The sequence below is a fragment of the Magnolia sinica genome, chromosome 3 (genome assembly GCF_029962835.1).
Source record: "Magnolia sinica isolate HGM2019 chromosome 3, MsV1, whole genome shotgun sequence".
Taxonomy (NCBI): domain Eukaryota; kingdom Viridiplantae; phylum Streptophyta; class Magnoliopsida; order Magnoliales; family Magnoliaceae; genus Magnolia; species Magnolia sinica.
The window spans coordinates 94,681,974-94,754,062 of record NC_080575.1 but is presented as its reverse complement, the minus strand read 5'-3'; the positions used below and the strand labels follow the sequence as shown (position 1 = coordinate 94,754,062).

Sequence of the window (72,089 nt, the reverse complement as noted above, 5' to 3'; positions counted from 1 at the left end):
AGGTATATATCTGACATGGGATGACGCTCAGTTGGAGGAGGAGGGCTATTCAGGAGCGAGACACCGTGCTTTTAAGAATTGGAAGGAAGCTGTTGCATGCTGGGACGGTCACTTCAGTAAGCCCTGTGCACCGTCGACTCCTCGCACAGAATCTCATGCGTTTCAGGTTGCTGCATTTTTTGATGAGTTGGACATCCGCCGTTCTTCATCATCGTCTATCCGACAGACGATGCAGACGACGTAGGTCACGGTTTCTAGGGCTACGTCGACTGATGATCTTCCCCCATCAGATCGCGAGATATTCGGTGTCATGCCCCAGACTCAGAAACTGGGCTTACAAAATTTTCGATCGCCGAATCCGGTGTCGACAGCCTCCGTAGTACCCCATTCTCGTCTCCCAGTGCACATACGCTAGATTCCAATCCTGGGATCCTACAAGGAGGATTTTTTAACGTATATTTATCTCGTAAGAAGCATAACCACAAGTTTACCCAAATCACAAAGGCGACATCATCATCACATATCCACTAATATAAACATTTGAATATAATGCTGAAAGGGAAATCAAAGCCCTAGAAGTCAGCTACATGCTCCAAGCTCCACGCTTTTGTAACCTAACATTACCTACACGCATCTATCGTGTATAAGCTTATAAAAAACTTAGAGGGTGGTGTAAGTGTGTGCACAAGGTAAGTGCCAAGTATTCAATACAAGGCCATAATCATACAATATCGAAAATATTGGCAAGATCATGAATCATACAATATCAGAGTAAGCAGAAATACTGATAAGTCCATGAGTCATACAATATCAGAGTACGTAATACAGATCAACTATGCAAATGAGGAGTCATAAAGAGCCAAATATTATATGCCGAGGATGTAATGCAATATACAATTCTTGATGAGTTCACGAATACTGTCAGCCGTATCTAGACCATATAAATGCAGAAACATTGTAACCCAAAATGTCGTATGCTGCGGATGTAATGCAATATGCAGTGCGAATGGAATGACCATGTTGGAGTGTGAAGTCGGGATGATAGTACGTAGTATCATAGGTTATGGGGTCCATCATAAGGGACTTCTATCTAAACCAATCTCATACCTAATTTGGATAGTCAGACTCAATGTGATAAACTCCTGATCTCAGGTTAGTCGCGCGCCCCAATCGAAATCCTAGCATTGCGAAGGTACATGTAATAAATAGTTGTGCACCACCAACCCGAGTGGATAGTGAATGAATGAATGAATGAGTATGCAACTCCTGCTCAATAAGTCCACATATCAGTATTGTTCATCTCTAGGATCATCACCGGGGTCTAGTACACTCTACACCAGCTTGTCACCCCATCAAGTGCACAACTGGGTAAGTGGAAGAGACCTTACTATCCACCTGACTAGTAGTCAGCCAATATCTTCCCGACACGTCGATAGCAGACCCATTCACGAGCTGGTCAAACTCAGCCTAGCTATGTCTACTCCTTCAGGCGGGTAAGGCTACACCCCCTCCCCACCAACCACGACACAGTGGGAGACGCAGCCTCCTGCTATTCGTCACTCGGGCGCTCATTTATCTACTCGGTCTCGATGCTGGGGTGTCCTCTGGTACCTTGAGGGTTTAAAATTTTTTACCCAGGGCCATCTATGGCAGCCCGATGCTAATAACAGATTTCTGATGTCCCATCTGGCCATCCACGATATGCCTGTGGAGGCTACGACCCTGATGTCATTAGGGCGTACAGTAATCATAATACACAATGCAATGTACATGAGTCATACAATCAAGTCATGCATCAATCCTGCACATATCGTGTGCTCATGTGAGATAACCTCTGCCTATCAGGAAGTCTCATAACAACTTGCCCAATGACATATGTAATGGCCAACCACATCTCATAATAAACATGCAAATGATGCGTATGGGCATGTATCATGATGTTATGTTATCACATACTCATAATCGGTATCAATAACCGCCATCGATAATCGACCTCGACAATGTGGACATTTAACCAACATTGCCCCCAAGGAATGACCCACATAGAGCTTAACATATAGTGGACCCGTGGCCTCACACATGGGCCAAATATATAAAACTATGGGCCTTACTCAATAGCTTAATACACATCACGATGGGCCTTTCGCATGGACCTAACATACATCACAATGGGCTCTATCGCCTGGCCCTCAAATGCATCACAATGGGCCTCATCACATGGGCCTCATGTATATCACATTAGACCTTAAACACGGGCTGAATACACATCATAACAGACCTCAAATACGGGCCGCATATACATCACAATGGGTCGCATCAATTGGCCTCAACAATCAGAATCGAAATCGGCCTCAACCATCGACCTCGACAATCAGAATCGGAATCGGCCTCGACAATTGGAATCGGATCGACTTTAACCATCCGCCTCGACAATCGAAATCAAAATCGGTCTCGATAATCGGAATCGGACTCGACAATCAGAGTCAGAATTGGCCTCAACAATTGGCCTCGACAATCGGAATCGGAATTAGCTTCAACCATTGGCCTCGATAATCGGAATAGGAATCGGCCTCGATAATCGGAATCGCTATCAATAATCAAAATCAACCTCGACAATCAGAATCGGAATCGGCCTCACAATCGGCCTTAACAATTGAAATTGAAATCAGCGAGAATAGGCCTAACAAGGCCTAAGGGAAGGTCACAATGTGGACATTTAACCATCATCGCCTATCAATGTGGACATTTAACCATCATTGCTCCCAAGGAGTGGCCCACATACAGCCAAACGTATCGTAGGCCCATGGCCTCATACAAGGACCTAATACACATCACTACGGGTCTCACTCATGATCCAAACACTCATCACAGTGGGCCTCGGCACATGGGCTATGATTACATTACATCGGGCTCGTCATATGGGCCTCACATACATCATAATGGGCTGCAATACATGGATCTCATATACATTAAATGGGCCGCACTATATGGGCCTCATATACATCAAATGGGCCGCATCACATGGTCCGCACCAATGGCCAATATACATCAAGTGGGCCGCATCATATGGACCGCACCAATGGGCCAATGTACATTATGTGGGCCGCATCATATGGGCCGCACCAATGGGTCAATATACATCAAGTGGACTGTATCAATGGGACGCACCAATGGGCCTCATATACATCAAATGGACCACATCAATGGGCCTAATACCTCATAATGGGCGACAACCCATGGGCTTCAAATATACAATAAGCGGGCCTTACACATGGGCCTAATACACATCATGATGGGCCGCATCACATGGGCCTTGAATACAACTCAATGGGCCACGCCAAAAAGGGCCATAAATACATAACAGGTGAGCCCTACACATGGGCCTAATATACATAACAGGTGGGCCCTGCACATGGGCCTCATCACATCAAGTTGGCCCGTATCAATGAGTCGCACTAATGGGTCTCATAACATCAAGTGAGACACATCAATGGGCCACACCAATGGGCCTCATATATAACAAGTGGGCCTCAAATATACATTACAGGTGAGCCTCAAATATACATTACAGGTGGGCCTCAAATATAGATCATAGGTGGGCCCTATCACATGGTCGGGCGGTGTGGATGAATCACATCCATCAAGGTGGGACCGGCAGAAGAACAGCGTGGATATAAAATACATATATCATGGTGGAGTCCTCATCACCGTCCAAACACGTCCAGCACCGTCCAGATCATCTGGACAATGTGGATGAACAAATACATCGCGGTGGGGCAGCACAGCACCGTCCAAACTGCCTAACATAGATGGATGGAGTAAATATAACACGTACATTATATGGGGCCCATGTCCCTGGTCGACGGTACGAATACTACTCATCATCAAGGTGGGCCCCACCCGTCCAGAAACATATGGATGGTGTGGCTATAACACATACATTAAGGTGGTGTCCCACCGTTAGATAGATGGACGGATGAAACATGCACATCAAAGGTGGGGTCCACGACCACGTCCAAGGATGGACATTCTACAAGATATATTGCAATGTCATCAATGGAGCTGGCTAATGTCACTACGCCAAATTGGCCAATTTGCGACGTACTTTTGCGACGGACTTCGTCCGTCGTTAAAATCTCTTGGTTTAACGACGGATTTCATCCGTCGCTAACAGAAAAAGTCCGTCGCTAACCCCGTGTTTGTCGAAAATCCGTAGTTTGAACGTCGCTAAATTTAGCGACGGACCAAAATCCGTCGCTAAAATCTGATTTACGACGGATTTTGGTCCGTCGTTAATAGGCGACGGACGAAATCCGTCGCAAAATTCGCCTTTGTGACCGCCCTAAATTCCCGCCCAAAACACCAAATGGCGCGCTTTTCAGTTGCTTTTGCGACGGATCATGGTCCGTCGTAAAAGGGCTTTTGCCTTAACATTAATATTTTTCATTTTTTTAAGAATATGGAAAATTAAGTTTTTTTATAGTCTAATAATTGTTTTTTAATAGAATTTCGGTGGTTTAATTGTACATATTTGTATCTAAGATTATTTTTTAACAATTGATTGAATGCAAAAAGAAAATTTATTCTATTTTTATATCGAGTGGAATTTTTATTTTTATTTTTTAATTTAAATTTAATATTTAAATGGTTTGTAATATAACATGAAAACGAATATTGAGAAGTCAAAAAAATTTAATAATGTTTGAGAAAAAGAATAGATTTTGAAAAAATAAAAATCGTAATTTAATAAAAATCTATTTTGTGGGAACAAAAAAGAATTTTGAATAAAATTGATAAATTTGAAAAAAAAAAAAAAAAGCCATTTGATTTTGAGAAAAAAATAATATCCTAAAAAGAAAATTAAAAATATTTTTAAAAATGGAAAATTTCACAATGTTGAAAAATGAAAATATTTTAAAAAAGAAAATGAGAGTTTGAAATTTGAAAATTAAATTTAAATATGAAATTTTATTTTATTTTCACTCAAAATAAAATTTGAGTGAAAAATAAAATAAAATGATATTAAAAAATCGATACTTTATCAAAAAACAAACATTTTGAAACAAAAAATAAATAAGTTGAATAATTTTGTGATTTTGAAAATTAATTAAAAATGTTCAACATTCGAAATTAAAAGAAAAAGTAATTTATAAAAGCACTAAGATTTTGAAAAAATATATATATTTTTTAAAAAAAATTGAAAACTTCAAAACAACATTATGCTTTTTAAGAAAAATATAGCGGCATTTTGTACTTTTTGTGAAAAAATAAAAATTATTTTGAAAATAAAAATTCAAAATTTGTATTTTTATTTATTTTTTGAAATATTTTGTAGTAGAAATGATATTTTGTTAAAAGTTTTCAAAGAAAAATTGAGAGTAAAAAAATATACTTTGAAAAAAATGTTATTTTTAAATGGAAATTGAAATTTATCTGTGAAAAAAAATAATAATAAATTATTAGGCACATCCACCAATTGAACATTTAACCATTTTTGGAGAATCTAATTAGTCCAAATTAAAGAATAAATAACTTCAAATGTTTAAATCAAATTTCACTCAAATTGTTGATCAATTTTGTATGCCCATTATCTTTCTCACATGTAGTTAGCCTGATTGGGGTGAGTAACTAGTTAAATTGAGGGTATTAATCAGTAAAATAGAGTGAATGGGCTAGACGTAAAATGGGCTAAATATTGTTGTCAAAATTGTGACCCAACTTATTAACCCTGCGAGAACCTAAGAATTGATGTTAATAAGTTTTGTGGGCCCCATCATGATGTGTGTCGAACATCAACACCATGCATTTAATGTGTCTCCTTTAGGTTATGAGATATCTCAAAAATCATCCGTAAACGAAACTCAGGTGGGCCATACCATCTAAAACCATGTCAAGACACCTTAAAAAATATAAAGCACTTAGTGGGGCCCACATGAGTTTTGGATGAGGCTAAAACTTGGTCTAACCCCTCATCCAAGTGGGACACACATAATGAGTGGGTTGGATATGTGAATCACATTTAGGCAGGCCCAATATATGATATATGATTATGAATGTTTTAAGGAAACCCCTCTCCACTATATTATGTGGTGTGGCCCACCTAAGTCATGGATTGACTTTATTTTTAAGCTGTTGGCCCACCCAAGTCATGGATTGACTTTCTCCATATCGTTCAATGCCTTTATCGGATCATTTTAAGATATTAACTAAAAAATGGGGCGGGTCCAAGGCTTAAGTGGACTACAAAGTGGGGATTGAACGTCCGCCATTAAAAATAACATTCATAGAAGTTTTGGATCAAGCTGATGTTTGTGTTTTCTTTTCATTTATATCTTTTTGATATTCTGAATATATATAGTTTTTATATTATATGAGTGATTTTTTTTTTTGTTTTTTATAATTAAAAAGTAATATATTTAAATGATTTGTAATATCACATGAAAAAGAATATTGAGAAGTTGAAAATTTTTAACAACGTTTGAGAAAAATTTTGAAAACAAAATGATGCTTTTGATGAAAAAAATTAGCATTTTGAAATTATTGAGAAAATTTTACTGAAAATTCGGGATCAACCCGCCTCGTTCATCCATTTTTCGAGATCATTTTAGAAATTTTTCAAAAAATGAATCATATCGAAAGATTAAATGGACCACATTACAAATAAGGGCAACAGATTGGCTACTCCCCCTGACACCATCCAATGATTGGTGGTCAGTGCTCTGCGGGCCCCACCATGATGTATGTGTTTAATCTATGCCATCCATCGATTTTTAAAGATCATTTTATGGCATGAGACAAAAAATGAGGCATATCCTAATATGAAATAGACCACATTATAGGAAACAGTGTTGAATGAGCGTCAATCGTTTAAAACATTTTGGAGGCCACAAAAGTTTTGGATCGAGATGATTTTTGTTTTTCCCCTTCATCTAGGCCCGTATGACCTAATAAACAGACTGGATGTCAAATAAACAATACAATTGACCCTACGACGATTTTAAAAATGGATAACCAATCACTATTGCTTTCATGTGGTGTAGTCCACCAGATCTTTGAATATGTTTCATTTTTGGGCTCATATCCAACAATGAGTTGGCAAAATAAATGGATCATATGGATATACAATATATAAATCAAAGTGGGCCCACATCTACCCCATCAATCAGATGCACCATTCCTTGGTGGGCCTAAGGCTTAAAAATCAAGTCAATCTGTGACTTTTTTGGGCCACACCACATACAAAAGTTGAGAGGGGTTACCCTCCATTAAAATATTCATAATCATTTGTTAGGCCCACCGAGATGGGGTTCACAAATCTAGCCCATCCATCATGTGTGTCCCACTTGGATGAGGAGTTAGACCAAGTTTCATATGCATAAAATTTTCAGGTGGGTCCCACCAAGTGCTTTTATATGTTTTAGGCATTTCTTCACATGATTTTAGATGGTATGGCCCACCCAAGTTCCGTATACGGCTGACTTTTGGGATATCCCATAATTTAAAGGGGCCCCATCAAGTGCACGGTGTTGATGTTTGACACATGTCATGGTGGGGCCCACACAGCTTGACCTTTGTGTTTAATCCATGTCATCCCCATGAGGTCAAGCTGTGTGGGCCCCACCATGACAAGGGCCAAACATCAAAACCATGCATTTGATGGGTCCACTATAAATTATAGGATATCCCAAAATCAATCATATACGAGCTCAGCTGAGCCATACCATCTAAAATCATGTGAAGACATGCTTAAAACATATAAAAGCACTTGGTGGGCCCCCCTGAAATTTGGATGCATCTGAAACTTAGTATGACCCCTCATCCAAGTGGCACACACATAATGGATGGGCTGGATTTGTGGACCACATCTCGGTGGGCCTAAAAAATAATTATGAATGTTTTAATGGAGGGTAACCCCTCTCAACTTTTGTATGTGGTGTGGCTCATACGAGTCATTGATTGATTTTATTTTAAATCCCTGGGCCCACCATGGGATGGTGCATCTGACTGATGGGGTAGATTTTTGACACGCACCATGTTGGGGCCCACGGAGCCATACCAGACGCCGGCCTAAATTTGGGCGCGCGCTCAAAAACAGAGCCGCGCCCAAAAAAAACCCCAAATCCCAAATCTGCTCTCTCTCTCTCTCTCATTACATCTACCTACAACAAGAACGATGATTCTCGAGCCTTTCATCCAATCAATCTTTCAACGATCAGAGTTTGCAAGCTTGGAGCGGTTGGCGCTATGATCTGGTCCTTATTTTGAGGGATTTTTCAGTTTTTGTGGTTTTTCTTAGGGTCAGAAGTGGTTTTTGGAGCTGGATTTAAGGTTTTTGTTGTGAACAGTATAGAGAGGGTTTTAGGGACCTGGAGATCTAATTCTCGTCTGGTTGATTTGATTTTGGTAGGAATCGTCGTGGAGATTCTGGCGTCAGTGAGCGGTTAGGATTATGCTGCAACAAGGAGGATCGGTTTAGGTATTTTTGTAATTTATTGGGAATTTTTTTGTTGTAGCTAGTGCACCCTTTCATTTACTTCTCTATGTATTTCATATTTCTCCATAAGGGGGTTGATTGTTGGAGTTAGAACCCCTTCAGTTTGGGAACACTCATCATTTGTTTCTTTGAGTTTTTAGGACATTGCCAGCAAGCACCCGGAAAGATTTTTTGGTGGTTGTACTTTCAAATGCACCGTAACTTTCCTGGTCCATGTAATTTTCAAGAAGAAAATTGGGTGCATGCACCTGGTAGGGTCTTTTCTTCAGTAACTTCTTTAACCATACTACTAATGATGGGAAGATTCATACACTTGGTTTTGTTGTTTCTTGTTGAGCAGCATTGAAAAAATCAGAGGAAATACATGCATAAATATATCAGAGTTTTTTTCTCTGTTTTTTTTGGCAATATGAAACGTTGGTTTTGGTTGTTTTTCAAAGCAATGGTACACACCAGTTGTTTGATCGAGTGCTTCATAGAGTTTTGGAAGTTGGTTTTTGTCCTGATGTCGGGATTTGATAGTTTGTTCATTGAAATTGAAAGATACATACAGGTTCTGGATGTAAATCTATATGAAGCACCATTCAGTCAGCTGTTGCTGCACTGATCTTAGATAGAAATCTTGATTCTTGGAAATTAGGTTGGAACATTTAGCCTCTCCATTGTATATTGTCTACATTCCCTCATTGCTTCCTTTCCTCTGTTTTCTCAATAAAATTTCATTAAATTTTCATTGAAAGATAACCATTTTTAGGTTGTGTATGGTGCAACTCATTGTATCTATAGAAGAATCGTATATATTAACAATATTTAAAAAATATATAGTTCATTTGGATTGTGCCCAAGAGAATCAAGTTGGAAGTGTGTTGTTCAATCAAATAGGAAATGTCAAAAACTAATAATTTTTAGTAGTGTTTGTAATGAGGAAGAAGCCCTTCAACTCTAATTGAAGTGGAAGTATGGAGTGACCCTTCTGGACAGATTGGATACCTTTTATACATAATGGTGGTATCCACATGGGAGCAAAAACCGAACGCCTCAAGATGAGGGTATTGTTGTGTTATTTTTCTGTGAAAGAAATATCACATCCTGTGACGTAAGGGACCAATGCAATGGATAGTTCTTCGTTATTTCACGTTACTGGGAAACATTAATAACTTTCATCTTCTCCACTTGAAACAATGGTTGTAATTCAATTCACTTGTGCTTCTAAAAACCGCCTAATTAATGGTTTTGGAATTTGTTTTTGGGCATCTGAGTTTCTTCCATGAAAGTGTTGCTTCTACAAATCTAATCACTCAAAGAATGTTGCACACTCCAGTTTTACTCATGATACGAGTTTTACACAATTATCTCCAAGAAAACGAGGTTGTTTTGTTCCCTGATGTACTGATTTCACCTTCCTTGGATGATGATAGGTTTTCTATATGCATCAGCATCGGCATAACAATAATATATGTTTCAACACTATCACATAGTCATATATAGCACCATGTCGGATTTTCCAACAGTGACAGGTTTAATTGTCTGGTACAGTTACATGTTTTTGTGCCTATGTTACTTTGAAGATGACTCCTTTCTAGTATTATCTTAAATGAACCCATTCTTTTTCATCACGAGTATATATAAATACTTCTAACGTTGATGACTATCTTGTGGAATCAATAATTAGACTAGCCACAGACTCCAATGCAGGAGAAGTTTATTACAGGTACTCAATTAGAACCAAGCATCATTTCATCCAATCCCCAATAAGAATTTCTGATTTTTCTTGGAAAATGTATTTTAACTTTAACAGTTGCCAGCTTATGTTGGAAAATGTTCTGTTTGAATTTTGAAATTTGATTTGGATACTACAATGGATGGCTCCATCTTACATGTGATTATATGGTAGGATGTTATTTTTCCACCTTATACACCGTTTCTAAGTCATTCTCTATATATCGGTATTTTGATTAAATAAATGAAGTTTGAAATTGTGTTGATTGGTGGCTCTCTCTATAATAATCTTATATTTTAGAATGGTATTTGGTGCTCTGCTGATATCTGTCGAAGAAGACAGATTTTGCAATTTCTCATTTGGTAGAACTGATTGTTTGAATATCTTGTTTCCATACCAAGATTTCTCATTTTTCTGTTTCCCATTGTTTTTTGTGATTTTCACTTTGTACCTTCTTTGAATTCTTTTATAATAGTTAGCATGTTGGCAAATGGTTCTTTGTGGCATTGGCAATGGAATTCAGCTTAGTTCTAGATATAAGGCATTATATTGAATGGACAGTCAAATCTTGGTGTAAATATTTTTATAAGTTGATTTGTTCTTTCCTTTTTTTTTTCTTAGTGGCATTGGCAATGGAATTCTGCAGCATGGGATTTTGAACAACAGAAGGCATAAGGCAGGTCTTCACTAAGGTGAGTACTGCGGTTTTATCCTTGACAAGTTTTTTCTCAACACCACTTGACAGTTTCGTCCTCTTGAGTACTTGTCATTGCCTCTAGTGACTATTGTAGAAGTAAAGAAAAGGTGTTCACCTAAAAAAAAAAAATGGTTCTTATTAACCAATTTTATAAGACAAATATTGACTTGGCTAAGTTTTCATGGCCCGGTGGATTGGCCAAGTCAATGCAAAACTTGGCCGATTTTTTGTATAGGACTGATGCATAGTATGAATCAGCGGAGTGGTTGCAGGTTTACATATTTGGGGCTAGTGCTTTTTCAGGATGAGGAGTGGCTCGAGCTGTTAGTGAGGTTGTAGTTGACAATCCGGTCAAGTGAGATCTTACACATTTCATTCCATGTTAGCATTATGTTGCTGGTTGTATTTTATATTTGAATGTTGTTTATTTATTTATCTCTCTCTCTCTCTCTCATATATATATATATATATATATATATATATATATATAAGCTGATAAAATAGACAAGACAGATTGTTATATGGGTGTCCCTTAACATATGGTGGAAGTGTCTTCTTACAGAGAAATTAGTGTTGAGGACCACCATCTATGTGATCTAAGATTCCCAACCAAAGGGAATTACATGAACATCTCTCTGATTGATTGTTGGGGTCACAACATGACAACCTCTCATGCATTTGGAGGCAAGATCATGTCCATAACATCTGGCTCTGATTTCAACTGTGGCCTATTTGCTGAGAACAGGAATGCTTTTTGTTGGGGGTGATGAAACTATGAGTGGGGTTTTGAGCTCGATTCCTAGACATGCAAGGTTTCAGATGATTTCAGCTAGTGAGTTTCTGTTCCTGCCCCTTTTTGTTTTTAATTTACAGGATGTTTCATCATTTCTTGAATTGCATTCTTTTCTTCTTCTTCTTTTTTTTCTTGGAATGTTTTGAATTTCTTGAAAGTTGAAAATATTTGTTTCATCATTTCTTGTTTTTATTGTCTAAAACTAGGAGTGTCTTCCATAACAACATGTCTAAAAGTTCAATGATGTATGTTCCAGATGGAGATGCTGGACTTGCTTCATATTCGAATCAGCTAGTATCCAGTTTCAAATTTTCTCTTATTTACATAATCTCTCTTTTTTCAAATAATAAAATTTCAGAATAACACCCCAAGGTATTAGATAATGCCTCGTTGAATAGAGTGCCATGAGGTTTCAGTTTGTACAAGTGGGTCATAGGGTTCAGGAATGTAGACTGTTGATATGATTGGACAGCACTCTAGATGGCCTTGTGCCAAAATCTCATGTATCCAAAACTCTAAATAATTGTGTCTTCAGCCTTTTTTTTTTTTTTTAAAGATGTGGTTGTATATTCCTTAAAGTTGCTGCAATTTTCCAGTTGTATTGAAGCTATGATAGGTGGATCCTTGTAGAAACAGGAGTGCAAGATACTTGAACAAGGAAAATGATAAGGGATCCACCTTTCCTTTTCCCAACATTTGAAATCCATACTTGCTTGGGGTATTTTTGCACCTTTTAATACAAGTTGGTTTTACAAACTCACGCATCTGATGGAGAGGTTGGATTTCCTGCATACATCATGTGGGCCTCATATCTCCCTAGTACTACCATAACTTTACCGTTGTACCAGTGTCACTGGAGCGCACTTCTGTTTTTAACAGTGCATCGTTCCGATCGTGTGGCTCACCATGCCGATCTAGCATGGTGGGGCCTATCTATAATGTGGAGCTGTTTGTGGGCTTAGCAGAAGTATGTGTCCAATCTAGCATGGTGGGTCTAAAATAGTAACCTGTTGATTTACAGGAATCGTCAGGATCCGTTGGAAACATGTTCTCCTATCTACAGCAAAAGTAATATTAATGATGGGAAGGCAGCCAATGCAAGGTTGTTGAGGAGGCAATCAATGACCGGTGGATTGGACAGCTCTCGAAGATCTTCCCTAGGTGGGAAGTCAACTGATTCCTGTGAGTTATATAAATTCCTATAACAAATTAAAACTGCTGATAGCCATGTTTTTCTTAGTTTCCAGTCATGCTTTCATCTTATTTTGCTAATTCCCACACGTACCAATGATTCCCACACATCAAGAACATCCAGGCTGCCATCAGATGGACAAATGAGCGGCTACAATCTTTTCATCTGCTGCACATCCACATGTGCCTGCATTGGCCATGGATGGAATTAGCAAAACATGTCTGTCATATACGACGTTTGCTATTATCCCAGGCTGGTAACTCAGCCCACAAACTCGACATAGGATGATTTTTGGGGCACCTCCTGTCCATTGTTGGATCCCCATTTGAATGAGTTGGATCCTCCTCCCAACCCATTTGAACGAGTTAGATCCTACACCCCTCCACAGGATAGGCATTGTGTGTGTGTGTGATGATCAATCACACTAACATTCTATGCATGCACAAGGAAAATGATAAGGGATCCACCTTTCCTTTTCCCAACATTTGAAATCCATGCTTGGGGTATTTTTGCACCTTTTAATACAAGTTGGTTTTACAAACTCAAGTACTTCCATTTACACTTGTCCTTTTGGTGATGCTATTAATAAAGATAAACTATTGCAAATGGTGAGATTTGGTGCTGAGATGGTTTTCAGTTTAAGGATAGCACTATGAGAAAATACATGTTGATTTCCCTAATTTTGATATTTGAAGATGGGCACTATGAGTTGCTGCTAATGTATTTAATTCTTTCACAAGTTTTGTTTACTGTTTTGTGTGTCTATCATCTGTTTGCTTTATTTTCTTTTACAGGGTTTAGAAATCATATCATGACCTTATAATTGGTGGTAAAGAGTCTTCAATATATAAGGACTCTTCACGTGGTAAGATGGCCAAGATTCTTCAATTGATAATCTCTCCATCTCACGTAATCTAGCATAATTGTAATCTAAAATTTAAAATGGCAAAAGATATTGTATATAGTTGTAAGGATTGTAATCATTCTCTTTATATAGATTAAGAAAATCTCTCTAAAAAGTACCTCGTAGAGAGTTATGAAAGTTGTTTGGTTGGGTCCTATTTTCTCTATATATCCATGTTAGTATGACCTTATGAACAGATTATATGACAAATAAACATCATGTGGGCCTCAGAAAGGTTTTGGCTTTCAACTGTTGAAGTCTGTTAGAACCATTATTTCATTTGGTGTGATCCACTTGAGTTTAGATCTCTCTCTCTCTCTCTCTCTCTCTCTCTCTCTCTCTCTCTCTCTCTCTCTCTCTATTTTCTTATGCATTGAAATGAGCTGGCGGTACAAAATGGATGGCATGGATATGACATATTCATCACTGTGGGCTCTACAATTTTTATCACTATAGAAATCCATGAATTCTCTATTTTAGAGGGAAGGATTCACATAGTTTTGGAGGCCAAAATTCTTACATCAAGCAAACAATGGTAAGAAACAAAGACGGTCCATTTATAAGTATATGCAGTGTAATTGAAAAAAATAAACAGCTCTTAAGTACCTTATTTCAAATTCATTCAAATATGTTACTAACAAAATATGCCATTGAAAAAATAAAATAAAATCAGATATTCAAATGCATTCCAACACAAATTAGAGGTTCACTAGATTTCAAACTGATTTCCACTCGAATTAATTCAAACCTCTAAATGAATGATGAACATTTGCCTGTGTCCATTAAATTAGAGGTTTGAAGGTTCAATAGCATTGTAGTTTCTTATTTCCTTTTTCTTTTTCGGGGCAGTACTAAGATTTACAAAGCACATCAACCAAGGATTCAAAACCTATGTCATGTCTACATATTCAAATAGGTTTTTGTTTTTCTTCTTTTCCTTTTCCTTGCACATACCTCACATGTACCCATACACTCAAACCACAGTAGTGTGTACCCTGCACTCACACGAGTGTGAGATTTCACCACAATGGGTACTCGTGTTGAAACTCCGGTGAGTGAGTCTACCACTAAGGCATGAGTAAGAACATTATGTTAAAGAGGTTTAGAAATAAATTGATATTTTTGTTTTATTTCATCTAGGTCCACATGACCTTATAAGTTGGATGGCAAATAAACGTTACGATGGGCCTTACAAAAGTTTCAATGGTGATATTTTTGTTTTTCTTTCATTTACAAAAACCTTGTAAAGAGGTTGGATGGCAAATAAACATCGATGGGCCTTAGGAAAGTTTCAACAATGTACCTGCTTGGGCCTTGAACTTGCCCCTTTTGAGCTTATATCTTAACATGATATGGAAAAATGGATGGACGGTGTGGATAAGCCTATACACGATGATGGTCCCTTCAAAGCTCTGGCTTGTGCCGCGCTTAGGACAAGCAAGGGCAATACCCAAGCACCCAAATTCTAATATTTTGTTTTGTTAATTGGTTTCAGTTGATTAAACTATTCACTTTTCATGGATTTGAGCTGGTTATTTGTAGTACATGAAGGGTTGACTAAACTAAGCTTTTCTTGGATTGAATCTGGTTGTTTGTAATATATGCAGGAAGGGCTCAAAAGAAGGTTGAACAAGAGAAGTTAAGTAGCCAATTCAAGGTAAGGCATAGCCATCAGTTGAAGTTCCGGGTAATTTCTTTTGTATGGGTCCTAGTTTAGGGGGAAAAGTGTTTAGTTAGGAGGGAAAGTCAATTTTTGGAGTGGGCCACTTGGGTCGTTTCCTCTTTTATTGAATTGAGTTATTACCAATTTTGTGAATAGGATTCTTATCAAACAATAGTGTGAATTATTTTTTGAATGACTATCAGGTGCAAGATTAAAAAAATAAAAATAATAATTTATTGATAATTTTTTTTATTTACAGATATTTTAGCGACGGACCAAATCCGTCGCTAATTTCTGAACATTTAAAATCAACGACGGATTCGAGGTCCGTCGCTTACTCATATTAGCGACGGATATTATCCGTCGCTAATTTCCGACCGTTGAAAATCAACGACGGATTTAAGGTCCGTCGCTTACTGATATTAGCGACGGACCTTATCCGTCGCTAATGCTTTTAGTGACGACTAATTTTTTGAATATTATCGACGGATTTTTTATTTTTTACGACGGATTTTATCCGTCGCTATGGTACGACGGACCTTGTCCGTTGCAGATTAGACGACGGATTTTATCCGTCGAGGGAAAAAAACGACCCAGTAAACAGCGACGGACCACGCGACGGACGAAGTCCGTCGTTTATTTGGTTTTACGACGGATTTGGTCCGTCGCAAAACAGCGATTTTGGCGTAGTGAAATAGATGGACATAGTGGATACAGCATATACATCACAGGTGGACGGTTGAATATATCACATCAAGGTGGGCCACGTCCAGCACTGCTGGACAGCCCAAATACAACCCATACATTATGGTGGGCCCCACAAAACTCGCTAATGTCATACAACATCTATACATCTGGTGGGACCCACAGAGCTTGCCGATGACAGTACATTAGCTATACATCTAGTGGGTCCCATGTCCATCAGTTGGACGAAAGGGATAAAATACATACATCACACTGGGCTCCACATGATGGACATCATGCACATACATCTAAGGTCGATTCCCACCATCCAGAATATTTGGACGGTGGATGAAACACACGTACAAATGGGGTTCATATCAGCGTCCTAATGATGGATGTCTGGGAATAAACACCTACATCACGGTAGGTCCCACCGTCAAAAAGAGATGGACGGTGTGGATGTACCCCCACATACTTCATGCGGGACCCATAACTGCTGACGTCCCTCCAGCGACTACAAGCTGGTAAGAGATACTCCAACCAATTCACTCAGACGGTGTGGATTTCACATGTAGATGGACTCCACCGTCCGCGGACAGTGGATGGCTTGGATGAAAGACATGTCAGGTGGGTCCACACGTGTGGCCCACCAGAGATATAATATAGTATATATATATATATATATATTACATTATATTATATATTTATATAATATATATATATAAAGACAAACCAGTGTCCAGGAGGTTGGACGTCCATTGACGGATGGTCTGGATGGGTACATTGTCCAGGTGGCCCACCTCCCTGGTCTGGATGGATGGCCTGGGTAAACGATCAAGAAGGGGTCACGCTTTGGGGTCCACGTGCCATCAGGGTGGGTCCACACAGATGGATAGCTAAGGTAAAACACATGCATCAGGGTGGCTCCCACACGTCCAGTTTCTGGACGGTGTGGATAGGCCCATCCATCATGGCTGGCCCACGGCATAGATGAAACGCATGTATCATTGGTGGGCCGCACATCAAAAGTAAGAGAGAGAGATCGGTGAGATAGAGGGAGGGACCCAGCCACTATGGGCCCTCCCTATACAATGCATACATCAAGGTGGGTCCCACCAATGTGGGCCCTTAAATCACAAAAGACAAATACAAGATCACCCACCTATGATCTTCTCCTCCTTCCGCCAAAGCATTCTAGAGCTCCAATGGACGAACTTCAACGGTTTGAGATGGACTTTGGATGGTGGGATTGGGTGGTAGGAAAGTAGGCCACACTAACTTCTCCATGGAAGCCATGGACGTTGGGTGCTTGGGTTGCTTGGGAAAATGAGGGAGAGAGGTTGAAAGAGAGAGAGAGAGAGAGAGAGAGATGGGTGAGTGATGGGGTGTGATGGGTGAGAGATGGGTGATGGATCTGTACTTAGTTGTAAGAAAGAGTTGACTTTAGGTGAGAGAGGGATGGGTGTTGGTACTTGACATGGTGTGATATGGTACTTGATTGATTGATGTGATTAATGGGACATTTCTCTTGGGTTTTACATCCCGCGGCGTTTTCCTCGAACTGAACGCGAGATCACATCTCCTGGCCCGGGTATCGGATCGGCGCGTGAGACGCGACATTGGAACCGCGGCGACAACGCGGTCGCAAGGGTATAAGTTTCGAGTCAAGCCAATTCTGATATACGAGACACGACTTAGGATCGCGAGCAAATACCGATAACAGATCACGGGTCGCCGGAATTCGACCGGGAGGATCGCAGAAGCCTAAGGAACGGTACATGTTAGGATACAGGTCTCACATTCTGTGTACTTTTGGTTGGATCCCTTGTTCTTTTTCTTGCAATGATTGTTATTTTTAAATTCTAATGAATTTTATATAACATTTTATATATGACCTGTGAATTTATTATTATTTTTTTTTGTATGACTTATCTCTGAGAAACACTAGTTTCATTTTTGTCATTCTCATATATGTTACATTTTTACTGCCACATTTTGAGCTGGATATGTATCACACCATCACATGGTATGGTCCACTTGTGATTTATATCCCTTTAATTGTTGGGATCACACTGTAAAATGATAAGTCAAAATTATGGGCTCATGGGCTAAAGTGAGGGGCCAAAATAGATGAACAACATATATAAAACATATACTCATTGTCGGTATACAGATCTATTCAAGTTATGAAGTCGGCTGGAGTGGTCACTCTGAATCCTAGTCCGAATGAGAGACCGGTATTGTCGACCGCACCTGTTTCCTGCTGAGTATATAACACCCAGGTGGAGCCCACTGTGTTTGTGTATGTCAATCCACTCCATATATCAGGTGAAAGCCCTTATTTAAACCATAAATACAAAATATAGATCTGATCAAAGATTCCTATTGGTCACACCAATGGGAACGATGTATAATTGCTCGAGATGTGGCCGTCCTGAGTTTTTTGGTTCATCATTTGAGTATGTTCATTTCATCACTTATGATTTACACCAGATTAGTTTGTTTAATGAAAGATATAACCATGTGGCCTCACGCACAGATCCATGGTTGCAATTCCATTCTTGTTGTTTGGGTGGTGTGGCGCGTTTGATTGTAGACGTGGCTTTTACTTATATGTCGTGGACGGACAAGATCATCACACGTAACCGATGGGATCTGTTTGTAGTGTATCCCATGGGATCTGTTGCAATCCCATGCCCGCCCAAACAGGACAAAAGCTGGATTGGGCAAATCTCGGCTGCCCGTCCAAACATGCCATTACCTGTCTCGCTGGATATATCAATCCCATGCGATTGCATACAATCCACTGACGCAGCCATTATGACATCAAAAAGTGTGCCATCCACCCTAATACAATCCAATCCCATCGGATTTGCCCGTCCAAACACACCCTTTGATAGACGGGGATTAGATACTGACAAGTCACTACTGAAGTGACGTCACCAAGCTCCGTGGACCTCACCATGATGCATGTGTTGTGTCCATACCATCCAACAAATTTGTAGAGATCGTTTTGAACAGTTTAGATGGATGGTATGTAAACATCACTTCAACCTCGGGGAGGTTTCAATGGTAGGAATTTCCCTACCCACCTTTTTCTTTAGCGCGGCCCACTTGAGTCTTGGATCCTGCTCACATTTGGCCTCAAGTGTTAAAAAGAGATTAAAAAAATGATGGACAAGGTAGATTTCTCACAAACATAACTGTGGGCCCCACCAAAGTTTCCACCACCGAAACTTGCGGTGAAAGGCTTTCTTTATAGCAAGAGAAAAAGAATGAGTTAGATCTAAAGTTCAATTGGACCCACCACATAAAACCATGGGAGCAACCACACCCACTGTTGAAACATTTATAGGGCCCACCATGATGTATTTTTAAGATCCAACCAATTAATGAGTTAACATAGAGATGTATGAATTGAAAACAAAACTATAAGCTCGATTGTAAACTTCTGTGGCCCCTAAGAAGTTTTGAACGGTGGATGTCACTGTCCCCACTATTTTCTATGGTAGGGTCCACTTGAACTTTAGATCTATCTCATTCTTTTCCTCATGCCATAAAAATTATCTCTCTAAATGGATGGACGGTATGGATACAACACATGCATCGTGGTGGGGTCCCACGTTCGTGTTTGATGGACGCGGATTGCTTACTTACAACGTATCAAGGCAGCTAATGATAGTGCTCTGTGGGCCTGCGTGGTATATATTTGTTTTATCTAAGCTATTCATCTATTTTTTCGTATTATTATAAAAGATTATCTGAAAATTGAAGGAGATTCAAATCTCAAGTGGACCACACCACAAGAAAACAATGGTGATTGAATGCATACCATTAAAAACTTCCTAAGGCTCATTTTAATTTTTATTTATCACCCAACGTATTTATTATGTCACGACGCACCTGGATGAAGAGAAAACACAGATATCAACTTAATCCAATACTTCTGTCGAACTAAGGAGTTTTTAATGATAAATGTTTAATCACTACTTTTTCCTACGGCGTGGTCCATATTAGATTTAGATCTGCCTCATTTTAAGGCTCACACTATAAAATAATATTTTAAAATAGATGAATGGCATGGATAGAATACATACACCATGATGGGCTCATGAAACATTGTAAGTAGCCACCTCGCTACTTACGCTGTCAGTATACAATCCGGGTACACCGATCAGGGTCTCTTTTTATGGGACGCGGATTAGCTACTGACATGTTAGGAAGCAATAGAGACTCGCTCTGAAGTGACGTCGTCAAGTTTTGTGGGTCGTACCATGAGTTATGTATTGTATCCACATCGTACATCCATTTGGAGAGATCATTTTAGGACATGAGCCAAAGAATGCGGCAGATCGGAAGCTGGAGTAGACCCCACTACATAAAGATGGCCACTATTGAAACCTTTCTAAGGTCCACCATAATGTTTATTTGAGATCCAACCTACTCATAAGTTAACACAAACGTTATAAGCTTGGTCGAAAACTTTTGTGGCCCTTAGAAGTTTTAAATGGAGGGTGTCTGTAACGTTTAGATTTTTGCTATTTTGAATTTTTCAAAAATACTTTTGAATTTTTATTATTTATTTTTTAAATTAACTTATGCTGTCACTTACTGACCATTAACACTCGAAGTGAGCCTATACACAGGTGGTACTGATAAAGAACCGTACAAATAAGATTAATCAAGCGTATAAAGCCAACGAATCTGACCAATCTCTTAAACATCGAGTTTAGCCCCCTGATTTGTTTACATAGGGCCCAAATCTAGCCAATCTATCACTAACTAATCGAGACAACCATAATCAAATAAAGACATACTGAGACAACTATGGGTCGGATCTTAATTAATAAACCAAATCAACCAAGTTACTTATTTAGCTAATGAACCAACAGTTTATAGTGATTATGACCGAATCACCATTTTTGTAAATTACGAGTAGGCCACACTATGAACATAGTTATTCTGAACCCTAATAATAGTGCACAAGAAATCTTGATACCTAATTCATTCTATAAATGCCCTAATTATCCGAATAAGCTCTAGACCGTTCGTTAGTGGGTCACTAGTTCCGAAACTATATCATAACGTCCATCTCTGTAACATCCTGGATTTTCACTGTTTTAGATTTCCAAAAATCCTTGAAATTTTTTCTATTAATTAACTTATAATATCACTTAATGACCATTAACACTCAATGTTAGTTTATACAAGGGTGTACCAGTAAAGAACCGCATAAGTCCAATTAATCAGCCTTAGAAAGCCAATGAATCTGCCCGATCACTTGAACATCAGGTGTAGTGTAACGTCCCGCCCAACCAAAACAGTGTCCTTGGGCGTCCACGTAGGATTTGCTACAGGACCGTTCGTTTAAACCACTCATAGTGAGGTATCACAAATAAATTAGACTAAGATTAACCCAATTGAATAAACCAGACGGGCCTTGATAGAACCTGGTGCGGGCCTCCAAGCCAGATGGCCATTTACACTTAGCGACAACCCGTGCGGGCTATATCGTGACACGGGAAGGTCAGAAAATTATAAAAATTCAAGAGAGCATAGATCTCACTGGGCTTGGGGACCATCGCGGACCACGGACCCAGTGGACACCCAGAAGTGGAATCTAGCACTTGCCAGATGCGCCCCACCAATGCCAGAATTGGAATCTGACATGGGTAAATAAAACTGAGATGTAAGATATTTCAGCCGTCGAATTTCTTCGTAATTTATGATGAGGGTCTAATGTATTTTTCTACGCCGACCCACAAAATTGGGTCCCGATCGTGGCACGGTGACCGTTGATTGCGAATCGGACCCATGCGACCAAACCCCATATCCGATCGTCCCCAAATTTTGTATGGCCCTTCATCGGGCTATGGAGCACCTATCCTATTAGTTTCATGGCCAGAGGGCCACCAGAACTGCCTCGATTCTCCAAACAAGCTCTACATCGCTCGTTGGTGGGCCACTAGTTCCAAAACTATAGAATAATGTCCATCTTACTGGGCTTGACGCCTATTGCAGGAATCGGACCAGGGTACTGTCCAGAACCGCTCAACTTGAGCTAAAGAACGAGTGCATGAGAAGTGCAAATACCCTAAAGGAATAAGCTGAAACTTAAGTAAATTGGGTCGTCCACTCTTATGCAAAGTTGAGAGTTTCAGACCGTCGGTTTTCGACTAAACTTCACACGTGGAGTATGGATATTTTCCTGCTCATATCCGTATAACCGCAGCCCCGATCGACCACCGGTGACCGTTGAACAAACTTTTAATCATATCTGTCGATCGGTGTGTCCAAATGGCAGGCCGATCATATACATACGTAGATCATCATTAGGGCCAATTATCCAATGGTGGGTGTCGACTCCTACGCCCTATAGTGGGCCCTAGATCTTAGAAAGACCCTCTCATAGGTCTAGTATAGTAAAAACCTAGCACTTGTGGCCGTTTGCACCAATCTGGCATTATAAAAGGGCCTCATTTGGGGCACCCCACTCCCCATACGAATTTGCCATAGGGAAGGAAAGAGAGAAGAGAGAAAAGGAAAAAGAAGAGAGGAAGGGAGAATGAAGGAGAGTGAAGGTGGGCCATAGATCAAAGTGGGGCCCAAGGGAGTCCCATCTTGCAAAACCCTACCTCTCCCTCAAGGAAATTCCTCATCTACAACCAGGAGAAGCCCTCTCCGCTGATTGGGTAGGTAAATCTCTCATCTTTTTGAAAACCCCTCATGTTGAGGGAGGTTTTGCATGAGATTCTAACATGCAAGTACAATGTCTTAGGATTCCGGCTGATCGGCACCGGGTTTGGCATTTTTAGGTCATTTTTCGAGACTTCAACAATCCATAAGTGCGAACTATTATCCTTAGGTGGCCTAGCACCAATTATAGTTGGAGTTTAATGATTTCGTTTGCTTGGTATGTTGTATGGAAGAATCTAGAGGAACCTAGGGATGACATATTGTTGGAATTGTATGAATTGCATGTTTATTTCTCTTTAATGTTAATCTTGTTTCTCTCATGATCTAGTGTATGGATGATTACATGCTCATGTTTGGTTGATTTCTTTTTCTCATATGTATTGCTTCATATTGTGTATGATTCATTTGCTCTTATGTATTTGATCCCTTGAGGTGTAGGAAGTGCTTAACTTCCTTACCAACCCACACCACACACATAGACCTCATTCTTGATGTTAATAGTTTACTTGCTAGAGAAATTTGAATTGTATGTTGAGCAACATGAGAACATGGTGTTGAATATGCTTGATATTACATTGGTAGTTGGCATGCTATGAATCACTATTCCTACCCTTGGGTTGGTCAGGAACATGAGGAGAGCGATGGTGGTTCCATTGGTAGGACCACCTTGAGGCTAAACCCATGGGTTTGGGCGAGTGCGTGTGGGCTGCAGTAGTTAGACTACATGGGTCTCTTGTACCTGATGCTGTTCAGCCACGTACTTGCCTGGGCTCGTGCGGTTTAGTCCACTGGCTGACCCACTTGGTTTGTTAACCTTGTTTGCTCACACGTGTATGGAAACTGGAATACCCTACCACCATTGTAGCCCATCGATAACGAATTGAATATCGATCCACTATCTCGTAAGCTGGGCATGGTGGAATGAGACACTATGTCCGAGCTGTCGGCCTACGCTGGGGTGACGCGCCTCCCCGTAGTGATCGCGAGCGATCCCACATTCAGCACCCCCCATGTGCTTGAAGTCGGGGATGGGGGAAACCCGACGGGGTCAAGGATCGCGGGGTCTCGGCCTCACACATTGGAGGGCCTTGGCCTCGCAACTAGTTCAGGGTATTTGATATGTGGGGTGTATCAGATTTTCAAATCTGCTAGATGAATGGACTTAACTAAGAACCCAATTAACATCATCATTGCACGACATTAGCTAGGTTGGTGACTCGGCGGTCAAGGTCACTCTGAGGGAGTGTTGACATATGCGATCGTTAGACGGAGTCGCTCGAGGGAGAGTTGTGGTGAGGGCATACATCATATCATCTATCATGCATGTGCATCAATAAGATTAGCTAGGTATTTGTGAATGATTGCTTTTCATTAAATTTCTATTATAACTGATGCCTGTTGCAACTTAAGACTAATAACACCCACTGAGTTGATCACTCACTCCTAGTCTGGGACGGTGTTTAAAAATACCAACCAGACCCGTTCATAGATGCAGGTGATACAGATTTCGTAGAGCCTGGTGATGCGAGTCTCGAGGAGGAGGATGAGTTCCCTTACTTCCAGTTGATGAGCGGGACCCCGTCGGATCAGTAGATGGGTTGTTGGATCGCCGAGCAGCGGCTCAGCTTTATTCTTTTGGACATGTCATTTTTTTTGTGATTTTGTTGGGCGTCACCTTGTGCGCCCGTTTGTATTCTTTTGAACATGTATATATAGGTATAGTTGATTTTCTTCCATTTCAGTTGACTTGTGTGGTCGTGCTTCATGTTCCAGAAAATTCCGGAAAGCGCATTTAGACTGGATTAATCGCATATTAATGAAAACCGGTTATAAGTGACTCCGAGAACTCAGGAGTCAAGCGTATGCACGACCCTCGATTTCCAAGGCATTACAATCTCACTGGGCTTGACGTCTATCGCGAGTGACGAATTAAGATAGTACGCAGAACTGCGCAACTTGGGCCAGAGGCCTAGTGCTTGAAATGCACAGATACTCTACGCCGAAGCCTGAAACTTAAGTAAAATAGACATTCCACTCTTTCACAAAGTTATAACCTTCGGACCGTTAAATCGCAACCAAACTTGAGGTATAAGTCAAGGATATTTACGTACTCATATTCGTATAGTCGTGGCCCCGATCGATCATCGACTACTGTTTATCGTAAGTGGGGTCCCCACGGTTTATCAAAGCATTCGTTTGCTGCCAAATTTTGGTGTAATACAGATCCCATGGTGGGACATCTACCCCATGGCGCGGATGAGCTAGCGGGCCCTTGAAGGAGCCCTGTAGGCCAAAATCTAGCCCACTAGGGGCATGCACGTTAGAAAAAGGGCCCATGGTTTAGACGAAAAAATTGGACTATGTAAAAAATAAAAACTCATTTCCTAATCTTCAAGGGCTATCTTGATCTGATTGTACCCTAAATAATCGTCGAGGAAACAATAGTAAGAGTGACCAGCTAACCTTTCCAAAATTTAATCGATAAAGAGCAAAGGGAAGTGGTCATTCTTCATGACAGTATTCAACTTCTTATAGTCAATGCACATTCTCCAACCAGTAGTGATCCTAGTTGGCACAAGTTCATTATTGGCATTGGCTACGATAGTGATTCCAGACTTCTTGGGAACCACCTGAGCTGGACTCACCCATTGGATATAAGATATTGGGTATACGACACCTACATCTAATAGCATAAGAACTTCGGCCTTAACCACTGGCTTCATGTTTGGATTTTATCTACGCTGTGGTTGTCATGAGGTCTTCGCATTATCCTTAAGATGAATGTGGTGAGTACAAATCAAAAGGTCAATTCCCTTGAGGTCTGCAATCAACCATCCAAGGGTTCCTTTGTGCTCAATAAGAGTAGAGATGAGCATACTCTCCTATTTTTACTCAAGGTGGGAAGAAATCACCACCGGATGTGTTTCATCTTAACATAAATAGACATATTTTAAATCAGAGGGTAAAGGTTTTAAGTCAAGCTTCGGTGCCTTGAGGTTAGACGGTAGAGACACTGCATCAGTTTGGAGCAATTCTTCGAATTGTAGCCTCCACTAGTTAACTTCAAGTACCGGCACAGAATCTAACATGGTCCCCATCGCACTAATCATGTCATCATCAAAATTATGGGAGTGGGCCAAGCACGTCTCTAGAGGGTCAGAGGATAAGGTCAGAAGTGTTCTATCTTCCATGGCAGAATCAATCAAGTTAACTTCATGGGCATCATCATCATTCTCTACCTGTTTGCTCGTATTGAAAAAGATATTCAACTCCAATGTCATATTTCCAAAAGACAAATTCAGGACTCAATTCCTGCAATTAATGATTGCATTTGATGTGGTAAGGAATAAGCGACCAAGAATGATAAGAATTTGAGTGTTCATGTCCACGATGGGTTGAGTATCTAGAACGATAAAATCTATCGAGTAGTAGAATTTATCAACCTGGACCAACACATCCTCAATTATCCCTCTCGGTACATGAACTGAGCGATCAGCAAGTTGTAATGTGGTTCGGGTGGGTTTTAATTCGCTCAAACCTAGCTGTTCGTAGACTGAGTAAGGAATTAGATTAACACTCGCTCTAAGTCAAGAAATGCATGCTCAATTCGGTAGTTCCCAATTACACAAGTGACGGTTGGGCTACCGGGATCTTTGTATTTCTTTGGCACATCTTGCTTTAGGATGAGACTCACTTTTTCAGTTAAAAAGATTTTCTTTTGAATATTTTACCATTTTTTGGTTGCACATAAGTCTTTTAGAAATTTGGCATATGAAGGTATTTATTTTACGGCATTAAGTAGAGGAATATTGACCTTTACTGTTTCAATACCTGTAGAATGTCCTAAGAGTTAGAGAGAGGTTTTGGTGCAATCAACAGTTGGGGGAATAGTGTAATCGGCTTGCCTTGAAATTCAGGTTCTAATTTTTGTGGAGTAGTGCTAGGTCTATCATTGTTGTCCTATTCCTGGTCCTTAGGCTTTTCAGACCTAACTGGAATAATTTTGTCAATGGTCTTCCCACTCCTAAGAGTGGTGATAGATTTAGCTTGCTCCATCTGATTTGAAGAGCTTGGATCACTTATCTCATATTGTGGTTTGGGATTGGGGGGAGGTTAAGCAGGAAGTATCCCCTTTCCCCCAATTGTTAAGTGTGACTCTATCATTTAAATAGATGACGCAAGCGTTCCCAATGCTGATCGGATATACTGGTTGAATAGCTCTTGGTCTTGAATATGTTTTTAAACTGGATCCTCTTGAGGTTTCCCTTGAATTGGAATTTGATTAGGGAATCCTTGAGGAGTAGTCGTTTGTCCATTCCTCCAATTGAAGTTTGGATGATTTCTCCAACTAGGATTGTATGTATTGGAGGTGGGTCCATTGAAAGGTCTTTGGTAACTATTCACGGCATTAGATTGCTCATTCAGTGCCTCTTGAAATGTAGGTATTGTTGGATAATTTTTAGTTGTGTGAACGTTGCAAGTACAAATACCACAAATAGTTTCCTTAGCCTTATCCTTCTTTAGTTCCATGGCCTCGAATTTCCTTATGAGATTAGCTACTTCAGCATTGATATCATCATCCTCTTTCAGAAGGTATATTCCATCCCTCTCCTTTGATTGAGTGGGCCTAGAGGTGGTGCTTGATTTTGGAGAGATGTCCCATGATTGTGCGATTTCAGCGAGTTTGTCAAAGTAATCCCACACCTCATCGAGATTTTTATTCATGAACTCCCCATTACACATCATCTCGACGAATTGGGGCATGAAAAATGTTAGTCCATCGTGAAAGAAAGTTGTTATGCGCCACGTTTCAAAATCGTGTTGTGGGCATGAACTGACGAGATCCTTGAACTGTTCCCAACATTGGAAGAATGTTTCATTTTCCTTTTGGGCAAAGTTCATGATCGACTTTCTGATGCTGTTCGTCTTATGGTATGGAAAGAATTTTTTCATGAACTCCTTCATTATGTCATTCCATGTGCCAATAGATCGGGGACGCAGTGAGTGCAACCACGTCTTAGCTTTCTCTTTCAAGGAGAAAAGAAAGAGTTTTAGCCTAACCGTATCCTCAAACACATTAGGAAAATATAAAGTGGCTATCACCTAGTCAAATTCTTGCAAATGTAAGTATGGACTTTCAGATTCAAGTTCAAGGAACTTTGGAAGGAGTTGGATCACTCCAAGCTTGATGTCCATGTTTCCTGTATTCTCTGGAAAAATCATACAGGAAAGTGTGCTCACTCCCGCCGGTTGTAAATAATCTCGTAAAGTACGAGGCAGTGGTGCATGGTGCACCTCATTCTCATCCTAAACTTCCGCAACGCGAGGTTGCCGCTGATTCATTGGTTGAGTCATAGGTTGATTTATAGCCATAACCTCAATTAAATCTGACGATCTCGAGTGGTGTCTAATCCTATGATGGATAGATAACCCCTCAACTAATCCTCCTTTACTCAAAAGATGTTGAGTGTTGTCATGGACCCACTTGGGCATAAAACATTCTCAGTCCTCAATTTCAGATTCCAACCTAAACCTAAAAGAAAGAAGGGAAATAAAAATCTAAAAATGGAAAGAGAAAAGGAATTAAAAAGAAATTACCAAATTAGAAGTTCTTAAATTAAGATTTTACAGAACAAAACAAAACATGTCAGTTTCTAAAAACAGAAATTCTAAAATTAAAAAGTTTCTAAAAACAATAAACAAACCCCAATCTAAAAGAAGAAAGAAAGAAAAATTAAAAAGAGATTACCAAATTAGAAGTTTCTATATTAGGATCCTATATAATAAGAAAGTTAAGTTAGTTTCTTAAAAAAATAACGAAAGTTTTTAAAAACAGAAAATAGAAAGTTTCTAAAAATAAACAACGTAGGAAAGTTTTTATCCTAGAATTAAAAGGCTAAGTTAGTTTCTAAAATAATTCAGAAAAAACCCTAATCATAAAAATAGAAAACAGAAAAACCCTAATCTTAAACTACTTCTAAAACTAGCAATCTCAAAAAAACGCAACCGTTAGTCCCCGGCAACAGTGCCAAAAACTTGTTCACAACCCCAAGTGTAGGGTCGCGATGTAGTAATAATCTCGGTGAGACCGAGGACGAATCCACATGGAATAATCTTATATATTTCTGAAAGTAAATAGAACTAGAACTAGAAGAAGATCTAAATCTATAATTGAAATATTTGAGAGAGAAATTGTGAATAATGTAATTGAAACTTACGAATTTAAAGGTGGGAACTAGGGTTTCCAAGGATCCACTTATAGAGATCAGGGAGCCCTCTTACTTGATTCAAGTCACACAATTGGAATTGGAGTCCTATCCTATCCAATTGGAAGATATAGCAATTAAGATCAAATTGAACTTTCATTGACCTAATTCTCAAAGGATGGAGAATTGTGAAGGTTGGAAGGGATTCCATCACCAAACCATGCCCATGGGATGATGGCCAACAACAGGACTTACCAATCCCACAATCTCAAAATAAGAAAAAGAAGATACTCAAAATTATTGTAGATTTACTGTAATTTAAGTCACAATAAACCATTAAATACTAAAAGTATTCCTTTAAAATTAAATTAGAATCAAAGAAGATTTATCATAAACATGAATTAAAGCAAGAGAAACATCCCATCACGCTACAAGCTTTACCTCTTAGCCCTATCTAAGAGATTTAGCTAACCATAGACATGATTGGATCTAAAACCCTAGAAGAAAGCATTGAAAACTAAGAAGAAGGGAAGAAGTACTCTTGGGAAGCGGCTCCGCCCTTTTGCTCTACTCCTCTAAATCCTAGATATCCCTAAAAGTCCATAGGAAACCTATATTTATACGCAAAGTTCCATAAAATTGCAAAACTAGATCAAATTTATGTAATCTGCGTAATGCCTTCGATGTCATTGAACACCCTTCTATGTCATCGAAGGGGTTTAAATCCAAAAATTGCGTCTTTTCTTCTTTCGCACTACGTAAGTTTCTATGTCATCGAACCGTCTTTCAATGTCATCGAACGAATCTTTGATCCATCGAACAGGTCTTCGAGTCATCAAGAATGTGTTCAAAACAGTCTAGCGAGTTGCTTCAATTTCTTCAATAAATTTAATGTCATCGAGCTCCTTCCTTCGAGTCATCGAACATATTTTTGATTAATTGGTAAAAACACCCAATATGTCCAGCAACCAACTCGATTTTTCCTCATAAATTTGATGTCATCGACCAGTGTTTGATGTCATCGAACAGATCTTCGATGTCATTGAACAATTCTCAATGACACAGTCTTTGTGATTTCTGCGCTTGTCCTTTCGACTTCCTTCCTTCTCCACTTGGTTTTCTTGGATCTTGGAGTCTTAAAATCTTCAATCTTGGTTTCCAAAGATCCCTTCTTTGCTTTGGTGACTTTTGAGCACTAAATCCATACTTTTAACATTCTTTTCAATTCAAGCTCTTAAATTCACCTTGCAACACAAACACATATAAAATATACTATTAAACCATATTATGTTTGTAAAACCAAGAAATAAATGAGGGATAATATGCAATATTTGACCCTCAACATATATTTGCATCAGTAAGAGTTTCTAGGAACTGAATGTTTAAGTTACTTTATCATTAACTGTACTTGTGGAATTGATAACTCAAGTAACTTGATGTGAATATAACCACTGAGTTGATCACTCACTCTCACTCTGGGACGGTGTTTTAAAACACCAACCAGACTTTATGATAGACATAGATACCCTAGAGTCTGAAACATTGGACGAGGCATCTGTGGACTCAGATGAAGAGCTTTCATATTTTCAGCTTCTAAGTGGGCCACCATAGGCTACTTTAGGGACAACGAGGAGACCTGGAGCCGAGACGATCGACATTTTTGGAGTCATATGTATTTTGCTGGGATACAATCCCATACATTAAACTATACACTCTTTTGGATTTGTCGCATTTTGAGTTAAAACTTGCCTTTATCTCAATACATGTTGCATGATCCATTTTAATTCCTTAAATACTCACATGCTAAATGAAAATGAATCACCTAACACGCTTCTACGAGATATAGTTGACACTTGGAATATCGAGAGTCGAGCTTTTGCTTGAACCCGAAATTCAAGGCATCACACGGTCGAATTTAATATTTTTCAACTGAGATGGCCGAGTTTAACTAAGATAATTGAATTCGATGTTTTTTTACCGAGATGGCCAAGTTCAACCAAGATGGCCGAATTCAATATTTTTGCTCGGTTAAGCAATTGTATTTATTCCATTAAACAATGACCCACCGTCTCCTTCACTTTTTTGCCCAAAGGCGAAGCGACATGGGGGGAAATGTTGTACGCTATTTATGGCTATTCTTGGAATAACCAATGAGAAAAAGGACATGTGTCATTGCATGAGAAATATATAGCCTGCAAAAGATCTTTAAAGGTATTTGGAGCACTTTTTACGGAAGCACAACTAGTGTTGAGGTAGATAGTACACATCATCTGATGACAGGGCACGATCAAGAAGTCCAAGGGATAAAAAGCAATCGAGAGAAGAGCAACAATTAGAAGAATAAAGAGAGGCAGAAGGGTCTGGAAGATTGACATGACAACGATTTAACTGTCATAACATCTGAAGTAAAGAATATAAAAAGATACAAAGTATTTACACAACAAAGAAGCTTGTAAATAGAAGGGAAAATCAACAAAACAAATTGTCTCATACCAACCAAACAAACCACTCAATTTATGTTTCCTTATCATATATTTAGCTCTATCTTAGGAATAGCGGTAATCTTTAGCTACAATGAGTCTATGCTCATACGCTAAAATATTTTTGTTTCAATATAAACAATTCTTCATTAAAAAAGGCTCCTTATAGTCCCACCCTACAGTCAACTGTGAGCACTCATTTTTTTCATGTGATTGTTTCTGATTGCTTGGTATACCAAAAGTCCTTTCACATGGAAGGCAAGGTGCAACACATCTTCGAAGGAAGAACCCCACCCTCTGACAGTCGCTTGATCATCTCATAACAATCTTATGCGAGTGGTTGAATAGGCGACCGATCTTCTCAGGTCTCGGTCATATATGATGGCATTTGACATATCTGTTTATCTCGATGCTTAGGGACAAAGTTGTTCGGTTTGAATTGAGCCGCACAATTGGTTTTGGCACGCATACACACACCACACATGACTAAAACCAAACTGAGAACTAATAACAGCTACTTCTTGTGGTGTGGTCCACTTGGATATCAGGATAAACATCTCCAAAGATCACACTTCCGCATAGCATAAGTGACACCCGGAATATCGAGGATCGAGTATGTGCTCGACCCCTGAAATTCAGAGTGTTATAATTATTGTCACATAAGGATAAAATAACCATTTTACTCCTTAAGAGGTGAAGTTACTTATTTTACTACTTATTGAAGAAAGTTCGTGACATGTATCCCTTGACCGATCATATCACTCCACATGGTATGTTTTCCCTTCAAGTTGCTACTAATTACCAGAAAATCATACCATCCTCTATAAATAGGGCCCCACCCCTCTCATTTAAAGAGGAGGAGGAGAAAAAGAAGAGAGGGTAACACTTGAGGGAAAGAGTAAACCAAGATTAAAGTAGAGTGAGAGTAGAGCTAAGAGTGAGAGTGTGCCCCAATCATGCAAACCCTCCAACCCATTTCACACTAGCATCCAAGTCATCTTTATGATTCAAGATCAACAAAGTAGGGTCGGGATCCGAAATCTATGATCATCTCCTCTTAAGAGGAACATCATATCTCTCCTTTTGTCTTCCTACATGTTCACATGTACGGGCAGTGATCTGACCATCCATTTATTTTTTTTATCTTTATATTTACATATCCTCTCTCTCATAAAACCTCTACTTATAATTTGGACGACTCTTGATTGTATGCTCTAAACCTCATTGAACTTCTGAATCTTGGTGTATCAGAAATCAAGTCTTACTTGAATATTTTCATCTTTTTGGAACATTTGTATATCACATTAGTTCTTGTGTTTTTCTTAATTGCAACTGTTATCTCCTTAAAATCATCTTAGGTTTAGACATTGCGATTTTCTTAGTGGTGATCTAAATGAGCAGTGGCCTGTTAGTCCATAGTATTTTTATATATTTTTTGCCAATAGCATACTACATTTGCCCAACATATTTTTTTCCAGCTACTATATCCTTAAAACCCGCCATAAGTTGAGAAATTATGATCTCTTTAATAATGATTTGGGTGAATAGTGGTCTACTAGTCGGTTTCTAATATTATCAACAACCAGCTGTTCTATTAATGCAGGGCTATCCGGAACTCAAAATATATGCAAAACTCCTAAATCTGTGAAGTAGATACTCGATGGAGAAGGGTACCTGACTCTTTCATTCTCCGTCACCAAGATTCTTAGGTATAATATCCGGTCACATATCTTATTCAAGAGTCATTGTAAGTTGAAGAGTCTCCAATTCCCTAACTCAATGTGATTCTACTAATTTAGCCAAATATCAATTCTATACTTTTATCACCCAGGGATGACTCCTTTTATCGCCGACCGATGACTCCTGGTCTTTCAAATGCACCATTCTAAGTTTACACCATTCCTATCTAACGTAAAGTCAACAATAGCCAGAGGTGCATCATCATTTCATATGTTTTTTAGGTGCGCTCCTGCCTTATGGGATAGCCTCCACAACATGGGAGGCCGAAGCCCTTGTGGCAAGATAGTGGGTCCTAGATCAGCTTAAAGCAGGCTAGACTCATGGGTTTAGTAAACTATCTGGCCTTCTGCGACCCTCATTGACCCAGATATCCGGCCATTAAATGGTTGTGGGTCCTTTTTCTTTGGATAGATTTAGACATTGGAACCTCAACTTTTAAATGGTTGTGGGTCGTTTTTCTTTGGGTGGATTTAGACTGTTGTTCCAATGTCTCTTTTCGCAGCCTCACAAGTCATACGGCGACATTATTACGTCCAAACAATAGTCACAAATATCATTCTCATCAATTTATTTTATTTTATTTTATTTTTTATTTTTTATTTTTTAAATCTTACTAAAAATAAAATATTTAAAAATACTCTTTACCTGTATGTAATGACTTCGTCAACACCCTTTCACGTTACTCTCTATAATTGAGATCTCGTGCGTGCAACCAAGAAACTGTACTTGAACCCATGACCTCGTGTTAAAACTCTCATGAGTCTACCAGTAGGCATGAATTAAGGGTGTGTTTGGCTGGACCAAACTTTATGAAATATCATGAAATTTTGTACCCAATCAAACTTAATAGTAACAAAATTTCATGATATTTGGTACAACCATACGTACCCTAAACTAACATATCAGTTCATAGCTTAAGTGGTAGACTGAGTGAAGATATCCCCATTTCAATATATACTGTGAAGTATTGGCATCGATTCCCAAGTGAAGTGTGGCTAACAGTGGGATATGTACAAAAAAAAAAAAAATACCCTAGACCGGGACCTAACCTAACGTTCAACTCTGCCTCTCAGGTGCATCTGCCTCTTTGTTTCTTTTTTTGCTACACATGGCACACACCCCACACACTCATGCCGTAGTGGGATTTCACCACCTATGGAAACTCGAACCCTTGACCGGGTGTCGAAACTCCTGATAGTCTATCACCCAAGTAAGAGTAAGGATCCGGTGCATCTGCCTCTTTGCCTCTACTACTATTCGGGCTGTTAATGGGCCAGGGCGAAGGTAAGTCTTAACCTAAATTTTGAACTGTTTTGGGCCGGGACATCGGACAAAATTCTGATCTTTCAGGCCCGAACCTGGCCCATTAACAACCCTCACTATTATACTTGAAAAACTTTGATATATAGTCTGATAATGCATGATGGTTTATACACATACAATCATGAATTGAGTTCATATTGCATCTGCAATAAATAAGAGGCATGACAGGGATAGATTTACCCCTGCAATTATTTTATTGGCCCTGAACTTTCAATATTCAAATGATATTGGAAGACAGTTTAAGACCTGTTTGTTTTGACCATTTAGTCGCAACGATTGCTTTTCATGCATGCTTGGATTGAAAGAAAATTACCAAGGTAGTTATACCTGAAAACTGATATTACATTAAGACCAAATTGGAATTGGCTACTTAAAACTATGAGACCATGTGATGTTTATGTCTGATCTACGCCGTCCAACCGTTTTGCCAGATCATTTTTTTGGACTCAACAGATTGTAACCTTAAGTGGACCGCACCATAGGAAGTAGGGGATAATGACATCCAACGCTAAAAGCTGAAATTTATATAGAAGCTAGAATGATGCGTATCTATCACCTGGCCTGTTTATAAGGTTGGAAAGATATGATTGAACCAAAAACACAACTATTAACTTAAACCACCCCAAGAGGTTTTCAACTGTATGCATTTGATTCCCATTGTAGCATGTAGTGTGGTCCACATGCACTTTGGATTTGCCTCATTTTTGGGCTCATGCCCTAAAATGAGCTTGTAAAATGGATGGATGGCATGGATTAGATACAAACATTAAGGTGGGCCCTACAAAATTTTTAGTCTCTTATACTTTTCCTCAATTTTAGTGAAGTTGTCAGCATCATAAGTGGGGCTTGCATGAATTCAACGTATAGATAATTATCATCCATTTACTAGCATTTACCAAACATGTCTTTGAAAAAGCTAGGGATATTTTGGGCCGTGCAAATATATTACTCAAATAAAATTGTAGAAATCATGGACCCCACCTTAGATCGGTCATAGATAGTTGCACAAACGGTAGAGATGTAATGAACGAATAAAATAAAATAAAAGTCAACGACCCAGAATCTACAAACAAATGTCCATTAATCAGAGGCTAGGATTATCTAATCAATCTGATATTGGGTTATGATATATGGATGCGGATTGCTTAATGACACCTTACTAGTGGCAGCGTCCATTTATTTATTTTCTGATCATTTCAGGACATGAGCTTAAAACTGAGACATATACAAATCTAGAGTACCATACCATAAGACAGTAGTGGTGATGGAACGGCTTCTCGCTCTCCTACCGTTTTCCTTCTTACCCGTTATTTATAGTTGTATGTGGGAATTTTCAAAGGGTCTCCGTCTCGAACACAATAGTGTGCGTTTGCCACAACTCTAAATTTTGGCACTGCTTGTTCTAGATGGAGGCCGTTCATCAGGTGGACCCATTACTCATGTTTCCATTGCCTGAAAATCAAGCTGGTCTGGTTATCTTGTGGTATGATCTGCCCCATGTTTCATTCATCAATTGAGTCCATTTCCAATTTTCCTTAGCCTAAGAAGCAGGCTGGCCGATCGGATGAGAAACCCATATTGCATTACTTTTGGGAGTACTAACCACAGAATTCATATTTATTGGACGATCTTCATTTGATGGCCATCAATTGGACGGTTAGATGGCCCAATCAGAGTGATTTTCGAGCTATGATGCACCTCGAATGGATAGCCAACGGTCCAATTAGTCTACAAGGTTTGGTTGCCGTGGATGAGTTGCCACAGTTTAGTGACTTTGTGAAATACTCATATTATATTATACCGTTTGCACTGGTTTGAAAAGGACCTCGGCTTGTAGTGATCCCTCCACTACCAAGCTCGGTGCTGGTTGGTGCTGGAAAAGCTCTGTGGGCCCACCATGATGTATGTGTCTTATACCGCTGCTCACTTCAAGGCATGTGCCCAAAAATGAGGTAGATCCAAATCTCAGGTGGACCACCTCATATGAAACAATGGTGATTGAACGCCTACAATTAAAAACTTTCTAAGGCCGACACTAACATTTACTTTCTATCCAACCTGTTGATTAAGTCAAGCAGACATGAAGGGGAAACACAAATATCAACTTGATCCAAAATTTCATGGCTCTCAAGAAATCTTTTATAGTGGGCGATCAATTACCACTGTTTCCTATAGTGTGGTCCACCTGAGATTTGAACATACTTCAAAAATTTCCTTCATATCTTAAAATTAACTGAAAAAACGGATGGACGGTGTGGATATAAAACATATACATCATTGTAGGCCCTACAGCTTCCAACCAGCCACCACGGTGGTTGCCCGGATCCACCGAAGCCGTGCCGCGGATTACCGGACGCAGTTTGGCTAGTGACCCGAGCACCAGCCAGGCAGGAGTCAAAGCTGTGTGTTTTATTATCCATTCCAACCGTTCATTTTTCCTTAGGGTCCACAGTGTAATGTTTATTTTCCATCCAACCTGTTGATTAGGTTACATAGACCTGGATGAAGGGAAAAAACAAATATCAGCTTGATCCAAAACTTCTGTGGTCCTGATAAGTTTTCGATGATAAGCCTTCAATTCCTGCTGTTTTATGTGGTGTGGTCCACCTGAGATTTGGATCTGCCTAATTTTCGGGATCATTCTCTAAAATGATCTGAAAAAATGGATGAACGAGGAGGATAAAATACATACATTATGGTGAGGCCTACAGAGCTTTGAATCACCAGCCAAACAGTGTCCACGAAAAGACCCATTGGTGAGATCGGCTATACGTGTGTAAGAGCTGTACACATCAACACGCAGCACACATGCAAATATCAAACACTTGTGTAAGATCTGAACTTTCCATCAGATGAGATACGCTGTTTAGATCCAGTAGCATAAAAATCAGGCTATCTCTCTACTCAGGTGGGCCACTCTTGTCAAAAAATAAATGCTAGTAAAAAAAAATAATCTAAACCGTCAATTTGTAAATCTCACACAAGTGTTTCAGATTTGAAAATGTTTCAGAGAGACGGAGAGGCGCACCATATGTAATATTCCCACCATGTAGGCCCCATACATACAAATGTATGGTTGATGTTTACTTTCCCATTGTTCCCTATGGTTTGGCCCATTTGAGTTGTGAATCCGACTGAAGTTTATGTGTGTGTGTGTGTGTGTGTGTGTGTATATATATATATATATATATATATATATATATATATATATATAGAAATCTTAAGATAGAGATTCTCAGCTGATGAACGGATTACATGTCACATTCTCAGCTGATGAACGGATTAGATGTCACATAATATACATGGTAGGCCCCACCAAGCTGTGTGTTGTACTCTGCTTGGTACAATAGTGCTGTGGAGGATTCCTGTCCAAAATGCAATATGAATCCCTTCTCTTCTGCCTCTGTCTATGCTGGTTTTTCCATACAGAGAGAGAGAGAGAGAGAGAGAGAGAGCCTATCGACTACCTCAACTAAGAAAACCGAAGTTCCAAAAACTTCATTACAAGAGAGAGAGAGAGAGAGAGAGAGAGAGAGAGAGATGGTGGGGGACGGAAAAGACGACCCAACGCCGCTAGAACACACACCAACATGGATCGTAGCTGTCGTTTGCTCCCTTATGGTCGTCATATCTCTCGCTCTCGAGCGCTTCCTTCATTTCCTTGGAAAGGCATGCACCCTCCCTCTCTCTCTCTCTCTCTCTCTCTCTCTCTCTCTCTCTCTCTCTCTACCCTATATTTCCTTGGAAAGGCATGCACCCACCCCCACCCCCCCCCCCCCCCCCTCTCTCTCTCTCTCTCTCTCTCTCTCTCTCTCTCTCATACTCATCAGTTTCTGTGTATTTCTTTTCCCTCAACAGTACTTGAAGAAGAAGAATCAGAAGTCACTATTCGAAGCCTTACAGAAAGTGAAAGATGGTCATCTCTCTCTCTCTCTCTCTCTCTCTCTCTCTCTCTCTGTGTGTGTGTGTGTGTGTGTGTGTGTGTGTGTGTGTGTGTATTGTAATGAAATTTTGGAACTCGGGTTTTCTTTGAAGTAGTTGGATTGATGGGTTCTCTCTCCCTCTCCATGAAAGAAGAAGTTGAAAATATGCTGAATATGTTTGTATGTCTATGCAGAGCTGATGATAATGGGATTCATCTCGCTTCTCTTGACAGTCTTCCAAGATCCAGTGAGCCGTATTTGCATCTCGAAGAGTCTGACCGTCCACATGCTTCCTTGCAAGAAGGAAAAACAGCCAGACCTCTCGAACAGTGGGAGACACCTCCTCGCTGAAGAATCCAAAGGGGACCACTGCACTAAGAAGGTAATGTACAGATCACCATGTCCGAATTAGCTGATTATAAGATATAAAATGCAATGCATTGTCTCAATTATCATTTGTTACTTAATTCCTTTTCTTGAAGATGGTATGCAGACCATTGGCCAGATGGTCCCCACCTTGGATGGATCATGCCCTGAAAATCACTCCTATTGGATAGGTCTGATCCTTTGATCTAGTTGTCTGAAGATCAAAGTTTTGATAGAGAAAACACACCATTAGATCACATTTCATAAGAAAAAAAAAGGGACAAAGATTGGATGGTGAGGATCTACCAATATGGGTGATTTGGGGTATGGCCCATGTACTGTATGGTCCATCAGATCAATGGCCATTAGTACAAGTTCAAGAGCTGAGCAATATCCTTCTGGTGGGGATTGCATGATTCCTCAGCTTGTAATGGGGTAGCAGTTCGCCAATTTAATAATCTGGTGTGCTGGATTCAATTCAGACAAATGGCCATTTTGATCAGTAACAGCTTCTTAATTAAACTGGAAATGACCCACCCATTTGAGACCTATGATCATCGAATCCGTACAATCCGCTGATAGTTATCCATCCACTGTGGGACCCACCTGATGAATGGTCCAAATCCTGGATGAACCCCATATGCCCAATTTGAGTGCACTGAGCTCTGCTTCAATTTCCCCTGCTTGTAGTTTCAATTCCAGTCTGAGAATCAAGAGGTCTGATGTATTTTTCAGGGGATGGTTCCATTTCTATCATACAAAGCACTGCATAAGCTGCACATCTTCATCTTCATTCTTGCAATCGTCCACGTTGTTTTCTGCCTTCTCACTATGATTTTGGCAAGTGCAAAGGTAACTGCCTAACTAGCTTAAGCCCCCTCTAAATTCCAATTCCAACAGTGTTGTTGTCGTGGGCATTTTCGACCATTTCTTTGCTTTTCTCTGCCTTGGCTTAGATACGTCAATGGAAGCGTTGGGAGGATGAGATCGCGAAAGAGGACCATGATACAAACAGGCGTAATACTTTCAGATGTTCAATTTTATTTATTTATTTATTTTTTAAAGTGATGTCTCACTACAATTTGTCTGCAAATTTTATTACCTGAGAATCTTATATGCAGCTTTGGTTTCAAATATCACACAAGTGCATCAACACGTTTTCATCCGGCAACATTTTTTGGGCACTGGAAAATATTCCGCCATACTAAGTTGGATGGTATGTTATTTCATCCTTTTTGGTTGATTTGTTTCCCAGGGGCATGTTTGGATGCATCCTGAAGTCCTTGATAGATTAAAATAAATGGTTCCAAATCATTTCTATCTAACCCAAAATTCAGAGTGAAAATGAATGCTTGGAGACTACCGACAAGCACACCCAAACGCATTTTGGAGTGCCCCAAATGCTTAGATGCTACTGACAAGTGCACCTGTGCATGTTTTGGGGGTGCCCCAAATGCAGAATTTGGTGGATGCTTATCAATTCCATGATGGTATTCAACTAGAAACAGATTTGGTGGACATCCAAACAGTTACCCAATGCTATTTATTATATTTGGATGAAGCCTGAAGTCGTCGAGAGATTTTAAAAAATGGTTCTGAATCATTTCTATCTTACCCACGATTAAGTGGGGAAATCAATGCTTGGCCCACCCATACGCATTTTGGGCTTACATTCATGCTTTGGGGGTTCCCAAAATGCATAATTTAGTAGATGATTATATTCCATCAGAAACAGATTTGGTGGACATCCAAACAATTAAGGCTATTGTATTTGGATGTATCTTGGATCTAAAACTGAAAACTTTGGTCCTAATGGCTTCTACATTCGGCAATATGCAGACTCTAACATGGACTTTCCTTGCTTTGCTAATATTGGCTGCTTTGTATTGTTGTCATGCCTAGGGTGGCAAATGGGCCCGACATGGGCTGTCCCATTTGCAATGCTAGCCATGCCTCGTGTTGTAGCAACCGACAGTTCTGTCCTAAGAGCAAGTATTGTTATGTGCTTGTGTTTTACTTCCAATGATTAATTGTATTATTTCTTCAGCATTGTTTTATCAAGCAATTCTATGCATCTGTGAACAAAACAGACTACATCACACTACGACTTGGTTTCATCATGGTAAACAATCAATTTGAAAATTCAATAAATATTGATGACTCATTTCTTTAGCGTAGATGGGTTTTTTTTTTTTTTTTTTTTTTTTTTTGTGGTTTTATTTCTTTGGGAGTTCTTATTTTCCATCCATGTTATTTCTGGTGCAGATGCATTGCAGGGGAAACCCGAAATTCAATTTCCACAAGTACATGATACGAGCCCTTGAAGCCGATTTCAAGAAAGTCGTTGGAATAAGGTATATTAACAGTGTCTGATAGTATTTTCTCAATGTTACAATCTGAATGGTTTAAATAGTCTAGCTTGTTGAGTTCCATCAGTCTAGGGCTTTTGGTGTATTGATTAGATTCTTAAACATTCAAGGCTTGGGGCCTGTTTGTATCAGCAAAATCTGCCCTGATTTGAGAAATTAACAATAGTATATCAGACCTGTTACCATTGCATTCTCATTTTGAACAGTGGACCCGCTAGTCTGCTGGCTGCTTCTTCTTTTTTTTGTTGATGAATGCTTCTGCTTCTTTTTTATTTTATTGTTCTGAAATTCGGCTTCCTTGCAATTCATTGTCATTGCAGTTCCTTCCTTTGGATCTTTGTGGTCATTTTCTTGTTGCTGAATATTGATGGTAAGTTCAATCTCAATATGTTGTTTCTGAAGCTGATAGATGATCAATTTGTTGTATCTATGTGATTCATTGAAAATAAATGCTAGGATCTTTATCTGATGTTTCTGTTCTTCCTCGTTGAGTAAATCCTTCTGCAAGGAAAGGGAATAATCGTCTTAAAGTTACTCAAATGAAGTTGGAGAATGTCCAACGTTATCTATATTACCAAGCACTGTCCATAGTTCTACAACTCAAAAACTCGACTCTGACTCACAAGTCTGTCAAGTCGAGTAACTTGGTTTCAAGTTTTAAACACCAATTAGAGTTTTGGTGAGTCAAATCTCAGTCAACCAAATCATGTTTGTTTTTCATCTTGATGAAATCAGTCAGCCTGGCCATGTTTTGAATCATTTTTATTTTTCTTTTTCAAATATTCAAAAAATAGGTCTGTGGTACACATGAATGAAATCCAGATCCATTATTGGTTCTATCTGGGCCCTATACTGGACAAGATGTAACCCTAATTAGGGATGATCCTAACCATTAGGCCCATTTTGGACGCAACACCAAATGGCATTATGACACCATTTTCTACAAACCAAAATCAGTACTTGATGGAGTGAAACGACTTTCAGTTTCTGTCAAATGGCACCAACTATCCCATAGCCTGTTAACTTCAGGTAAACCTCATTAGATTATGTGTGGCGTATCAGACCTGTTGGAGACGCATGTTTTTATGTTCATTAGATTCTATCAGACCTGTTGGAGACACATGTTTTTATATTCATTGGATTTTATTAGTGATTATCTAATGTAGATGAATGTGTCGATTTCGATAGTTGTGTTTAAGCATCTGAGGTAATATTGGTCCAAATTTTATTTTATTTTTTTGGACATTCCTGCTATGCTTTCAAACCTATACATAATGAAGTATTCAAGGGCTGGCACCAGATATCGTTACATCCAAATGCAGCCCTAGATATTACTGGTAGCATCAGACACTTTTTCATTCAGCTTTTGCCACACACCAAATGATTGAAATTGAGCTCACGTAGAAAATGCTTAATTCGTTAATCACTATTGTACTCACACTCTTTCTATTCCCTGCTGCAGGTTGGCATACATATTTCTGGATAGCATTCATTCCTTTAATAGTAAGCAAGCTTATCCTCACAATTACTGTTTCTAAGTCCATTCACTGCAAATTCGTGTATTTTCTTATATTCATTTCAATTTGCAAATATTCCATATTTCATTTGGGTCCCATTTGTATTGATTGCACGTACATGTGCCAGTTTCGTTAGGAACGGAAATGTGATTTTTCCAAGTGGTTTTTGTAGCTTCTACTTGCTGTGGGCACTGTTGGGAAGCGCGGAAGGTGAGCCCTCAAGATCTGACGGTCTACACGATATTTGGAACCTTTACAAAGCAGAAGAACGGTGCTCCAATGGCCCGCCTATCTACTACTGGAGCAGATGGAACTATTCACACCTCTGATCCTACGGTATATAGTGGTCCCGGATTGCGATCTATGGATCAGATCGTCCCAAGGACAAGCTAAGATGGACAGACTCTCGTGCACAATGTTTCTCTCTCCGTATACTCTCAGTATTTTGTATATCTTATATTTATGCGAGAGAGAGCGCGTGCCTTTTATAGGAAAGGAGAGGAGATTGGATGAGACCATATCATCCGGTCTTATCCCTATCTCCTATCATAAATCAAATTCAATTTTGAATTTGAAATCTAACCGAAAAGGAGAAAGGCCGAAAGATGCCTAAACATGTGGGACCCACCCACTAGTGATTGCTCACCAGTGGGCCCCACCGGCCTACGTCCAACATCTCCCACTCAATCACATTGTGGGATAGGCACATAAATTTGTCCATTTAACTCGCCTAATAACAATCAAAGATCAAACATCGCGATCAAAAGAATCAGAGGCGTGGGACCAGCTGGATCACCAAATCTTCTCACAGGTGCTTAAGTACTAAGTGACCACCTGACTAGTACTCAATAACCCAAGCTTTGCAATGCCTGTCCTAGTCCGCATGACCACACCGGATGGAGTTAACTCCCGACCTGGAGTACTCGGCCAACATACGCACTTATCCAACTTATCGAGTTATTATGAAAACTTGATTTTTCACAAACTTCGACTAAAAACAATTCAAAGCAATACTTATATATATGTGCTTTTTAAGAAAAATACTGTTTGCAAAAGTCTAATAAAAACAACTCGATACTGCCGGCGGATAAGTCTTCAAGTGCGTATTTATAGTTCTAGAAACTTGGTGTAGCTGTCACGGGATCTTCCCCACGCAGATGTGTAATTTGGAATTAATCAAGCTGCTTTCCTAGCGTAACTGAGTCTGGCCAATCAAGGACCTTTCGTCATCGTACACTAAAGTAGCAACACTCAATCTCATCCTCATATACACAAGAGGAGGGTAGCTAAGGACACAAAGAGTCACCTACGGGACTGGCTACTCGCACGTTGCAATGATTAGATCGAATCAAAGCAATCTGTAGGTAATAGGTCCCAAGCACGTGGCTACAATCCACGTCGTAAAGTAGACAATACTAGGTGAATGTCGGGTCTACAATACGCAGGTCATTCTACATAAGGTACGACTCATCTCATAACCTCATAACCTGGCTTTAATTTCAGGCCATAACATTGATCGCATGTAACAGAATGGTGCGATTATGTTATTCGACTTTATCAGTCTCATCTTCAATCTTTATAAGATTGTAGGCGGATACGACTCACTCATATCCTCATCCTTTATTATTCACAATAAAGGGAAGTTCATACCTCAATGTATAAACATAGCCCTAAACGTACCTCTCTTGTACATTCAAGGTTGGTCAACCCGTGCGAGTGGGTGACCGGCCTGCCGACAAAAATAGAAATCCTTCATGATTTCAAGGTAAATGCTGATGATCTTCATATCTAGTAATATTAGTGTTCAATACTGAATAAAAAGGAATATATTATTCATTAATGAAAGATTAAAGGTACTACAAAACAAGTACATCAGTCAAGCTTTCCTCAATCCCATCTGCCTGACGTAAACCTAAAATAGATCTCTAGCTATAGGTTTCGTCATGGGATCAGCCATCATCTCCTTAGTAGGAATGTAGCTGAGGGTGACCTTCTTATCTCTCACTTGATCATGGACGTAATGATACTTGATCTCAATGTGCTTAGATTTCTGGTGGTGTTTTGGGTCCTTAGCCAAGTCAATGGCAGAAGTATTGTCTATCTTCAGCGATATAGGCTGACGAACACTCGGTACAATACCCAGACTCATTAGAAATCTGCGAACCCATACACACTCCTGAACTGCAGCACAACATGCAATGTACTCGGCCTCCATAGATGAAAGAGCTGTGGATGTCTGTTTCTTACTCGACCATGAGATAGCTCCTCCTCCGAGTAAGAATACATATCCTGAAGTAGACTTTCCCTCGTCGGCGTCATTACCCCAAGCAGCATCTGAATATCCTTTGAGCTCGAGGCTTGTTCCTTCATAACACAACATTAGGTCTTTTGTTCCTCTGAGATAGCGGAATATACGTTTGACGGCTTGCCAATGAGACTGTCCCGGGTTACTCTGATAACGGCTGACTATGCCAACTGCATAGCTAATATCCGGTCTAGTGCAAAGCATAGCATACATTAAGCTCCCTACTGCACTTGCATAAGGTACTGAGGACATAGCCAATTTCTCGGCTTCAGTTTGGGGACACGATTTCCTATCTAGCTTGGTAGCTTTATCCATAGGGGTTTCAACAGCTTTTGAATTTTCCATCCTGAACCGCTCTAAGATCTTTTGTATATAGGTTGCTTGAGACAAGCCTAAAAATTTCTTAGGGCGATCCCTGATGATTTTTACCCCAAGAATAAAGTTGGCTTCACCGAGGTCTTTCATCTCAAAGTTCGAGAATAGTCAATCTTTAGTCAATATTAACAATTGCATGTCATTACCAGCTAACAAGATATCGTCTACATATAGAGATAGTATCAGAAAAGATCTTCCAGACCGTTTTATGTATACACAATGATCTTCTTCACTCATCGTGAATCCAAAAGTGGTGATGGCCAAGTGGAACCTCATGTACCACTGTCTTGAAGATTGCTTCAGCCCATAGATAGATTTCAACAACTTGCAGACTTTCTTTGGATGCTTTTTGTCCACATAACCCATGGGCTGTTGCATGTATATCTCTTCTTCCAAGTCACCATTTAAGAATGCGGTCTTTACATCCATCTGATATAACTCTAAGTCTAAACTTGCGACAATGGACAAGATCATGCGGATTGAGGAGAACTTTGCAACAGGTGAAAAGGTCTCCTCGTAATCAATGCCGTCTTGCTGTGTAAAACCTTTAGCAACTAATCGTGCTTTATACTTGTCCACTGTACCATCTGCCTTTCTTTTGATCTTAAGTACCCATTTGTTACCTATCGCTTTGCGATTGGAAGGCAGATCAACAAGTTCCCAGACTTTATTCTTCTCCATGGAGGCGATCTCTTCGTCCATAGCATTTACCCAATCGGCCGAGTTAGAAGATAATAATGCATCCTGATACGAATCAGGTTCATCATCATCAATTACAACACAAGAGAATGTTTGCCCCTCAATATCAAAGTATCTTCGGGGAATCAATCCTCTTTCGCTTCGACGTAACTCAGGAGCCTGCTGAGATGACCTCCCACTATTCTGGTGAACTATAGGAGCATCTTCATCTTGAGGAGCAGAACTCCCACTCTCCTGAGATACATCGGGTATTTCAAAAAGTTCTATTGGAACCTTTTGCTTCCTTCGGCTTGGGTATCTATCTTCAACGAAGGTCACGTCTCGGGATTCTATCTCAATCCATCGTTCATGGTCCTCATAAACTAGAACGTATCCCTTTGAATGCATAGGGTACCTAATGAACACGCATTCAATGGTTTTACTATCAAGTTTACCTCTATGATGAGTAGGTAGCAAAACATATGCCAATGATCCCCAAGGGCGTAGGTGGGCTAAAGAAGGAGGCCTCCTAGACCACATCTCATATGGAGTCTTAGGAATGGATTTGGATGGGACTCTATTAAGGACGTAGACGGCTGTTAACAGTGCGTCTCCCCAGAATATGGTAGAGAGATTGGCTTGTGCCATCATCGATCTAACCATGTCCAATAGTGTCCTATTCCTTCTTTCTGCAACACCATTTTGTTGTGGAGTGTATGCCATTGTGTACTGCCGAACAATTCCAACATTTTCACAATATGATTTAAACGTTTCAGATGTATACTCGCCACCTCTATCTGATCGAAGGGTTTTAATCTTTTTCTCAAGCTGATTTTCCACCTCAGCTTTATATTTAAGAAAACAATCAAAAGCCTCAGATTTGTGTGAGATGAGATACACATATCCATAGTGCGAGTAATCGTCAATGAAAGTGACAAAGTATTGACATCCGTTTCTGGCATGTACATTAAATGGTCCACAGATATCTGAATGGATTATCTCAAGTGTGCCCTTAGACCTAGCCGCTTTGGAAAATGGTTTCTTCGATATCTTTCCGGACACACAATGTTCACAAAATGGCAAATCAACTTTGGATAAGGAGTCTAACAGACCAGAACGTACTAGTCTTGTCATACGATCCTTTCCGATGTGACCTAACCTCGCGTGCCATTTTTGAGATTCAGATACTACATTTTTATTCGACATAGCAGATAAAGCAAGATGAGCATTATCACAATCTACGTCTAGAGTAAATAAATCTGAAATTAAATTTCCCCATGCAAAGATGAGGTTATTTTGTCTCAAAGAAACTCTAGTCCCAGAAAATCGAATATCGAAACCATCAAATAATAACCTAGAAACAGAAATTAAATTCCGACGCATCCCCGGTGCAAAAAGAGTATCACGAAGGATTATTATTTGCCCTATGCGCGTACGGAGATGGAGAACGCCAATCCCTAGTACGTCTTCAACAGCGTTATTGCCCATGTACAGCTTGTAACTTCCTTTGGCTACAGGTCAGAATTCTTCGAGTCCTCGATGACTCAGTGTCACGTGCTTTGTTGCGCCTGAATCCAAAATCCACTCGTTAGATATAGTATCAACGGAAAGGATTTCAGAACAAACGCCTACATACAAAGTATCTTGTGACTGAGAAATTATCGTCTTTTTGTGGGCACACTGCCGAGCATAATGGCCGAAATTTCTACAGACAAAGCATATTACATTTGTCTTTTTCTGCTTCTTCTTTCCATTCCCCTTCTTGAGATTTGGAGCAGGTGTTGTGGTCTTCTGTTCTTGATTATTCTTCTTCGCCTTCTTGCGAGCTTTGAACCGTTTATTGTTAGCTTTTCGCTTATGGGTCTCTGCTACAAAGGCCTTGGCCGAACCTGGCTGAATTGCATTCATTTCAACCTCACGTACCAAGTGGCCACAAAAGTCTCTGAACGTAGTGATAGAATCAGTATGGTTCAGAATTCTTTTGATTTGGGCCCAAGATTCAGGCAAGGAACGGTGCATGGCTATAATCTTCTGATTTTCAGTCAATTTGCACCCAACATTCCTAAGGGCACCTATCATTTGCTCCATCTTACGAATATGATCTTTGATGGGGCAGCCGACAGGCATCCTGTACTCCTGGAATTCCAATTCCATTGCCCTAACTCTCGCATCTGACTTCTGCGCATAGGCATCTGTCAGTGCTTCCCAGATTCCCTTAGCGGTTTCATGCACTTCATACGTAGGTATGAGTTCTTTGTGCATAGTGCTAAGAAGGACATTACAGGCTGAACGATTTTGTTTTCGCTACTTATTATAACGAGTTTTCACAACTCTATGTTCTTGTAAATTTCCGTTTTCAGCTAGGATGGGTTCCTCTTGAACTACATCGAGTGTGTGAGATATGTCGTCCTCGTCCAAAAGGCATCGCACCGCGCGGGACCAGTCTTCGTAGTTGTTGCCATCGAAATGTTGTCCTTTCAGTTATTCAGCGATTAACGCTTTGGTAGCCATCTCTACATTGCATGAGTATCACTACTTAGCTATGATCTAAGGTATTGACACTAATCATCAGCATTTCTACGTGTTATATAAAATTTCAAAGTATAAAAGCAGTTAACACATCTTAATGAGATCTGAAAGTCCACATACCCGAATGGGCAGTGTAGAACAATCAAGTTCTCAAATTAAGATGAGATTTAATGCTTTTATAAGAATAAATTTATATAACGTGCAACCTTCCATTACATGGTTGCATGCATCATTTGGTGTAGGAGAATAAACTCCCACTCAGGTTATGCACAACCTTTATTTGTGTATAGGGAGTATCTAAGCACTAAGTTTTACAATTACCAATGAAAACAAAATAAATAAATATAAGGCTTAGATCTAAAACACATCAAGCCAAATATTTTCTCATATATTAAACATCATCATCAGAAACAAAAATGAAGTGCTTAGGTATTGAAGAAAGTACAATCTTCACCTGTGATCATGACTATTAGTGATGGATTCGATCATTACCGATAATGATCATTGTTGATGATGGATCCTTTCATCAACATTGATCATCATAGTTGATGATCGTTTCGTTCACTAATGAGCTCTAGATCAATAGTGAAGAAGAAAATAATAAAAGAAACAACATTCTTTTAATATGAGTCCATCATCCTTTAATAGATCTGCACATATGTATACATGCTAACATGTGTACTTGCATATTAGCCAACACTTGTACACACGTGTACAGTAGCTAACACATGTACTTTCAGATTAGCCAACACGTGTACACACGTGTACAGTAGCTAACACGTGTACAGTAGCTAATGCTTGTACAGCCAACATGTGTACCGTGTGTACAGATTAGCTATTACATGTACTATTGCATGTACAGCCAACATGTGTACCATGTGTATAAAACAACACGTATATAGAATAACATGTGTATCTTTTAACCGTTTCGATACAATTTATACCATGTGATCAGACCTACATATGTTGCTGACGTTAATATAGCTGGTGTGATTGAACAGCAGCCAATCCGTTTCTTCTTCATACGGCAGCTATATTTATGGCAGTGTATTTGAATACAACAACTAAATGGCTGGGTTTATTCACATCAGCCAATCCGCAGAAGCTATGCTTTTGTACCTTATCGGTCTGATCATGGTTCATGCATTAATATATATGTTTCTTTTAAAGACTCAAAGAAAAAAGGACACGTTAATGTGCTATGATCATGGTCCATAGGGCCCACATTCACAAGCACTTGTGAATGCACTTCAATGCACATATTAACGTGAATGGGCCATCTTATTCAGTGGGCCACCAACATGATGTTGTGGTTCTAATTGGATGGTCAGATTGGATACAGTACATATCATGGTACATATCAAGTAACCCATGTGAATACAACTTCTATTTCTGTCAACGTAAATAAAACACATAACGTGTCTTAGTTGTGTACGTCACTGATGTACACTAGCCAATCTGATTCCCAAGTGTGCTATCATTTATGGCAAGCGGTACACCAGCCAATCACATGTGTTATACGTGCACATGAGCCAACACACGTACATGTACATCAGCCATCACATGTGACACATCAGCCAACACACGTGACACGTGTATGTACAGAAGCCAACACAGGTGTATGTACATCAACCAATCATTCATGTATGGTGAGGTACTTCACCGGCTCTATATTGAGTGGGATAGTTCAATACAACAACAGCTATTGCTGTATTTTATTTTGATGTACACGCATGTGGTATGACTGTGATGTACACGCATATGGTATGATGCATAATGTGTATGGAAACTTAATCGTTTTTACAGGCATATGGCATACGTGTATACATTTATGCCGATTAGATTTAAAGCCAGGATACATGCATATACTACATGTATCCTCATGCGTGTTTCCAAAATCTAATCCACCATACACATACTGATCCAATACCATTCGTAAGTCATAGATTCCAATCCATAAAAAAAGGTTGGGTCACTTACCTTTTTAGATGAATATAATCGGAGATCCGCCGTTAAATTTGCTCTGATACCACTGTTGGGAAGCGCGGAAGGTGAGCCCTCAAGATCTGACGGTCTACACGATATTTGGAACCTTTACAAAGCAGAAGAACGGTGCTCCAATGGCCCGCCTATCTACTACTGGAGCAGATGGAACTATTCACACCTCTGATCCTACGGTATATAGTGGTCCCGGATTGCGATCTATGGATCAGATCGTCCCAAGGACAAGCTAAGATGGACAGACTCTCGTGCACAATGTTTCTCTCTCCGTATACTCTCAGTATTTTGTATATCTTATATTTATGCGAGAGAGAGCGCGTGCCTTTTATAGGAAAGGAGAGGAGATTGGATGAGACCATATCATCCGGTCTTATCCCTATCTCCTATCATAAATCAAATTCAATTTTGAATTTGAAATCTAACCGAAAAGGAAAAAGGCCGGAAGATGCTAAACATGTGGGACCCACCCACTAGTGATTGCTCACCAGTGGGCCCCACCGGCCTACGTCCAACAGGCACAAAGATGGAACATGTTATGACTCAGTTAGCAAATGAGGTTGCAGAGAAACATATAGCGGTGGAAGGGGAATTGGTAGTTCGGCCTTCGGACGAAAATTTTTGGTTCAACCGCCCCAAGATAGTCCTCAGCTTGATCCATTTCATTCTCTTCCAAAATGCATTCGAGATCGCATTCTTCTTCTGGATATTGGTAGGTGACCGTCCACAACATCCGTTGTTATAAATGTCAGGACATAAAATTCTATCCATCGTGCTTTCTCTTCTGGCTTTACAACTTGGGTTGGTCGATTTTGTTTCGATCTCTTTGACAAGGGCTTGTTTGGATGTCTCTCGAAAGAAATCAGGATCTGTTTGGATTTTTTCAGTGGAATCAATGATACCAATCCACCTTGTCATTTGGATTTGCAACATAAAACAGGGACCACATTGGGCAGGTGCCTGTTTTTCTTGGTTTTTCTGCTCCAGAGCAGTTGCTTGCCACTCAACATGCTATTGCTAATAAAACAACTGTCCTGTGCAGACTAAATTCGGCTTTAACTCATGCATCATGCCACAAAAACCCTATATCGTCGCCAGACTTGTAATTGGGTAGAGACCTCTCTAACCTTGTCTTAATTCATCCATGTGATTCTGTTCATGAAATTCGTCATGATGTTGTTGTTTGTTGGTGAATAGGGTGATTATTCCGTTACTTTGCAGCTACAGTACCTTACCGCTTTATGCCATTGTCACCCAGGTGAGTTGCAGGAGAATGCTACAGCTACTCAGTGATTCTCCCATGCACTAGAACTTGCTGACTTGGCTCGAAACTCAACTAGAAAACTTGCAAGTGTGACTTGGTGCTGAATTGACAAAGCTGATCGAGTCAGCAAGCTGACTCAGTTGACCCAGCAAGATTTTTTGAGTCGAGTCACTAGAAAACTTGCTTGTGAGTGTGACTTGGTGCTGAATTGACAAGACTCATTGGATCAGAGAGCTGACTCAGTCGACTCAATGCGACTCATGGTGACTCGAGCCAAGTTGCTTGCCCTGTCAACTATTCTTTTTTTCTTCGATAAAGAGACAATGAGTTTCAAACTAATGACTTGGGTGTTAAATCTGTAACAAGCACACTGTCACAGAGCTTTTTTTTTTTAGTCGTGCCTTTGATTGCACCAAAGATCACGATATTTCTTGATTAATCAAGTGCCAAATTTTCATGATATTTGATCCAACCAAACTCAGCCTTGGATATTTTATATATTTACCTAAACATTAGTATTTAAAATATATATTACACCTCTAAATATGTTTCACTTTCCCAGCCTTGCTAGGCATCTAGTCTGGTAGAGTATTTTGGGTTCTGAACTGTGTTTGGGCATGTCTGTGCAAGATTTCAGCTGTTCATCATCAGGTGGGTGTGGTCATCAGGTGTGCCATGTCTATGAAGAAAATGGATGGCTATAAATACTTGATCAGTGGACCACATTTGATGTGATGCCACATCATGATTGGACAGGCCATGGTGCATATGGTCAGACAATCTACCTGATGAACAGCCTCAGAGAAATCTTGTACACAGGTGTGGGAAGTGTAGGACCAAATCTTTCTCTCGAGTGTAGCCATAGCAGGCTTGAAGCTCTTTCACTACAAAATCAAAGGATAGCTACTAATGGTAATTACCATTTTTCTGATGAAGATGGGGAGTTCATTCAAGAAGGTGATATTCGATGAGCACGTGCAGGAGGGCCTAGTTGGGTGGGTAGAGAAGGTGAAGAAGAAGGAGGCAATGAAAGCAGTCAATGCCCACGACAGTAATATCCATGTGAGATCAGCCGATGGTTCTTCAGTAATTCAGCTGCAGATGATGGGCGAGAGAGAGAGGGGGACTTTTCGTCGATCGACTGCTTTGAATGGGCATGACCCATGAACCTGCAAGCAGTGTTGTGCCCTTGCAACATAATACAAATCAGCATGCATTGCAAAGCTGCTTGTATGTGTATGGTATATAAGTGCATTTACAAACTTGTGGTTGTGTCTTATACAGCATATACGTACTTTGATATTCATAGACAAGGAAGGCTATCCTTCCCATACAGATTATAGGAATATTGTAGACAGTGAAGTGTCGACAATTCAGTGAAAATGCTATTTCAACAGGTTACTTTTGGAATTGATGCCATTTTGATGCAGGAGTCTTGAACACTAGACCTTCTACTCTGATACCATTTTAATGCAGAATAATTAACCACTTACTCTAAAAGCTCGAATTGAGAGTGGCGAATCAATCCATTTATCTCATAACCCATGCCCCAGGTCTCATGGGTTAGGTCCTTAGCTGAATCCCCTCGTGAGCCCCACATCACATGAGTTCCGCCTCACACGGATGGGGCCCGCTTCACATGAGCCACCCACTTTGAGTGTGCCTCTGCATCCCACGGGCCACCCACTCGAGCCCTATGTGAAAATGCCCCAGCATTAATAATCCTCTTATCTTTAAAGGCTAGCAAAGATCAAACTATTTGGAAGACTTAAATATATTCATTGGTACCGTCTGCGCATGCAATTGATATGTTATAAGTACAGGTAATGAAAATGCTACTTCCCCGACCAAGAGTACCAGAATATTGTCACACCTAGATGCCTCAATATCTTCCTTTTTTTTCAGGCAGCTGCAAACATTTGCCCGTTTGTGACTCAAACCTAACTAAACAAAATTGGTATGGAGTAAGCCCTTCAACTGCCAGATCAAAAACACGGCAAAATCTATTTCCTTGTCCTGTGTTTGTGAGAGCATTTGATAGCTGGTTTCATGCATTCCCCTTGTAGCATTCTCTGATCACCGTTTATTTAGGGCTTGTTTGGATACCACCAAATAAAATATGTAAATCATGGTGGACCCCACAGAGTTTACTCGGTATGCGCTTAGTGTACTGAGTTACTCAGTATCAATCCGCTTCCCCTGTTCAGGACAGTGCGTGGGCTTGCCTAATATAGCACACAGCACTACTTGTGTTACTAGAAAAGCTTTATGAGGCCCGCCATAATGTGTTTTATCCTCACCATTCACCTATTTTGCCAGCTCATTTCATGGTATAAGTCCAAAATGAGATAGATCTAAATCTCAGGTGGACCACACCACAAGAAACAATGGTTATTGAATGTCCACCATTAAAAACTTCCTATGGCCCATCATAATGTAGTCATTCAATCACCACTATTTCCCATGGTGTTGTCCACCTGAGATTTGAATCTTCTTTATCTTTTTTTCTTATACTTTAAAATGAGCCAGCAAAATAGATAGATGGCTTGGATACAACACATACATCATGGTGGACTAACATAGCTTTTTCAGCAGCACAAGGTACCAACTGCAGTGCTGCACCAAGCACTGCGAGTCTCTCCACGTAGGGAAACGGATTGGCTACTCCCCCTGCCACCAGCCCCATGGCTGGTGGTCGGTGCTCTGTGGGCCCCACCATGATGTATGTGTTTCATCCATGCTGTCCATCTATATTTAAAGATCATTTTAGGGCTTCACCCATAAAATTAGAGGGATATTAATCTCATGTGGACCACACCACGGGAAAACAATAGTGATTGGATATCCACCATTAAAATCCTCCTAAGGCCCACTGTACTGTTTATTTGACATCCAACTGTTGATGAGGTCATAAAGGCCTAGATGAAGGGAAAAAACAAAGATCAGCTTATCCAAAACTTTTATGGTCCCCAAAAAGTTTTTAATGGTCCACGCTCATTCAACACTGTTTCCTGTAATGTGGTCCACTTGAATTTGGGATATAACTCATTTTTAGTATCATACCATAAAATGATCTAGAAACATAGATGGACGGCATGGATGAAACAAATACATCATGGTGGGCCCACAGAGCACCGACGACCATCCATTGGGTGGTGGCAGAGGGAGTAGCCAATCCGTTTCCTCCACGTAGGGGTGTCCACGGGCTGGGTTAGGGCCGGGCCAAGTTACGTCTAAACCCGGCTCGCATTGTTTAGTTTAAGCTCAGATTCTTGACTGGTCCGTGATGGGCCAAAGTAGTCAAGCCCGAGCTCGACCTGGTATGCTGGCCCGGCCCTAGTCCGAAGAAGTTTTATTAAAAACAAAAGATTTTGGTGGGCCACACTTACCTCCGGTATGTTCCACCTGTGATATCCGATCCGCTCATTTGGTGGGCCTCGTGGTCAAGAGAAAGAAAGGCCAACCTTCTGCAAGGGCAATTAGGGCATATGATTGGTTGGAGTGTACGGAGAGAGGCGGGACGAGTGGGTTCTATGTGAGAGAGAGAGAGACACCGAGTGTAATACTCCGTTTCTTTTAACGGTGGGTTCCACTGTTGCCGTTGGTGTGGCCCACATGAACTGTGGATGGGCCTCATTTTTGAGCACATGCCCTAACTTTGATGGGTAAAACTGATGAATAGTGTGGATTTGTCACATCACTCCTGTGGGGCCCATTCACAAAAAAAAAAAAAACAAGTGACATGCGTCACTTGCTTTCCACTCCTTCACGACTCCCTCTCTTTCTACTTCTCCACGACTGATGACGTGCATCACCCCACAATAGTATCCTCCACGACTCTCTCCCTCTTTCCCACTTGCGGTACGGTTGCTTATGGGAACTCATCCACCATGATTGCCATCATCATGGTGGGATCCACTCCTCAATCTAAACCGTCTATTAAACTCAGAACCCACCAACTCACCTGACATCATTTTTATACCCTATTTCTCATGCTATCGAAAGAAAAACCATAGAGAAAATCTGTGAGAAGAAAAGGAGAGCTCAGGAGAAGGGAAAGTATCCGTGAGGGTTCAACATCGAGTTTAGAGTTGATCAATCCAAGCTAGTACACGTAGAAATCAACATCGCTTTAGATTATTTTCCTCCCATCACGTAATTTTTCCATAGCAGGTAAGTGATCAATCCCTATTGAAAGATTCATAAGAAATTGCCTTATATAATCTAGACATTAAAATATTCATAAGTAATTCCCTATTGAAGAATATTCTTTATGTGACTACTGAACCAATGCAAATATTATTATTATTATTCTTTTTTTTTTTTTGCATTTGATATTATCTAGTGGGATGATGAATATTTATTATGTGATCAATTATTTTTAATGCAATGATTCTTACGGGTGCTCTGCCCTAAAAGGATCATCATATTATTTGTTATGGGTGCTCTGATATTATTTGTTACAATGTTTCCTTGTAAGTTAGATGCATCTCATATAAACAATTATTTTTTTTGTACAATGATTCTTACGGGTGCTCTGCCCAGAGTCATTCGCGAAAGGATCAGTACGACACGGGTGCTCTGCCCAGGGTCATTCCCAAAAGGATCGGCACGGGTGCTCCGCCCTAGGTGATTCCCTAAAAGGATCAGTACACATGGGTGCACTGCCCTAGGCTTTTGTCCCTAAAAGGTTATACCGGTGCTCTACCGAGGGTCATACCCTGAAAGGATCAACATCGATGCTCTGCCGTAGGTCATCTCTTAAAAGGATCAGCACACATGAGTGTTTTGTTCACTCCAATCTTAGTATTTTTAGAAAAGTTATGTTAAAAATTTATTCATTTCATATTCATGAATGTTAAATTATTAACTATGATTTTACATCTAATGTTCGCCTTATTTTGATTAATATGTCGAGGTTAAATTTAGTAATATTTGTGAGACTTTCAACTTGGGATTGATGTGATCCTATTGAGTTGTCAACTCATTATGTTTTAACCGTTTCAGGTTATGAATATTATGAAGATGCAGGGTACTACTATTAGTAGTAGAGCATGGAATGTGGTTGGATGCACATGGCATGTCATTTTACATAAGATAAATTTTATTTTATTTTAGAACTCTGAATGTAGTAATGTTTGGCTTGATTTTTCTTATTTCAAGTTAAGTTAAATAAGTATGCATCGATGAAATAACAGATTATGTAATTAGTTATCTTATTTTGTGTTTGGATTTTAAAGTTTTGGGCTATGGTGGGAAAAAAATGAAATGCATATGAAATTGACATACTTTATCTTTTTATTTTTATTTTTATTTTATATGTCTTGGGTCTGGAATTCGGGTCCTGGACACCCTATTCGGGTATCTGAATTTTGGGGCGTGACACCGAGAGAGACTAATCATGGTTGGAGTTTAGAGAGAGACGAAAATGGGATGAGTAGGTTGGAATCATGGTTGAAGTTGAGAGAGAGACGAAGATGGTATGGCAACAGTAAGCATTAAATGTTAGGTATATATTTAAACATGATAAAAAGTGCATGGCTTAAGTTTGCCGGCTAGGGTGAGCCCCACCATGGATTTATGTGAAATCCACCTTGATGATGATGCAGGGATGAACGTGATGAAGTCGATCACCATTTTCCTTAAGGATAACTACTACGAATCCACAAACTTTTCTGAACTCAGTCACATAGACTTCTCAAATCCACGAGAAAAAAGTAAAGAAAGTAGAAAATAAATTTTATAATATTCATTGGTGAATGAATAAATGAGTTTACACCTCCCCTTTAAATAGGGATACTAAGCCATGGAAGAAGTTTCCGATTTAAACTACAACTAAAACTCCTGGAATTCACAACTTACTATAAATAGTAAACTTACTATTTATAGACAGTTGTGTTGTCTACTAGTGCACATGGTTTTTGATGAAAAATAGTAAGTGTCCTATTTGGCCGAACTATGATGTTCTCCTAATTATTCTACGCACTTTTCATGTTGGGCGCAACTCCTAGATCCCAATGGATGAAGAGTTATACTCAAACTAAAACTTATTGTAAATGCATATATGTACATGATAATCTATGCCCTTAGCAAGACCTAGATTAGCCGTTCATAGTACACACCCAACTGACTAGGACCTCAAGACCTTGAAACCTATCTCATATCGACCGCCCCATCGCCGTGATCGTGGAGGTACCACCCGTGCGTCGGTATGATACTCCGTTAGTGAGATACGCCGTGAAGAATAATAAGTGTATCATGTGCGCATGACACCATGTATTTCATTCCACACATGTGCACAACACATGTCATGCACACATGTACATGCCACACATGGGTGAGAGAATCTCTACCCATGTGTGTGATGTCACATACCCATACCTCTTCTCTCTCATGTGCATGAAAAGTCAACCTTTCTCCATGCCATACACTATGCATGACATCACCACACCATGTCATCCCATACTCCTTTAATCCACCATTAATTACAAAGCATGAATTAAGTACCATAAATATTAATCACATTAGCTTAACTTAACCAAAATTTTATCCATTTCTTTATAAATACCCTTTCATCCCTTAGCATGTCACCATTTTTCCATAAGAAAGAGAGAGAGAGAGAGAGAGAGAGAGAGAGAGAGAGGAGTGATCTTGGTGGGCCATCAACTCCATCAATCCCATCCCTTCCATCCATCTCAACCATCAATTCCATCTCAACCATCCATCTAATTCATCAAGGTGAGTACACCCACCCTACTCATTCTTATTTTATTTTTGTTGTGTTTTTATATGGTGGAGATGATGTTGATCATAATGATGTGATTAATGGTGTGGATGATGAAAATAGTATGATTGATGGTAAAGAAAATTGTAACAATGATGATGATGTTATTGATGGTGTAAATGGATAGGAGAAAACATATAAAAATAAAATAAAATAAATTTATTATAGAGTTCATGTGGGACCCATTAAGAGTGGGCCCCATAAAAATGTTTGTATAACATTCAAATCATCCAAGTGTGGCCCATTAGGCTGGCCACACACTCACACACACACACACCCCCATGCACACATGTGCACAAAAAAATAAAAATAATATATATATATAAGAAAATAAATAAATAAATGAATTAAAAAAATAGAAGTATACATACAGAGGACGCTGCAGCAGCAGCGTCCAGCTGCTCAATTAAGGAGGCAAGGACTGTGGGTCCACAATGGGCCCCACCCATGATGTATGTATTAAATCCACGCCGTCCATTCAATTTTTCAGATCATTTTAGGCGTTGAGCCGAAAAATGAAGCCAATCCAGTTCTCTAGGAGGCCACACCATCAAAAATCATGTGAAGACATGCTAAAACATATAAAAGTACTTTCTAGGGGCTCACAAAATTTGGATGCATCTGAAACTTGTATTGACCCATCAACCACGAGGGACACATACAACAAATGGACTGGATCGTCCTGTTGTGGGCCCCAAATATGAAAAAAAAAATGAAAAACAGCCTGACGCTGTTGCTGTCAGCGTTTGACGCTGCAGCAAGCAGCGTCTGCTGTTCACGCTGGAAGGAGATGGGCCCACCATAGGCCCTACCTTGATGTATGTCGAACATCTGTACCGTGCATTTGATGGGAATCCTTTAAAAATGGGTCGACCTCAAAATTCAGCCGTACACGGAACTCATGTGGCCCACACCATCAAAAAAATGAAAATAAAAATAAATTCATGAAGCTGAATAAATCAGCAATTTTCATAGGTATGATCATGTGGTATATGTTATATCTAAACCATCCATCCATTTAGTGAGCTTGTCTTAAGGTTTGAGAAGAAAAATAAGATAGATCTAACTATCAAGTGGGTCATACTACAAAAGCAGCAAGGATTAAATATCTACCATTGGAACCCTTTTGGGTAAGAAGTTTTGGACCAATATGAAATTTGTATTTCCCCTTAATTCAGGTCCTGGTGACCTTATGAACACATCGAATGGAAAATAAACATTATGGAGGGCCTATGAATGATTTAACTGTGAAATCATTATCCTCACCTCTAATTGAGGTGATGTACAGATAATCTATGTTTATTATTCATTTTTAGATAATTTTCTAAAATGATATCTAAAAGTAAATGAAATCTGTAGGTATAATAAATACATCACTTTAGGACCCATGTAACTTTGACGTCTTTCAACCATTCGTACAACTCGAAGCTCGAGCATGTAAAATCACTTGTTAGGTCCACTTGAAATATGGATGTATTTAAAACTTGGTCTGACCCCTCAACCAAGTGGGACACACATAATGGATGGGCCGTATTTATGAACCACATCTCTGTAGACCCGATTATGAATATTTAATGGAGGGTAAACTTCTCAACTTGTGTGTGGTATGGCCCACTTTGATGCAGGTGTTATGTCACTTAATCCACCATGGCTATAACATAATATATATTTAAGATCCTCACTGTTTATCTATTTTATTAACCCTTTTGACGGTATGTTACCATGAATCAGGCCTATCCAATGATTAGATAGTCGTACATTATGAAATAATGTAAATTGAACTCTCATCACAAAAAAAAAAAAAATTTGTTATGGGCCATCCTGATGATGTATTAGATATTCAACCCATCTAACGTATCAGAGCCCATGTACCGGGCCAAAAAAAATTATTGAATTCTCATCTAGCCCATGTACCGGGTCCCCTTTAGAGCATTATCTCAAAGATCAGTCAATCCAACCTGAATTGGACCATATAATACAAGGTTGCGAGAATAAGGACCTAACTATTGAATCCAACCTAAGGCCACCATGGGGTATCTATTTAATCCATGCGGACCATCCACTTCCTCATATCATTTTAGAATTTGTACTAAAATCAAAGTAGACCTAAGTCTTAAGTGATTCACATACGACTTAACCTCATGGGAAAGCCCCATGAGCTCCACCATATAGAACTCATTGTAAATTTCATTTATTTATGGCTCCAAGAATGTTAAGGCCCATTTTAAGTGAATGCCATGTGGGCCCACCAGTGGTAGCCTTGTTTGGGCTAACCATTGGGCCTCTTCAACAAGGGTTGGTAATCTCCATGTGTTGAACATATGACGAACTAGTATTGTAATTTTTGAAGTAATGATGAATAATCCATTTAATGGGCTGGTTGTGGACAACCCTTGATTACTTGGCACTTTGGTTAGAGTATGGTCCTAAGTAATAGGATCATGTGACTTGTGTTTAAACCCTTAAACATGTTTAATTGTAACAAATATGTAGACTCTAGTGGTATGAGGGTGTGATATCCCTGTTTGGACCATTAATGATGTAGGTATTTGATGTATATATAGCCACCTAATCATAGGCAATGGTGGAGTGTATGTAGTATATATAGTCATTTAATTGTATGAATGAGAAATACGTACAAGGCCACCTAACCATATGAAATCAAGTGGCATTGATGGTCATTCAATAGCGTAGGTTTGTACTTATCAATATAAATACTGCCACTTGAATCACATATAACTAAGTTGTACACTAAACCGAATGTGATGTAGGGTTATGTTACCCAAGCTAATGCTATCAAGGTCCTGGATTCTATATACTGTGATCTCTAAACCGTAAATGGTACGATGAAATATGGCTCTTGGCCTTTAACCATGCGACACCAAATATGAGCCATTAACTATATGACGTGTGAATTGGTAGTGGTATAAGACTTATCATAATTGGTGTAGGCATGTATTCGTGGCCTATGGGCAAGGCCCATTGAGATATATTTCCGGTCCATATGATGAAGCTCATTGTGATGTATTTTCGACCCATGTGATGCGGCCCATAGTGATGTGTATTAGGCCCAGGTATGTGGTCTACCTGTGAAATAGATTTAAGGCCACTCATAATGTATTCGAGGCCCATGGGCGAAGCCCAATGTGATATATTTGAGACTCATGGGCGTGGCTCATTGAGATATATTTTAGGCCCATGGGTTGTGGCTCATTGTGATGTATTTGAGGCTCATGTGTAGGGCTCACCTCTTGTGTATTTGAAGCCCATGCGTCGTGAAGCCTGATGTGGTGTATTCATGGCCCATGAGCCGAGGCCCATTGCGATGTGTAGTGCACATATGATACGACCCAATGTGATGTATATGCGGCCCATGAGTGAGGCCCAATGTGATGTATATGCGGCCCATGAGTGAGGCCCAATGCGATGAATGTGCGGCCCTTGTGTAAGATCCAAAGCGATGTATCTAAGGACCAATGTGATGTGTGATTTCACCATGATGTATGTATTGATGTTTATGTGGGCCATTCCTTGGGGGAAATGTTGATTAAATGTCCACATTATCGAAACCAATTGTTGAGGTCGGTTATTGATATCGATTATGAGTATGTAACAACATATCATTATCATACATGCCCATACGCATCATCTGCATGTTTGTTATGAGATGTGGTTGACCATTGCATATGCTATTGGGCAGATTGTTATGAGACTCCTGGATAGGCGGAGGTTATCTCACATGAGTGTATGGTATGCGTAGGATTGATGCATGATTGTATTGTATGACTCATGCATCTTGCATTGTGTGCCCTAGCGACATCAGGGCCGTAGCCTCCACAGGCATATCGTGGATGGCCAGATGGGACACCGAAAATATTTGGTTCTAGCATACGGGCGCCATAGATGTCCCTGGGTGAAAATTCCTAAACCTCTGAGGCCAGGAGACGCCCCAACGTCGAGACCGAGTGGATACATGAGCGCCCGAGTACCGAATACCAGGAGGCCGCGTCTCCCACTGTGTCGTGGTCGGTTGGGAGGGGGTGTGGCCTTACCCGCCCGAGGGTAGGGGGCATTACTAGGCTGAGTTTGACCAGCTCGTAAATGGGTCCGCTATCGACGTGCCGGATAGGTATTGGCAGACTATTGGCCAGGCGGATAGTGAGGTTTCTTACGCTCACTTGGACTGTGCTGCTGGGAGAGAGACAGTGCCATTTGGAGTGTACTAAACCCCGGTGATGATCCCAGAGATGAACTGTACTGATATGTGGACTTATTGAGCAGGAGTTGCATACTCATTCATTCATTCACTATTCACTCGGGCTGGTGGTGCGCAACTATTTGTTGTGTGTACCTTCGCAATGGCCGGGATTTTGGTTGGGGCGCGCAACTAACCTGAGATCAGGAGTTTACCACATTGAGTCTGACTATCCAAATTAGGTATGGGACTATTTTGGATAGAAGTCCCTTGTGATAGACCCCATAGTCTGCGATACTACGTACTACCATCCCGACTTCACTCCAGCATAGTCATTTCATTCGCACCACATATTGCATTGCATCCTCGACATCTGATATTTGGCTCTTTATAACTCCTCATTTACATGCTGATTTATATTGCGTACTCTGATATTGTATGACTCATGGACTTGTCAGTATTTTCGATATTGTATAATTATGGCATGACAATATGATGATGATGATGTGATTACGGATGCATGTAATATGGTTATGGCTGTGGTATGATTTCCTTATAGCATATTTATCTTGCCTGCATGTAGGACACACTACACACACGTGTGTACTCACTAGGCTTCTTGCCTAAGCCTCCTATTTTCCATTTTTTTTCAGGGTTGGAGTAGCTTGGAAGACTTAGCTTTCTCGATGCATTGTATCTATTCTTCGATTTAGTAATGTTGACGTTACGTATCTTTTGTAAAGCATTATACTTATAACCATCGGGACTTATGATGGAGAGTGTTGCTTGGTAGTTTGATCATGGATCTTCATGCTCAGGTATTACTATGTATATAAATATATATATATATAATTGATCAAAAATCTTCCTTGTGGTGCGCCGAACTATGATGTTCTCCTAATTATTCTACGCACTTTTCATGTTGGGCGCAACTCCTAGATCCCAATGGATGAAGAGTTATACTCAAACTAAAACTTATTGTAAATGGTAAAAATGAAAATAAAACGGGATTTCAATCGTTGATCTGATGGTATTTCGCAAATTTGGCATGGGCAACCCGAAATATCTGGATTAGGTGGCTAAAGTAGCTCGTTCAACCCCAAAATCATATATGGTACATCCGATATCTCATTCCGGTTTGCGAGATACATACATTTTAAGTATGGCGGTCCAAATCACCTCCGCTTCCGATCGAGCTTTTCCTAATCCATCTTGGGCATGAAATTGTACGCAACCCATTCTACATCAGATGACCAGGTCTGTCTGATGCCCAAGGTCTAAAAATCAATCCCATCCATATATTCAAGTGAACCACGTGATTGGAAGCTATGTACAGGTAATGTTCATCCTCTAACTTTTTTTACTTCATATGACTTACCTGAATAATTTATGGCCTTATGATTAAAACTGGACCTATATTTTTCTATGTTATGTAATGGTTGAAGTGGATTTTATATAATTATTATGGTAGGCCTGGAAGGGTATATTTGTTTATACTATTTATTAAGTAAATTGTAGTAAATGGGTTATGATTATTTTATAAGATGTTTCGAGAGAAGGAAACCGCTAAATGTGCTTTGAAAAACGAGATTCCATCTCACTTATTGAGTGAATAAAATCTGTGGCCCTACCACGATATCATTTTAGTACATCATTCAAAAAATAATAAATTTTGTAAGCTCAGGTGGACCGCATCATAGACATCCACGGTTAAAATTGAAAATCTATAGGGGGCACATAGTGAAGTATATTTGTCATCCGCTCAAAAGGTTAGAAAGATATAAACAAACCAATAAAAATAAATAAATAAATAACACCTTGATATAAAACTTTTATGAACCAAAAAGTTTTCAACTGTATGTATTTAATTCTCATCCAACCTTATGTGTGTGGTCCACATCTGTTTTGTATTTGCCGATCATCTTGGGACTCATGCCTTAAAATGAGCTGATAAAATAGATGGAAGGCATCGGACACATATAATATGGTTTACCTCACAAAATTTTTCTATCTCATTCGCCTCTCAGTTTTAGCAATTGTCACAATCATATGTAATTCGGATTTTTAAAATTTTAGTTATAACATGTAATTAAACATCTAATTATTGGAGTGGATATCACCGCATTACCAGTGTAAAATAAATTTTTATGGGGCCACTATGATTTGCACGTGAGATATATTCAGAACATTGGATGTACAATCCAACAGTAGGCCAAGAAAGAAACAATCATGCTAACATGTGATTTAGGTCGGCCCCACAAGAGGAAATCATTGCAAGAGAGACTCAACTTTGATTATTATTGGGACCACTGTTATGATTATATAAAATCGACTCTATCCATTAAATATAATCACACCAAAATTTAGTCACGAAGCCCAAAAATCACCGCCATATACGATTTAGGTGGACTACACTGATGAAATCAGTTAGGAGGGTGAGTATTATCTTATTTACTCTTTCAAATTGTGTGGTCCACTTGGATTGATAATCGGCTGATTTATTGGACATGGGCCTAACATGGTACGGCACACCTTATGGATGGGTTTGATTCCCCATAAACATATATAAAGGCTAAGGCTGAGACCACGCTATGTCGTGACCAGCTTTCCCATAAATAATGTTAAAGCATTTTCAACTATTCACATCCTCTGCGTTTTACAAATAGAAATTGATGGGGTCCCATCATCACACATTGCATTTAGTACAACAGTGCTGACCATGTCAGTACCAATCACACGGGAAAATGAGAATTTATTGTTTAAAGGAGGGAGGCTGATTGCGTCCTATCACTGCCATTCTCCAACTTGGGAACAAGCAGGAGCTTTGAGTGGCCACCATGATGTATGGATCTCCTTTCTATTTATTTTTCTTATTATTTTAGGGTATTAGCCCAAAAATGAGGCAGATCCAAGGCTTAAGTGGACTACACAAAAGGGCCACATAAGTTTTGGATGGAGCTGATATTTGTGTTTTCTCTTCATCCGGGTGGGTCTATGTTAGATGACAAATAAACATTTTGGTGGGCCTTAGAAAAGTTTTAATAGTGAGAATCATTATCACCACTGCTTCATACGGTGTTGTCCACTTGAGCATTGGATCTGCCTCATTTTTGGGCTTGTATCCTAAAATGATACGAAAAATAAATGTATGGTGTGGATGAGACCCATACATCATGGTGGCCACTCAAAGCTCCTCCCTTTTCCTGCCGGGGAAAAGACGCAATCGGCGTCCCATCCTGGAGACGCCCATACCTGCAACGAACATACGAACATAAATGCTAATCATACCCTATACTTATAACCAAAAAGTTAAAATGATCATGAATTCAAGCGGCCCACGCCAAAGAAAAAAGTTGGTAGAGAGACATTTACCCTTGATATTAACAAGGCCCACCGTGATAATATATATAATCCGCTCCAACCATTAGATACCAAACTGAATATTAGTCGTCAGGCTCAATAACTATGCCCATGCATTATTCAGGTGGTCCGTACAGATGTGAATCGTTTGAAAGGAGAGTTTTACCCTGTACACTGTTTCAAAATGGTCCACCTTCAAAGCGGACTGGGCTTATATTTAGACCCTGGGCCTAATGTGGGGTGACACACCTATTTTACATAAACACTACGGTGGGTCGACCCTAGCCGACACGCTTTTGCCTACTTAAAATATATTTCCCACGCAACCTGAAATATATTTACTTTTCAAATAGTTTTTTAATGGAGGGCGGCCGGGCCTCACGGGCTTATTAGATGATTAATTCAAGCCTGACTCGATTTGAAAGCAGGCCTGATGTGCGAGAAAGAGCCCATCGACACCCTAATCTCCACTGGTATCTACAATCTAAATCGCTCCACACTGCCTGCTCGACCCTAGCGGCCTGGAGAGTTGATTAGGCGTTTCGGTGTTATCCTTAATGTGGGGCTTGTTGTTGCAGGGATCAGGAAGCTCTTGCTAGACTGCTGCAAACCTGCGAAAGCAAACAACAAGGGAGACTCTGGCTATACCAGCGGACCCTCTGATACTAAAGTTAAAATAGAGAATATGCGTCTAATCGAATTAGGATAATAGTGCATACCTTCTATTGTAGGTAAGGTTCTTATTTATAACCATTCGAGACATCTTTCGTGCATGGCAATTGAGTCTGCCGCATAGATACGTATCATACAACAGATCTTCCCTTGGGTATATGATGCTTATTCTCTCAACGTAATTCTTAGTGAAGATCTCAGGGAATTAATCCTCCTCGTGTAGGAAAGAGATCTCATGGTAGTCGGGTTCCGAGGAGACTATAGTAGACTGTCGATGCCGACCTCTAAGTCAGGGTGGTTAACTTCCAAGGACATTGAGGTTGATGACCTAGTCCGACCTTACAGGCGAGGTGGTCGAGGTCCGTGGTCGTTCTTGGATGACCGAGGCTAACCTCAAGGTCAAGTTGGTCGAGGTCCTACGGACCAAGTAAAATCATTAATTATGGTCGGCATTCACTTTGGAGATCGATTTGGTACTCAATTGTAGTTGGTCGTGATAGTGCAGTGTTAGCTGAAGCTGAGGTCACACTTTGCGGCTGGTCATTGGGCTGGTCGTGGGAGTAGTGCTCGACAGCAAAGGCGAAACTGATCAGTGGATACGTGCACTGATCCAACCATTAAGTTAGCCACATGCATGCAAGGAATGTGGACCACTGGTAAGATCATCATAGCCGTTCATTTATTTTTTACAGGAATAGGTGACTGTGATTTCCAGAACTCGTGATTTGTAAATGGTAATTTAGACACAGCTCATAATTCGTGTTGAAATCTTTTCTATAAATTTTTCTATGAATTGAATTTACTGATCTAGACCATCCATCGTGTGGGTCCCACCTCTGATTGGCCATCCCTTTCAAAAACTCACTTTCGTTAGATGATATTCCTAAGGGTCCGATCAACAGCTAGAGAAATGGACATTCCATATTAATCATACTACAAACGATTCTGTTCATTGATCTAGACCACACCATAATATAATAGTAATTTTTTTAAGAGATTTAACTTTTATAGGAAAAATAAAAATATATTTTTTTTTTATATCTTTAAAACTCTTTCAAATTATTTTATATTTTGAAAATATCCAATAGCCTGAGTAAGTCAAGTACGCCAACCCAATTATTAATTCAGTCTTAGAAGTCAAGGGCGTGTTTGGATGCACCGAACCTCATTAAATATCATGAAATTTTGAACCCCGTCAAACTTATAAATCATGAAATTTTGTGATATTTTGGTACAACCAAATGCACTCTAAATCATAATTAACTCAACCCATTTATGACTCTTGCCTCTTCTCCCAAGTGATTTTCACCTACGATAATACTACCCCGTCTGATAGTTTAGCAATGAATGACAGTTTATACACATGTTCTCATAATTCAAATTCATATTGTATCTACAATAAATAGCAGGCATGATTGGGACAATTTCATCCTTTCAATTTATCGATATTCAAATAATTTGGGAATGTAATTTAGATAAGGTTTAAAAATATTCTGAAAGTTAAAAATATAATTGCTTATTAATATATAATTCAGATTTTACTCACAAAAAGCTTATAATTATTTAATTTTTATTAAAGAATCGTGTCTCTATTTCTCCGCTTAGGTTGTGCATGTCAAACCCCCTATCTTACGTTACTCAATTAAAGACGTCGGAATCGTGGACGCCTCGTAAATGTGTTGCTCCAAGAAACTTGTTTAAATCATGGGCCCATTCTTTAATGGGAAGTAGATTAGGTGGATAACTATTAGAGATGTAGTGAACGAATAAAATAAAAACAGTCAAAGAACAAGCTTCTACTAATAAATGTCTATTAATGTAAGGCTGGGATTGTCCAATCAATCTGATTTTGGGTTATGATCTATCTACAGTAACTCTAGAGATGCTGATTAGATGTATATGAAACATCAGTTTCTGACAGACTACCATTATAGGACTCTGCCTCTCCTCTGATAACTGATCATGTGTTAGGATCTATCTACAGTGGGTCCCACGATTTGAACAATCCAGTTTGGGTTACTTGCATGCTAACTCTAGAGATGCGGACGTGGTTTGGCTAGTGACCCCAACGCCCACTAGCTAGCTGATGTCAAAGCTCTGTGGATACTACCATGATGTATGTATTTTATCCACGCCGTCCATTCATTTTTCAAGCTCATTTTAGTGCTTGAGCCTAAAAATGAGTAGATATAAGTCTCAGGTGGACCACACCATAGGAAAAAGTGGGAAATGAAAGATTACCATTGAAAACTTTTTAGGGGGGTATAGAAGTTTTAGATCAAGATGATATTTGTGTTTTCCCTTCATCCAGGTATATGTGACCTTATCAACAGGTTGGATGGAAAATAAACATTAGCTGGAGGGGTCCTTGGGAAGGTTTTAATGGTGGACGTTCAATAAACACTATTTACCCGTGGTGTGGTCCACTTGTTCATTGGATCTCACTCATTTTTGAATTCATGCCCTAAAATAATCTGGAAAAACAGATGGAAGGCATGGATAAACACATACATCATGGAGGCGCCCACAGAGTTTTGACAATAGCTAGCTGACTGGTGTTGGGTCCCTAGCCAAACTCCGTCAGATGCATACAAACTATCATGCTCTTGCAGACTACCATTGTACGACTGCCTCTCCTCTCCTCATATAATACCGAGTGATTATCACCCAAGGTAATACCTTGTACCTGCTCCGCTTACATCTCTTGACTATTATCACATGAGAAAAGGTCCTTTGATAATCTGGTAAATCTGATTGTTCATGCTCATGCGATTAAAAATTGGTTAGAAGTCAGATGAGGCATTCAAATTAATCAAATCAAACTGTCCAAATTAGTCTTTTAGATTAGCACCATTTAAAAAAGTACACTTATTTGATTTTTATCAAACTATCATATTGTCATACATTTACTTATTCAATAAATTATATAAAATATTAAATGGTCCTCTTTCAACAAACAAGTGTCCACTAATTAAAAGTTGAGTCCTGATTTTGAGATTGTAACTCAAGAGACAGTATATTCATAGTTGATCAGTCCCTTTAATTTAAGTTAATATATGCCATGTTAACTTATTTTTTAAAATTTATGCGCATATGTTTTTTTGAAAACTTATTACACATCCAAAGTGACTAGAGATTTTATATATATATATATATATATATATATAAAACTTAAGATTTTATTTAGGCTATTTCATTTTTCAATTATAATGGTAAATGGTTGTAAATAAGTAATAATTATTTACTTTTTTAATTGTATGGTAACATTATTTATATTTTATTGAAATTATTATTTTTTTACCTCAACTGATAATTGAGAAATAACTTCTATCAAAATGGTAGTTTTATGGTAGGGATTTTCCTGTGTAATCACTTACCTTTTAAGATATTATCAAATAAATGCATGCTTTCAAAATATTTAAAGCACAATACCTGAGGTTTGTAGCATTAGACATCCAACTGATGGATCATTTGAAGGTAAGATTAAGTATTGTCTTTATCGAATAATACAAGCTTGTCGGAAGACTTGATATCTAATAATACAAGTTGAATTTCGGAATAATGTGGTTGGAAGGCTTCAACTATCTTCTAAAAGGTATCTAATAAATGTGATTTCCTTTTTGGTATTTTATTTACTACATGCTATACATACAATTTTTGAGTGCCTGTGAATCACCTATTTTACTTTGCTAGAGTATCAAATAACTTTCTTTATTATATTACATTTGAAGCTCCATGGACCGCTTGAAATTACGCTCGCAACATATGATGGTACATTAATGTGTGGAGCCCACCAAGATGTTTACATCACATCTACTTGATATACATCATTTATGTAGACTATTATTTTCCTTGGAGGCCTTACCTCAGTTTGATCAAAAACTCATGTTGGCCACAAACATGTAAGGTCAAGCAAAAAGATTATTAAAATCAAGTTGTGTGGCCCACCTGAGTCTTAAAATAGCCTTATTTGTTAGGTGTCCCGTCATCATAGTGGGAGGAGGATTATGAATGGAGTGACAGCATATTAAAACACAGTTAGCCCCACTCACAAATACAACAACTTTTAAAGGTGGGCGCACCCATCCCAACTGTTGGAAATGGGTGTGATTATGAAAGTGGGGCATCTAATGTGCGGAGTGAATGTGGGCCTTACATCACGGAGGACCCCACACACATAGTTAGAGAATAAGCTAATTCTAGAATTAGGCTCCACTTTACAATCACATGATAAGCTTATTTTATAACTACAAAAAAAAAAAATTTAATTAAATTAAATCTTGTAAATCTTTTGCTTTTTTTGGTCCATCCGTGTATTTTTATTTTTTTTTTTAAATTACATATGTTTGAGCCACTGATCAAAGCGTTACAAACATCTATCCTAAGAGATTTTTATGAATCCACCGTCCATAATGCTAGTCATAAAATCAACAGTTCTGATGATAGAACCATGGGCCACATACATACATTGTTATGCATCAGGAAGCTATTTTCCACTGACCCACTGTAATTTCCGGTTGAGGTCAGTCAGGTTAGTCATACCAAGTTCAGGTTCTTGCATGGAGAGCTCACATTACACTCTGCTTTGAACCTTGGATTTGGTGGTAAATGTGTGTATTTCAAATTCCAATAGATACTTTTCATGTTTGGCAGTATTGGATCCGGAGTTAAATGAAATTAGAGTTATCTCAAATCTATCATTTTAGTGTGTTTGGAAATTTCAGCAAAATGGTAAGATTACGGGATAATTCAAAGATAATGACTTCTTTTTTTTTTTCCTCTTTTTAAGGACAAGAGACTTACACACATCACAAAGTGCCTCTAGAACACTAATCCATTGGACACATGACAGGGTGATGACACTAAAAAACAATCTAATTACTGGCTGCAACACTAAAATCATATCAATAAAATGATCTGAACCATCCAAATGTTGGACATCTAAATGAACGGTTAAAAAATGCTGGCGAGTTAATTGTATGTAATCCTTGTATAATTTATAGCCTACCTAGGGCTTGAATTTTTCTCTTTTTTACTAAAGTATATATTTTAATAGGCTTATTTCAATCATTCTATTAAATATCACACACACACACACACACACTAATTTGATATATGAAAGCTGATTTAATTAATTAAATCTAAGTCATGTGAATGTACTG

The 72,089-nt window shown here is 39.4% G+C and overlaps 1 protein-coding gene and 1 non-coding gene across 4 annotated transcripts; both read left to right on the top strand.

The window, feature by feature from the left end:
• Window positions 1-27,656: 27,656 nt before the first annotated feature.
• Window positions 27,657-27,763, top strand: LOC131241830 (small nucleolar RNA R71). Its single transcript, XR_009169398.1, has one exon. It is a non-coding gene; the product is annotated as a small nucleolar RNA R71 (small nucleolar RNA).
• Window positions 27,764-38,068: 10,305 nt separating this feature from the next.
• Window positions 38,069-53,312, top strand: LOC131240295 (MLO-like protein 1). Of its 3 annotated transcripts, XM_058238431.1 has the most exons (15): window positions 38,071-38,261; window positions 38,451-38,508; window positions 38,710-38,897; window positions 39,617-39,733; window positions 39,838-39,898; window positions 40,003-40,097; window positions 40,929-41,003; window positions 41,147-41,235; window positions 41,571-41,620; window positions 42,713-42,753; window positions 42,940-42,955; window positions 51,171-51,364; window positions 51,695-51,762; window positions 51,850-51,910; window positions 52,853-53,312. In XM_058238431.1, the coding sequence occupies exons 1-15, from the start codon at window positions 38,133-38,135 to the stop codon at window positions 53,081-53,083; spliced, it is 1,473 nt and encodes a 490-aa protein (XP_058094414.1). In that variant the 5' UTR covers window positions 38,071-38,132; the 3' UTR covers window positions 53,084-53,312. The 3 variants fall into 3 exon arrangements, with proteins under 3 accessions (XP_058094416.1, XP_058094415.1, XP_058094414.1); XM_058238433.1 differs by lacking the exon at window positions 51,695-51,762 and having other exon boundaries at window positions 38,069-38,261; window positions 52,853-53,023; XM_058238432.1 differs by lacking the exons at window positions 51,695-51,762; window positions 51,850-51,910 and having other exon boundaries at window positions 38,070-38,261.
• Window positions 53,313-72,089: the final 18,777 nt, after the last annotated feature.

Excerpts from the sequence above, each read along its gene's own strand:
- LOC131240295 (XM_058238431.1), top strand. The coding sequence starts at position 38,133 with ATGGTGGGGGACGGAAAAGACGACCCAACGCCGCTAGAACACACACCA. Across the intron at positions 39,734-39,837 it reads TGATTTTGGCAAGTGCAAAG|ATACGTCAATGGAAGCGTTG; the intron begins GTAACTGCCTAA and ends GCCTTGGCTTAG. Across the intron at positions 41,621-42,712 it reads CTTGTTGCTGAATATTGATG|GTTGGCATACATATTTCTGG; the intron begins GTAAGTTCAATC and ends TCCCTGCTGCAG.